At 43.3% G+C, this 72,089-nt stretch overlaps 1 protein-coding gene across 1 annotated transcript; it reads right to left on the reverse strand.

Annotated features, from left to right (window-relative positions):
* Window positions 1–4,104: 4,104 nt before the first annotated feature.
* On the reverse strand, window positions 4,105–32,421 carry LOC140917691 (G-protein coupled receptor 83). The gene is made up of 6 exons (XM_073361001.2): window positions 32,230–32,421; window positions 24,981–25,978; window positions 23,625–23,750; window positions 22,750–22,883; window positions 16,495–17,103; window positions 4,105–4,845 (listed from the first exon to the last, which is right to left on the reverse strand). The coding sequence occupies exons 2-5, from the start codon at window positions 25,404–25,406 to the stop codon at window positions 16,509–16,511; spliced, it is 1,281 nt and encodes a 426-aa protein (XP_073217102.1). The 5' UTR covers window positions 25,407–25,978; window positions 32,230–32,421; the 3' UTR covers window positions 4,105–4,845; window positions 16,495–16,508.
* Window positions 32,422–72,089: the final 39,668 nt, after the last annotated feature.

The raw sequence follows: 72,089 nt of genomic DNA on the forward strand, positions 1-72,089 counted from the left end.
TTCATCCAATTTAAAGCATACACAGCCCATCATCATGCTGCTTGTTGGCTAGCACCTTGATTTAAATTACATGGCTTGTTAGTAGAGCTATGCCTGTAGCCATATCACCTTGGGTTGAGGCCTTGTCACTTTTTGTAAAGCACTACAGCTGGCTGAAATTTTTTAAAACTTGTTTTTTGGTTGCAAACATTTTCACAAAAAAGTGTGTGTCCCCCCCTCCCCCCCTCCCCCATTTCTGATGCATTCCACTAAGCGGGGCTGGACCATGTTAGTATATGGACGAGAGACCTTCCCCCCAAAAAAGCCAAATGCAGCAGGACATGCTGTTCTTATAGGTGGCACTCTTCTCTCCAAGTCAATAGTGAAACAGTGTTCCAGCACATTATTAATGGGTGCTCTGCTGCTGCAGGTCCTGACTATACATTCATAGACGTGAAGGCCAGAAAGGACCATTAGATCATATAGAGTGACCTCCTGCATAACACAGGCCATAGAAATTCATCCATTATTGAGACCAACAACTTGAGTTTGACTGCAGCATAGCTCCCAAAAGGCATCTGGTCTTGATGTGAAGACTTCAAGAGATGGAGAATCTCCACATCCTTTGGTAGTTTGTTCCAATGATTAATCACCCTCTCTATTAAATATTTGTGCCTTATTTTTAATATGAGTAGGGCTGGCTTTAACTTCCACCCATTGGCCTTATTTTGCCTTTCTTTAGAGATCGTACACTGATCAGTTAATCTCTTCCTCTTCTTTTTGTTAAACTAAAGAGATTGAACTCCTTGAAATGCACTGAAAAGCATTTTTCCTGCCCTCAAATAATTTTTGTAGCTCTTCTCTGCACTCTTTTTCTCTAATATTTCACATCCTTTTTTAAAATGTTGACATCAGAATTGGTTCCAGTAAACTATTTGCAGTTATTAAACTATGTAAGCATTTTCCACAAGAATTGGAATAAAAATTCCAGCATGTGCCCAAATTCTCACATGGGCTATTTTATTCTGCCTCACTGGAAGGTTCCCTGCAGTTTCAATCCGATACAGTATTTTTCCTCTCTTCTAAACTTGTTGTGTGGCTGCATGCTGGCAAATTGTTGTGCTTCACCCCAGTGGTGGATGGCTACACTAAAATGGTGGGTGAAGTAATTTCCATGTGCTTATCCATGGTTGTTTTTTTTTTAAAAAAATAATATTATATATCAGTTTGATTGAGAGCTTTCTGGATAAAAGCTATTTTACAAATATAAGACCGCATTGACTCGGCAATTCACGTTGCTGCTCTGTGAGGAATCAGTATCTTTTCCCAAGCCCAGGTCTGCTGCTGTTTTGATGAAGGAAGGCCTGACCAGCTTTCTTCTCAAAGAAAGAGATAAAGATTAACTGCTACCAAGTTTAGACAAGTTCATGATAAATTTCTGGTCTAATTCTGTAGGACCCAGAGTCTAGGTCATATACAGTAAACAGCTGGCACAATTACTAGATAAACTACATATATATGTAGAGCTAGGAACAGAACAAATTGGTAGTTGATAGCAACAGAACTTTCTAAACTGTGCAATGAAGGGCCTTTAGTAGTGCAAATTTGGAAGCAAGTGTTATCTTCCAAACCTGAGACTGGGAATCCAATTTTGAGAATGTAGACATGGGGGATCCAGGGGACATAGTGTACTTAGAATTTCAGAAAGCCTTCGACAAGGTCCCTCACCAAAGGCTCTTAAGCGTAGTAAGCTGTCATGGGATAAGAGGGAAGGTCCTCTCATGGATCAGTAACTGGTTAAAAGACAGGAAACAAAGGGTAGGAATAAATGGTCAGTTCTCAGAATGGAGAGAGTGGTGTCCCCCAGGGGTCTGTACTGGGACCAGTCCTAGTCAATATATTCATAAATGATCTGGGAAAAGGGTAAACAGTGAGGTGGCAAAAATTGTAGATGATACAAAACTACTCAAGATAGTTAAGTCCAAAGCAGACTGTGAAGAGCTACAAAGGGATCTCACAAAACTGGGAGACTAGGCAACAAAATGGCAGATGAAATTCAATGCTGATAAATGCAAAGATCACAACTATATAGAAAAAGATGGGGTCTAAATTAGCTGTTACCACTCCAGAGAAAGATCTTGGCGTCACTGTGGATAATTCTCTGAAAACATCCACTCAGTGTGCAGCAGCAGTCAAAAAAGCTAACAATGTTGGGAATCATTAAGAAAGGGATAGATCATAAGACAGAAAATGTCATATTGCCTCTATGTAAATCAATGGGACACTCACATCTTGAATATTGCGTGCAGATGTGCTTGCCCCATCTCAAAAAAAAGATACATTGGAATTGGAAAAGGTTAAGAAAAGGGCAACAAAAATTATTAGGCGTATGAAACAGCTTCCATATCAGGAGAGATTAATATGATTGGGACTTTTCAACTTGGAAAATGGGGGATATGATAGAGGTCTATAAGATCATGACTGGTGTGAAGAAGGGAAATAGGAAGTGTTATTTACTCTTTCTCATAACACAAGAACTAGGGGTCACCAGATGAAATTAATAGGTAGCAGGTTTAAAACAAACAAAAGGAAGTATTTCTTCACACAACGCACCGTCAACCTGTGGAACTCTTTCCCATAGGTTGTTGTGAAGGCCAAGACTATAACAGGGTTCAGAAAAGAACTAGATAAATTCATGGAGGACAGGTCCATCAATGGCTATTAGCCAGGTTGGGCAGGGATGGTGTCCCGAGCCTCTGTTTGCCAGAAGCTGGGAATGGAAGACAGGGGATGGATCACTTGACAATTACCTGTTTTGTTTATTTCCTCTGGGGCACCTGGCATTGGCCACTGTCAGAAGACAGGCTACTGGGCTAGATTGGACCTTTGGTCTGACCCAGTATGACTGTTCTTATAAAAAGAAGTGGTAAACACCCCAAGTAACTCCCCCCCCCCCGCCCATCACATTCTCTGCACCTGAAAAGACAAAGGAAGCAGCCGCTGGACTCTGGGGGAGGGGTCCTGACTGAGTTAGGTCAGTAAGACTGCTGAAAGCATGTGATGATGAAACTTCTCTTTGAAGGCTAGGATGCTTTGAATCTAATATAATTTTTAAGTTAAGTACCAGTAAGTATTTTAATCTTGTAACCATTTCTGACTTTTATGCCTCATTACTTGTACTCACTAAAAATCTGTCTTTGTAGTTAATAAACTTGTTTCATTGTTTTAATCTAATCCAGTGTGTTTAAATTGAAGTGTCTGGATAACTATTTAAAATAATAAACTGGCATATTATTCCCTTAAAGGAATAACAGACATAGTATATTTGTACTGTTGAGGAGAGGGCTGGGCAGTACAGGACAAACATTTCTGGGGGAAGATCCAAGACTGGGTGTGTGTTGAGGTTGCCCTGCAGCATAACCAAGGCTTGTGAGAGCCAAGGTGTGGCTTGGATGACTGCAGTACACACAGACACAGCTGGGAGTGACTTACATGCTGGAGGTTGTTTGTGAGTAGTCCAGGTTGGAGGCTACAACAGCAGAGCATGATAAAGGGCACCCCAGGTTACAGAGCACAGGTGACACAATCCCCCCACTAGTCTGGATTGTGCCCCAGTATGTCACACACACACAAAAGGAGATTGTAGAGTACTTTCAATCCAACATCTCACCTATCCTCCAACTGCTATAATCAGAGAGTGTAATTTTACTTTAGATTCTAAGGCTGGGCTTTTCAAAGCAGAGAGCCACTCAACTTCCACTGAAAATCAATTAGGTATCTACTCCAATAGGCTCCTTTTAAAATTTCTCATGACAGACATCATTAAAATGTATCTGAAAATGCCAGTGAAAATACACATCCATATTAATTTCAACCCCATTTTCAGAACACAAAACTGGGGGAAATTGTGTGGCAAATGTTGAATTTTTAATGGCATATACTGGCTATAAATTTATTCATTTGAAATTACCCAGAATGAGCCATAATTTTGCTAGAAACTGTTTTGTATAGGGCCATCTAGACTTGCGCCTGGGAGCTGAACTGGATGATCCCACAGTTTTTGGGTTTTTTTCTTCCGTCTGTAACTTAACATTCATAGACAGACTTCAGGATGTGACATCTTTTTATTCATTTCACATAACACATACAAACTTTCTATTTGTTCTAAGGCCCATTTTCCTTGCACAATTTGACCAACGAGGAACACAGTTTATTATCTGTTTTTATTAACTAAAAATCCCAGACTAATGATGAGGAAACATTTCCAGGAGCTTTGAACAGCAGCTGGGTTCTTACTGTGCCAGAAACTCCATGTCATTATGCACAAGTGACCAAGAGGTAACTAGGAAACATCACACAGTCATGACAGCAGCGAGATGCAGGAAATCCATCTTCCGTGGGGGACTTACAGTCACTACAGAGCAGACAGGACCCTGATGCTTTAATCTCCAACACTGGCTTTGTTTGAAAAAATAAAAAGTTACATTTGGACAGAGCAATAACTCAGATAAGCACAAGATCCTTACTGGAAATGTGAAGGTTGAAAGTCACAATAAAAGGGAGAAACATCTGTTTCCTGCACAGCTCTTGTCAAACATTTTTATAAAGTTCTAAATAGTTTCATTGTGATTTGTGAAAAGGTCCAAAAATTCAGGGAACAAAGTGAGGAGAACTTTTGAAGGGAATCCTTTTCTCTTTTTATTCCATTTATTTCTCCTCCGAATGGGTGTATATTTTTAGATTCTCTTCCCTCCTCTCCAAACCCCATGATCAAAAATGTAATTCTGCTCTTTGATCTCTCCTGTGCTTCCTTTTGAGTGTTGCTTGACATGGCACTTCCCACAAGAGATGCAAAATTCATTCATCCTGAATGAGTAGAAAATAAAAGCTGCAATTGTTAGTGACAAATATTTGGGGTTCCCTCCCTCTTCTTCCCCCTTTTCACAACAAGAAGGCCACATACACAGATTCAAGAACAATACAGACAGGTGAGTTGACGAGTGTTTAGGCTATTGATTAGCTATTGAAATTCTCTTACAGGTGGAGGCCAAAGACCTGGAGGGTAGATATACTCTTCTGCCAGCCATCGCTTCTCAATGAAGCTGTGAGCTGTTGCTGTGAACTTGAACAGCAGTCATATTGTGCACACAGCTATTGCTGAAGCCCAGAGGTTTACAGGACTAGACATTTTATACATATAACAAAAGCCTCCAAAGATACACTAGATAGAATATAAAATTTAGAAGGGCATGTTTCAGGGCATAAACCAATCACTAACTTAGGAGACTTAAGACAAAACTTCCTTTATGGGCAGGTTTTTCCATAATTGTCACTTATAGGGTTTTATGCAACTTCCCCTGAAGCATCTCATACTGGCCACAGGAAACCACATTAGATAGACCATTGGTCCAATGTCCGGAACATAGGTATTGTCATATATCTGCTATAGACACTCAATGAAGCCTGTCCTAGAAATCAAGCAGTCTTTAAAAGAAACCAACAGTCTCTTAAATAGACAGATTTCCCTATCGCAAAGCCAGACCCACATTTCCCATAGGGCTCAACAAGAGGAACTTATTTGTGAGTACATATAATATTGGAAAGCTGCACTTGAGGGTAAGTTCTTTGTTCCACGATGACACCATGCTGTGCAAGTAGTTTGGTTCAGGTGAAATGGGAAGTAGAGGTCAGGCTTGGCTAGTAGGAGAGCAAATTGCAAATATTAAGGCCAAATATTGTTTAAATGCACTTTCTTATGTAGAAATGAAGATTCATTTAGTACAAGGGGTGGTGAAGTAGGTTTGTCTTTTTGTTTTAATTTGGGGGGGAAACTGTGGTGTCAATTTAAAAAGGGAACAATAGCAATGTCTTGATCCGGGAATAGATGCTATCCAAGCTCTTGACGACAGATGCTATGCAAATTTCCCTCAGTCATACCTCCCAGTAAGCCTCAGTTCTACTTACTCAAATTTAGTCCATGGCATTTCTATTGTGACAATCAGCATGGTTTAGATGCCAATTCTGGACCCCAGTTATTCCAGTCCTGGTCACACACCATTAGCACTGTCCATGAATCTTACTGCAGTTAAGTTCTGTTCCAATCCTCATACCCCCTACACAGCTTTACCAATGCATCTCAGTCATAACTATCTTTGAAACGACTAAGCGCAGGCTGCTAATCATGACAATCTGTGTTGGTTTTGTTATGGGGAAAGGTGTCCCCTGAGACTAGATTAATAACCAAATGCTCTGAAGTGTCCTAATGAATGTGTCCTGATGTCTGCATCAATCAAAGCTGGGGTTTGGGTAGGAGTTATTAATAAAGTGAACTAAACCATCTTACAAGTTTCATAAGAACATAAGAATGGCCATACTGGGTCAGACCAAAGGTCCATCTAGCCCAGTATCCTGTCTTATGACAGTGGCCAATGCCAGGTGCCCCAGGGGGAATGAACAGAACAGGTAATCATCATGTGATCCATCCCCTGTCACCCATTCCCAGCTTCTGGCAAACAGAGGCTAGGGACACCATCCCTGCCCATCCTGGCTAATAGCCATTGATGGACCTATCCTCCATGAACTTATCTACTTCTTTTTTTCTAACTCTGTTATAGTATTGGCCTTCACAACATCCTCTGGCAAAGAATTCCACACACTGACTGTGCATTGTATGACGAAGGAAAAAAGAAAAGCTCCATTTATTACAACTTCGACAGCTACGTGCTGAACGTGAGCACTGTAAGGTTTGAGGTAAGAACAGTGTTCTGCTACAGGGGTGGGCACTGGGGCTGTCCAGCCATCCCTCATCGAGGTGGGAGAATAGAGTCTTGAATCATGGCAGAAGGACCTCCCAGTAGCTGGTACTAGTCAGCTGAGAGTAGAGTGTTGAACTCTCTCTCTCTCTTCTTCCACAGCCTTCAATGAGACCAGGATTGGGCCCAGATACTGCAGTCAGTCCATCCATCCCTGTGTCATCAGACAGATTTTATTTTTCTCAAGGCTTTTTTAGTTTATTTTAGTATCTCAGTGAGCCTGAAGGCCATGAACCCTCTTCGGGGAATAGGTGCTAAAGAACACAAAGAAACAACGTCTACTGAGTGTGTAACAAAACACAGCTTCATAAACAACTTGAACTGAATATCCTGATCTGCAGCTGAGCAAGCTGTCAGGAATGGGTCCAAGAGAACTCCCTCCTCTCCCCCCAGCGGGTTGTATCTAAGCCCTTCACACACTAGTAGGAGGATTAGGCACTGAGGCAACAATCAAGAAGACAAGAATATGCTTTATCTTCTGTCACAGCCCTAGACCAAGTGATGAAAGGTAAAATACAGGATTAATAAGCAAACCACTGGCAAAAATATCTGCTGTCAAAAGAAAAAGGAGAATGCTAAGGCCTGGAACGATGTGCAGCAGATTCAGACAGGCAATGTGAGAGAAGAATGAAAAGGATGGAAGGATTTCAATGGGACAAATTCAGAAAGAAAATGACACTTTATTCAGAAAGCTGGAACCATATGCCACAGCAGTGAGTGACGGAATAGGCTTTGAATGGGTTCCGCTCATCTGTCTTTCTGCTATATCCGAGCCTTCAAAGCTAGAAGACCATCCCTTAGAGCTTAGCTTCTTTAAAGAGTGTCTGAAATAAATTACATTTGGTTTTATAAATCTGCCTTTGTGTCCTTCAGAGATTTCCAATTGGGGTTTCATCCAAAGTGCAGGAAGTTCAGAAATGTTGCTTACCTGCTGAAATTACGTGTGTCGTTAAATATATGATGTGAAGGAAGCAGACATGTTACCTTTCAGACAGAGAGCTGTAGAGCAAGTTGTCCTGACTTGAGAGAAAAGCTTTCACTTCACTCTCTGCTGCAAAGGGGACCTATTTATTTGTTTGCAAAGGGCCAAAATCACTGTTTCAATCTCTTTGCAGTTTGCTTCTGAGCTGCTTGTCTGTTTGCTTCCCCTCCTTTGATCTTGGTGGCAGCAACTCTAAGTACGGTTACATTTACACCTTCTTCTAGATCATTAATGAAAAATTCAGTGTGGTTTCCTATAGTGACCCCTGTGATACTTGGGACTTGAGTCAAAGCCCATTGAAATCAATGAAAATCTTTCCATTGACATCAGTGGGCTTTGAATCAGGCCTTTGGTACTGTTTCACATTTGAAGGGCTACAATTAATGACTATATTATGTCTCCTTCATCAGCTAATTTCTAATTCATGGTGAGTTCTCTTTATCTAGCTGGTGTTTTTCCTGCATCTTTGTTTGCTACGTAGTGCGACTATATAACGACTTGTTTCTGAAATTCAAATATCCTCTGTGGCACATTCCCCATTATCTACTTCATCAGTAATTATGCTGAAGGCCATTAGATTCATTTGGCTTGAGCTAGTGTTAATAAATGCACGCTGTTAATTGGTCATTAGACACATATCTCCTGAATCCTCACATATTGACTCACATCAGCCTGTGCTCCAAAATTTTCCCTGGAACAGACAGTTCACCAAACCTACAATGTGACAGGCTTGCCTTCTAGTGAAATTGGGGAATAGCAGGGGAGGTTCTGGGGTTTGCTTGCCAATGACTAATTCACCAAATTACCCATTTGCCTAGATGTTTTATCATTGAGAAGTGTCAAAGAACTCAAAACTATATCTACAGAGCATGAAAAGGTCTGGATCACACAAATTTCCTCGAATGCCTCTCCCCCCCACCCCAAAACTCCATTTGAAAAGCCTGATAGCTATGTTACAGAGCTGCCTGCTTCCCTCAACGTCTATGCCCTATTGCACTGTATCACCTAGAAAGAAGCTCTGTCCCTTGCCCAAGAAGGTCACTTGTACTTGGTCAAAACTGGGCACCCAACTCTAAGTGAATGGCAATCATGATCAGAGAAAGTCCTTGGATTTATCTCTCCATCTTTCCCACCTGAAATAACTATCCAGGACTCTATCCTGAGAAGCAGCGACTGTCAAATAAATTTGGGCATCATGGTGGATAATCAGCTGACCATGGGCTCCCAGGTCGACACTGTGGCTAAAAGGACTAATGCAATCCATGGATGCATAAACAGGGGAATCCTGTATTTGGCACTAGTGTGATGGCTGCTGGAATACAGTGTCCTGTTCTGGTGTCCATACTTAAAGAAGGATGTTGACAAATTGAAGAGAGTTCAAAGAAGAGTCACAAGAATGATTGAAGGATTAGAAAACTTGCCTTACTGCGATAGACTCAGAGAGCTCAATCTATTTAGCTTAACAAAGAGAAGGTTAATGGATGTCTTGATTAGTCTATGAGTACCTACAAGGGGAACAAATATTTAATAATGGGCTCATCAATCTAGCAAAGAGAGGTATAACATGATCCAATGGCTGGAAGTTGAAGCTAGACAAACTCAGACTTTTAACAATGAGGGTATTTAACCACTGGAACAACTTACCACGGGTCATGATGGAGTCTCCATCACTGACCATTTTAAAATCAAGCTTAAATATTTTTCTATAAGAGATGTTTTAAAATTATTTTGGGGAAATTCAATGGCCTGTGTTATACAGGAAACCAGACTAGATGATCTTAATGATGCCTTCTGGCCTTGCATCTCTGAGCCTGGTGTAATGCCACAGCACCCCCATCTCTAGTCACAGGAAGTCTGAAAGAAAATATCCAGACTGCTACCAACAGTAAAAGAAGATTATTATTGTTATTATGAAACATTTATATATAGTAATGCCTACAGCCCAGCCAGTTTGGAGCCCCATTCTGCTATGTGCCAGACAAGCACAGTAAATGACAATCCTTGCCTTAGAGATTCACTTTTGGGTCCAACAGTAGAGCATCTTGATTTTTGATACAAAGTGGCTTAAGACCCCAATTCAGTAAAGTGCTTAAGCACACGATTAGTCCCTCTGAAGTCATATGCTTAAATGTTAGGCATGTGTTTTAAGTACTTCGTTGATTCAGGCCTTAGTCTGTGTTCTAGCAAGGGCAGATTCTATGTACTTTTTAGAACTTTAGACCAATAAAAAGGACACATAAATTATTATAAGTCTAGTGCCATGCAGTTGAGTTTAGTGTAGATACAATTTCTTGCCACTCTGACTTTGCCAGTCAAACCAGCCGGCATACCCTTTTTCTGTCACACATTCTATCATTAACCTAATGTGAGAGAATTGCTGCTATCGGTATCTTCTTTCTTTGCTATATTAATGGGAACCCTTTGAGTGACACAGAAGCCTCTGGCAATGGGGAAAGCCTGTTGAGTTCCGAATCTCATCCAGGCATCAATAATTACCGTTACAGACAGCAAAGTAATTATCATGATTTACAGAGCCAGTGATTAACATATGCTCATCCAGGGAAGCAATCTCAGCAATTAAAGAAGAGCTGCTCTTGGCAACAGATCCAGGGAAGACGTGGCCAAGTGTAATGGCAGAGAGCTGGCAAACCAGAGGGAAACAAAGTAGACAACCCACTCATAGGAGGAGGGATATGTTATTCCTTCAAAAGTAAACATGAAGCAATTCAAAAAGAGTAAGGAATATCAAAAGGGGGCAAGAAAATAAATTTAGAAGAGGCATCAAATGTCTTCCATCAAATGTCTTCAGCTGACAGTGATAACAGAATAACTTGCATTCCCATAGAATCTTTTCAGCTGGAAGGATCCCAAGTCATTTTATTGACTCTGTATAAGGATTACTCACTGAAATGGAAGCTGTTTCTGGGTGGACCACAGAAGCCATTCTATGCCAGCAATATTGCCTAATAGTATTAAGCAAGAGTAGTGAAGAATAACTTCTGTAGTTTAACAACAAGAAGGACTTTTAGGGCAGGGGCAACATAAACATGGGAATTTGAATTTGATCAGAGGACTGAGGCCAACACCCCATTGCCTACAAAGAGTGCTCATATGGTGGTTCTTTTAAGAACCACAACTAGTCAGATCCCCAGTTCTATATTTCACATGAAAGATGTCAATATTAGTGTTGTTGCTATGATTATTTTATAGTACCTCAAAGCATGATAGGAACTTTTACAGAACATATAGAAAGTGATGGTCCCTGCTCCAAAGAAGTTAGATCTCATAGTAGATATAATGTGATCGGGGGGATAACAAACTGTACAGAGGGGTGGGGAAAGAAATGATAACGGTTACAACAAGGTGCTCAGATACCAAGGTTACCCACTTTAGGCGGATGCTCATCTTGGTGGGTTATTTTAAAGGGTATCTGAACAGATTTAATAGTCATATATTAATTGGCTTTGGGGAGATTTTCAAAGGCACACATGGTAGTTAAAATCTCAACTCCCATTGACTTTTGGCTGTTGTGACACTCTACACCCCAGGGGAGTGCCCTATAGCCCCCATATTCATCATTTGTATATAACTGTGATACTGCATATAAAGCATGCCATGTGAGGTATCATGGGAAAGCTTATGATCTGCTGAAACCCACTGTTCCATCTAAATATGTATATGCTGTGTCCATATCAGAAGATAAAGGAATATTTTGTGCTTTATTTGTAGGCATGGTGCACCTCAATCCCTCCTATTCTCTGTTTGTGGCACATAATGGTTTTGTCTCCTGAAGGCTTTAATACCTTGGTTTAATTTCCGTTTTGGATTTAGCATGTAGGTGCTGGGCAGTGTTGGTGGCCTGTGATAGATAGGAGATTGGACTATATGATGTGCTGGTCCCTTTTGGCCTTGAATTTTATGACTCTGTGGTGTACAAGCAATGTTGTCCACTGGGATCCAGTGCTCTTAGACCTTGCCTTCCAAGGAGTTTTTTCAGGTCACACTTGAGAGAAATTACAGGTGTTCCTTCTAATTTTACTGCTGCAGCATATGGCAAAAGCCCCTCCCTTTGCCTATTGACATGTTGAGAAAATATTCTTCCATTTTGTTTTCAGGTACGACTTTGCATTGTGATCAGTGAAGTGATCAGTTTGTGGTGTGATCGATTTTGTACACAGCTGGGCAGTTAGGCCATCCTGTGAACTTTAATTTGGGGAGGGTAAAACGAACAAAACTATCTTTGCTAATATAAAAACATTATCTGCTTCACCCTCTATCTGCCATACTCTCCTTTTTTTAATAACCCTTCCTAATGAAACTCTCATTCGGGATTTATAATTTAGCAGATTGCACTTGAAACCCGGGCACTTCACTGATACAATCTTGTAGGCTGTTTATTAAGAGTATTCAGCAGGCAGACTTACTAAGAAGAACAAAGATGAACTGCCATTTAAAGAACATTGAACAAGAGACAGATGTTGAGCCCTGTCACTATCAGCTGAATTAAACAGCCTCAAGGCCTTTGATAAAATATATTCCCAATCAGAGGATTATGATATGGATCAGCTACTGGAAAAGGATTCCCTGGACAGTAGAGGGCATTTACACAGTTTGGGGGCCTTAGAAAAGCTTTAGGTCAAATACTTAAGGGGGGGATCAGTTTTCTAGTTCTGGCTTTACTCTTCCACTCCATTACCTGAAGAATCCTCATCTACTTTCCCCATCTTTAGTTTTAAACCACCCATTACCATAGCTTATCCTTCACTAGAGCAAGTTCCTTTGCTGATTACATTGTCAAATTGGTCAAATAATATTTGACCTCTGAAGGCTCCAAGCTAGTGGATTCAAACAATAGGTTTTGCAGGGTGTGATTTCAGACTAGAAAGATAACTTTTTTGTTCTATGGTTAGAGGTTAAATAGATAAGAATCAAAAGGAGAAAAGTCCCCAGATTTGGAGAATGAACTAGTGTCAGGAAAACTGAGCCCTCTCCAGATATTCTATGTATCTGTCTTTGGTTAGCATTGTCCCTCTCTTCTAGCAGTATATTTCATTCTGTCCCATACCCTTTCCCAATCTAAAGGGGGAGACTTCTCCTTCCAAAAAGAATTGCCTTTAAAAAATATTTCTGATATCCTCACTGGGTGCATGTGACCCACCATACATTTTCAAGCCATGAGCTCAACTCTGATGCTGCTAAAAATTTAAAGCTCGTTTATTAGAGGTTGTTATTTCTCTGGTTTATTGCGGGGTTTGCTCTCTATCACATTCCAGTTCCAAAGTCAAGCAACGGGGCAATGGCAGAGCTTGAATTAAAACTCAGGTCATCTGACTTCCAGGGATGTACCCTGTCTATCCACTGGACCATACTACCTCCTCCTGTGGTTACAATACATTACTGGCTAAGGCTGTGTCCATGGAGGATGCTGTAGTTCAGACTGATTTGGACTTTTTGGCCTGGTACAATATAATTCCCCCATTATTGCCTTATTGATACTAGGTAAAATGGGATGTTTGCCAGAGAAAGTCTTCAGTTTAATGCACGCCCTCCTTGAATAAAAACTTCAAAAACCTATTCTCAGTAGTTAACAGAAGTGAATTGGTATTTGCTAACCTAAGTTTCGTGCTGTGAGACACTTAGTTTACTGCAGCCTGTCTTCCTGCTCTGTTGTCTGCTAAATGAGTCCTTAATGTAGTTTGAAATGTTTAGTATTTCTTGGAATAATTCTTATTTCACTGACGTTCACATAAGAAAAGAATATCTCTCTGAGAACAATGTATTCCTCTGAGCCAAGGGACTCGGGAACAGATCTTAATTGCCTTGGGCAGGGTTTATCTGCATTAGGCAGTAAGTATTTGTATGCAGCACCAAATAAAAAAAATTACCCTTCATCCCTACGTACACTGAGGCCTGGTCTATACTGGGGGGGATCAATCTAAGTTACGCAACTTCAGCTACATGAATGACGTACTTAGATCTACTTACTGCAGTGAAGACACTGCGGTAAGTTGACTGCTGACACTCCCCCATTGACTGCGCCTGCGCCTCTCGCTCCGATGGAGTACTGGAGTCGAAGGGAGAGCGCTCGGCAGTTGATTTATCGCGTCTTCACTAGACACGATAAATCGACCCCTGCTGGATCGATCGCTCCGGAGGTAGGTGTAGACACGCCCTGAGAAAAATGTCTGTATTTATTATTGCTACTTAGATAGACTATGGTAGTGCCTCGAGGTCCCAGTCGAGATCTGGGCCCCATTGACAAAGGCACTGTATAAATGAATAGCAAGGGACAGTCCCTGCCCAAAGAGCTTGGAGTCTAAATAGACAAGACAGACAGAGTCATAAAGAGGGGAAGTCCCTTGCCTGTCCAACGAGCGGAACTGGAAATAGAAATTAAGTCTCCTGAATCACGATGCAGTGACCTGTCTGCTGAACCATGCTGCCTCTAGGTGTCAGACAGGCAAAAAAATGTTCCTTCTTTTTGAATGCTCTTAAATCTTTGTCTTCTTTCCTGACTCTGTCACCCTGACTCTCCCTCTCCTTTCCTCCCTCTGCAGCTCCCTCTATCTAATGGTTGCTTCAGCATAGTCAGATTAATCTTTTCAAGGAAAAAATAAAATCCTTACTCTTGCTGTGCTCCTGTAAACTCGGTTGTTTAACTGAGACTATGATGTAACATTCAATAACGCTACAGAGTCCTATAACTGTTAAGTTAATAAATGCTACAGTCCTGAGAAAACATTCATGACCTCTAGCTTAAGTGCTGATGTAAATCCATTCACTCAATTTAATGTTATAAAAAATCCCAAACGATAACAAATCAGACTAGGACCTAATATTAAAGTGCAGTTCCACTCTGAAAAGTTGCTATGTAATAATGACCCACAGTCCATGGACCTGCTCACTGCTAACGTTGCTGCCAAAATCAGTTCTGTCTGCTTTTACTCTTGTTAGATATACAGAGCCAACGTTGTACTGGGAGAGTTAGCTGGATTCATAGATGTGAAGGCCAGAAAGGGCCATTAGATCATCTAGTCTGACTTCTTGCATAGGACAGGCCATAGAAATTCATCCATTATTGAGACCAATAACTTGCGTTTGACTGAAGCATAGCTCCCAAAAGGCATCCAGACATGATGTGAAGACTTCAAGAGACGGAGAATCTCCACATCCTTTGGTAGTTTGTTCCAAGAATTAATCACCCTCTCTATTAAATATTTGTGCCTTATTTTTAATTTGAGTAGAACTGGCTTTAACGTCTACCCATTGGCCTTCTCTTGCATTTCTTTAGAGAACCTTTTAATACCTAGTATGTTTCTTCCCCTGAAGGTACTCATACACTGATCAGCTCATCTCTTCTTCTTTTTGTCAAAGTAAAGAGATTGAACTCCTTGAATCACACAGAAAAGCATTTTTTCCTGCCCTCAAATTATTTTTGTGGCTCTTCTCTGCATTTTCTTCTTTCTATTATTTCAACATCTTTCTTAAAAGGTTGACACCAGAGCTTATTGCTGGATTCCGTTTAACTATTTGCAGTTATGAGACTACCTATGCACTTTCCACAAGAGTTGGGAGTGAAAATCCCATGGCAGTTGGAGGGTCTACAGCTCCCCACAGTTGCCTGCATGGCTCTTATCATGGCTCAGCTGTGGCTCATTGGCCCCCAAGTCCGCACCCCCAGGCCAGGCCGGAAACCAGAGTGGGGTAAGAGCCATGCGTGCAGCTGAGGGGAGCTGCAAACCCTCCACCTGCCCTAGGCAGGAGGCCCGGGGAATGGGAACCTGGACTGGGGGCTGCTCGTGGGCCCCCCCACTCTAGGCAGGTAGAGAGGCCCGAGCTCCCTGCCCTGGTTCTGGCCTCTGGCTTGGCCGTGGGGGCGAGACATCAGGGAAAGAGGAGGCAGGGCTTCGTGGTCCCTCCACTTTTAGGAAGAATCCGTCACCCCTGGCTTGAGGAGGCATCTGTCAGTGGCAGTGAGCTGAACACCATTCTGCTTCAAATAGGAATGGGGAGTAACTGGCTAGGAAGTGATACTGCTGCAAAGGACCTGGGGGTTATAATGGATGCAAATGGAATATGAGTCAATGCAATGTAGTTGTGAAAAAGGCTAATATTCTGGGGGGGCGTAACCAGGAGTATTGTATATAAGACACAGGAGGTAGTTATCCCACTCTACTCAGTCCTGGTGAGGGCCTCAGCTGGAGTACTGTGTCCAATTCTGGGAGCCACACTTTTAGGAAAGATGTGAACATACTGAAGAGTCCAGAGGAGAGCAATACAAATGATAAAAAAGGACAGAATGAAAAAACTGAGCAAGTTTAGTCTTGAGTCAGACTAAGGAGCTCCTCTTTTGTCCCCATTTCACTCCACACTCTCCCTTAAACAAAGCAGGAAAGCCTCCGTAACTCACCTGGTGGCTCCTGATTGGCCATTGCCTGACCCTTCAAGCCACTGGAGGATCAAGTCTTCTTAGTATCTGAGCCTGAGTGGCTTATCTAGAAAGGGGTTTGCCAGGCCAGTGATACCCACAGCAGGGGGCAGTGAAGGCCTGGCATAGCCCATCACATCTCCCTTTTCACGTTATGCCTCTGGATCAACAATATCCATGATCTCTCATTTCCTGGCATACTTCGCTCCTCTACTAAAACTCCCCTCTCAACCTATTGACATGAATGATGCATCATAAATAAAGCCCTTTGCCACCAAACCTTTTGAACTCACCTTGACTCTCCAACTCACAAATCTGTGTTGACTGTCTGCACATTTGTGGTGGAGCGAATGCTCTGTGAGGAAGGCCTCTGCTTGTACCTGGCTTGCTCGATCCATGCCTCTCGATAGGCCATGATCACAGTGGGCAACACGTTGTCCTGTGTTTGAGGCACCTTCTGGCACATGCTGAGTAAGGACTTGAGCTCTGAGCGGAAGCTCTCGTTCAGCCAGCAGTAGATGAAGGGGTTATAGCAAGTGCTGCTCATGGCAAACCAGTGCAGAGCAAAGTAGATGGAGTTTTTGGTCTTGATGCCAAGGCTGGAGATGAGCACTACATAACAGTTGAGTGGGAACCAGCAGACAGCAAAGACCACCACAACCAACACCAGCATCTTGATGCTCTTCTTCTTGTTCTTGTGGTGAATGATGTATTGCTGCTTGGTGATGTCCCCAATGGCATTGCGCAGCCACAGCTTCTTGGCCAGGCTTGTGTAGGTGATGGTGATGATCAAAAGGGGCAAGAGGTAGAGGAGGAGGAAGGTGGAAAGGTCCAAGTATTTCCACACCAGCTCTGCAGGCTCAGGAAAATCAGGAAGACACAAACTCCGGACAGTAGCTTCCCTTTCAAAACAAAAAAAAGTATTTATATAGTATGTGGCCACAAAACCCTTCATGAAAATTCCTGCATTTCCTCAAACCAGTGCGGGACTTTCAGGCCACAATATAAATCGCCTTTATGCTGCACTTGTGGACATCACAGAACTAGTATTGCCACCACGGCTTCCATAGGACCCAAATCTTCTATCCTTGTGTACACTGAACCATACCCTAATATGCAAGCAGCCCCATTACAATCAATCTGACTACTCCCATGGTAAAGTACTACCAGATGGAAGGATGGCAGTACCTGGTTCATAGGAACTAATATCCTTCAAAGGGGAAGAAGTACCTTCCCACCTCATGTCACCCCACTTCCAACACCCCTCCCCTCACTAGAAAAACAAATAAATTACAGATGTGACTACTTATAGATACTGTAACATTGTAACTGCAAGATGTTTGTATGCATTCTTGACTACCCCTAGTCTTTGTATTTGTGACACTTCTTCTCCATATCCCCCTCTGTTGTTTGTATGTATGTGCCACTTGGGACAGAAAACATGACTTGTCTGTCAAGCATCTTGCACTTACAGGTGCTGTAAGTAATAAATATTAATTGGGGAGTGGGAAAGGCTAATCATGGAGGACAGATTATGAAACTGAATATGCAGTATGCAGAAGTGTAAAAATAGTGTGTATGCATGCACACATGAAGGGGAGTGCTGTACAACTTTGATTGTGGTATGTTTGGGCAGAGCTGAAGAAAAGTAAGAAAATGCTACTTCTCTAAGGCTTTCCAACCAATGATCTCCAAGCACTTTGCAGATATTAATCAAACCCTCATCACCCCTCTGTGTTAAATGAATATAACTATCCCTGTATTGTAATTCTGTTTATGAATATGTTGCACTTCTATAGGCCTCTTTCCCCATCACTTTCAAAGTGTTTGGCAAAGCTGGATAAACACGATTATCACCATTTTACAGAAGAAGTAAATGATGCAGAGCGGCTAATGGGGCTACGCCAAGAATTAATATGGCCCATGGGCCATATTAATTAAAATACAGGTTTGTATATGTATCATACATGTGTAAATTAGTATTATGCACAATAATAATATTCATACTATCTACTTTTACACTAAGATAAAAGTGATCATGGTGATCTATGGTGTAAACTGATTACTAGCTGGTATCACAGCACAGTACTGGCACAGTAGGACATTTATACTTTCCTCTGAAGCATCCAGCATTGGCCACTGTTGGATGGGCCATTAGTCTGTTGAATTATGATACAAAGGGAGGGCAGTTCCAGTACAATCATTCCAGTGTTCGCACAAAGTGGCAGATATTGGGTATCTGATTCTGTTAGGTTCTTATCCTGGCCAAGGAGAGCAGCATTTCAGAAAAGTGTTAGACTAAATCAGGTCCTTGCATCCTAATGGGCTTTTTTGTCACCATGATGCACTCTCCCTTGTATTGAGGTCCACATTCCCATTGTCAAGAGTGAATGACATGGTTTTTTTTTTTTGGGTCGGGGGGCGTGGTCCTGAAGTGTTGCATTATTCTAAACAAGAAAGGCCTATTAACGAAAACTGAAATCTTCTCTTGGAAGCCGTTGCTAAGAAATGGGCAGTTTTGTTTGTCATGGCATGAGATGGGTCCTCACATCCCCTCAATAAGGCAAAGAGAAACTCTTATGACCCATTTTTTATAAACAAGATAACAAAGGCTAGCATAAAGCAAGTAACTGCAAAGAAAAGAGAGTTCCCTGCAGGATGTCGACAAGAGAAGCAAGGACAAAGCCCCATCAGACAATTCTCAGGAATGCTACACAAGCCTCCTACTCATCTTCCCCACACAAACCCCAAAGGGACAAACAGAAGGTAGGAGTGTGTCTCTGTAATATCCCAAGCTGTGGGCTCCACCTAATGACTCCCCATGCTTCCCCAAACTCACAGGTGTTGCCTGTTAACCTAACCCTGTATGATAGGCAACTATCTATTCATATAAGTTAAACAATTTCTCAGTGCCCCCCACCAGAAGGGACTGAACGTTCCATAGACCAAAAATAAGTATGTGTAGCTGGAATTGATGAACTATTAAGGGAGGTGGTGATCCACTCATTTATTTCCTGGGGGTGTTTTAAACCCATCTTTTTCTGTCTCTCCCCCCTTCTGCTTTGTCTCTCTCTGCCCATCTTCTTTCTACCGCTGTCTGTACTCAGCTGCAGTCACTGAAGACTTCTTAATCCCTGTCAGACAACTTTATTCTCCACAGTTTGATTAATATCTTTAATATCCTGTTGTCAACCTCCTGCACTGACTATTATGCCATTAATAGAAGACCTTCCAGAACTGACTGCTGTGAATGTGGGATGACTACAAGCCTAGGGGGAGCTGACAAATGTCAGGTGTGTAGCTAGAAGGATTTTGAATTTTTAGGACTTGGAAACTTTTGATAATAAGGAAGTAGATGTAAATGGAGAAAGCAGACTTTGAGACAGAGAATTTAAGGCCACAAAGGACTGTCACAGTTTAGGGCAATTGCACTCACAGGCACCGACTTTCCAATGTGCGGGGGGTACTCAACAGCCGGCTCTGCCCCAGGCCCTGTCCCCCACTCCATCCTTCCCCCCAAGGCCCCACCCCTGCCTAGCCCTGCCCCTCCCTCCCCCGAGCATGTCACGTTCTCACTCCTCTCCCCGCCCCGAGCCTCCTGCATGCTGTGAAACCGCTGATTGTGGTAGGTGGGAGGCACTGGGAGGGAGCAGGAGGCGCTGATTGGCAGGGCCCGCCAGTGGGCAGAAGGTGCTGGGGGGAGGGGGAGGTGCTGATGGGGGGCTGCCAGTGGGTGCTCAGCACCCACCATTTTTCCCCATGGGTGCTCCAGCCCCGGAGCACCCACAGAGTCAGTGCCTATGACTGCACTTGGATTCCCCCTCAGTGGTCCTGCCAGGGCATCCACTCTCTGCTTCCAGCTCCCCAGGTGTTGTCTCTCTTCAGTGGAAACAAGTGTCTCTCTCCCTTCTGACTGGTGTTTTCACAGGCTGGACAGTTCCATTGCCTTCACTCTGTCATTCCCAGCATGGACAGGTTGCCTTAGGACACCTGCTTGCTTTCTCTTCAGAAATGGATAACACTGTAATTGCTACAGACATAAGTTACCACACAGTTCTTTCTAAGCAAGCCTACTTTATTCTTACAGTACAAAGCATTACAGAGAAAACATTTTAAAACCAATAAAAGGACCTAATAAGCTTACTAGAGTTTGTCCTAACTTTCTCTTGGGCTCTGGAAAGTGCATCTTTTAATACCCCACCCTAGGGGCATCCTTGTTGTTACAAGTTCATCAGAGCTTCAGCACACAACGTGTCCACTCATAACACATTCAGTTCCCTTTTTATACAGTTCAGAAGTCTTAGAACTGGAGTTTCCGGAGGCAGGTAGTAAGTATACAAAGGATCTCTCCCTCCCCAGGGCATATTTTCAAAAGGTTGGCTTCAGAGGGGAAGAATTTGCATTCCTCTTACCTCAACGTATTTCCTAAGGCAGGGATCGGCAACCTTTGGCCCGTGGTCCACCAGGAAAAGCCGCTGGCGGGCCGAGACAATTTGTTTACGTGTTAATTCTACATATCATCTTGAATATGAATTCCTCCCTCCCCAAAAGGGAGTGAGAAATTAGGAGGCAAGGCAAGGGAAAACAAATGGGCTCTTGTATTAAAGGTTTTCTAGACAACATTCTTAATGCAATAATTTTGATGTAACAGCATTGTGTCCTCTCTCTCTTGCTGTCCATTCATAGGAGGGAAGTAGCTGTGAGCCAAGGAAGAACGCCAAGGCTATCTTGTGTGGTTTTTGCACAGATAAGTCGGAGGGCTCTGTAAGCAAGATGAAAATCTTTCAAATGTTGATTATTTTAGCCTCCACATTCTTCTCCTTGGGACTGAAATCTCAAGCAGACAATACTGCTCGCTGTGATACTATCTATCCTGTCTTGCTCCAGTGGGGTTCTCCTGGATATTTACTGACCAGCAGTATTGAATGAGAACATGGGGAAAAAATAAACCCGGTTTGTTTTGATGCATCATACATGGCTGCATCCATCCCGAAGAAACCTTTCTTTACTGGTTAAGAAAAGAGAGTCTCATTAGCTGGCACCACAAACTTGCTGTCAATAGTGGACTAAGGTAGTACCTAAGATCTTGGCCCTGCCCCAGAGCACAATGATCCCTGGATCCATCACCCCATCCTGCCCCCATGATACAATGTTTTGTGGCTTTAGGATCCCAACATCAAGTCCTCAAAAGCTTCTGCCCATGTGTGTTGGCTCAGTTGCAGGTAACACCCTGAGTTTGATTTACATGCCTTTTCCTGGTACTGATCCATGCTACTTTGTGGGCACTGGGGTCGGAAGAAATCTCATATAAAGGGAGAAGAAGTAGTTTAAGGCTTATCTAAGAAGAGACAACTGCTGGGTCTGAGCTTCCGCATGGCAGACTAGATAACTAGCTATCTTGCATCCAATTTCAAGATATCTTTGGACTCTCCCTCCCCTCCCCCCATGGAGCAAGAAGGGAAACATTTATGGATTTTGCTATGCCAAACTCCACCTCAGAATCTTCACCTTCTTGTGGAACTTTGTGAATCTTCCTCTGAATGGGAAGTTTCACTTGATCCCCTTCACATTTGCCAAGCAAACCGCACTCTTCACCTCCGCTTTACAGCAAAATAACCAAAGCAAAGGGGCATTAACAAGAAAGGTTTTATTGTCCTGCAGAATCACCAGACTGCCTTAAAAAGCACCGCCATGTGTTATGAGGCTGCTGCTTCTATTTTGATGTATTGTGTTTAAGTGTTTGTCAGAGGTGCCTAACGTGTTCAGTGAGGCTCCTCTTGTTTAGATTTATCAAACAAATAAAACCAAAGATGCTGAAGGGAGATGATCTCGCTCACTGAGTAAAGGAGTGGCTCAGTTTGCTGAGGTTCGCTCTCCTGTTGATCAAAGAGGGAAGTCTTTATTGTGTAACGCAGTGACACTAGATAGCTCCATGCATGGCTTAGACATATAAAACCTTGCCTATATAAGTACCAGACATGTGTGCTGTGTTTTTGATAGTTTGATTCCTGCCTCCTTCACCTTCCCTCACAAAAATATAGGTTTGTTGGATGGCAGGGGTGTCCTGTTTATGAACAAAAAAGCGAATGGGGAAAACAGTTGCCGTCTAGCTAAAACAGCCCTCCAGCAGTGAATCTAGTGCTGAGAGAAACCACACAGTAGCTCTAAGTCTTTTAGAGATGATAGAAAACCAAGGCCCTGAGCACTTGTGCTCACTAAAGTTCCAAAGGCCCCAAGTTTCACAGTGGACCAGCTGTGTTGACCAAACTCCATTTTGGGTAATCACAAAGATATTTAGGTACCTAACAACCATTAAAATCCATGATAGTTAGGTGCCTAAATGCCTTTGAGAATCTGGGCCATTCTGTCTATATAAAACTCCCCGTGCATTGTCAGCTGGATGCAGTGATTGTCACTTCTTGGGCTAAACTGTCCTGCTTAATGTCAGCCCAGCTTCCCACCTGAAGTAGAACTACATTTCAGTAGTGCGGGAAACGATTCTTGTAAATGACTGTGTAAAGTGCCATGGGGGCAAAGGAGCAACTTACCGGTAGTTGTATTGGAAAAGCTTCTGATAGATTGCATGGGGCAGGGAGAAGCAGGTTGCCATCAGCCAGATAACAGAAATGCTCAGCATTCCTCTTGTGAGCGACATCCTTTGCTTTAGAGGGTTCAGAATAACCTGCAATGGAGACTTCACAATGACTGTCATCTCACTGGGAAAGAAAAGTCCCTTCAGTGACTGACACTTCTCTTCACATGTTCCAATGCTTTTAAGAAAAATAACTGAATACTTAGAGAACTGCCTAACAAATTAGAGTGATCTAGAGAAAATTGAAACGTAGAACTCTACAGCTGGTACCAACGAGTACCTTCAAGTCAATTTTCTCTGGTTTGTCTTGAAATTACGTCATACCTTAAACCATGATTGAGCGTGACAATTGTGTAAGATTATCTCCACTTGAAAGGATGTTTATTCTAAATAAATCAAATTAAGAAATGCCTCACACGGTAACTGGGCCAACAGAGCACACCCAGCTTGGGTAATTTGCATTTTCACACAAGGTGAACTGAGCTCTTTATTTTTTGACATTATTTGTGCAGAATTTCAGGGTCTGAAGATCAAGTTCTCTACAGGGAAGGGACATTGTTTGCACGTTTCTAGTTTTTCTCTCTACATTTTGTAATGACGGTAGTGCTCACAAAAGTGACAGGCTGACACCAATGGCTGTAGGCCAGAGTAACATAGGCAGATGCTATGTAAACTCCCCTCTCAGCTCTGACTATGTAACACCCCCTCTTGTGACACCCCATTTTATTTCAGTTCTGGACTCCCCTTTGCTTACCCATGGTTAGATAGGGGACACTGTGGTTTGGAGCACCTGTGCCAAAGGAATCTTACACCAGTCTGGGGATTCTGTACCTGATGTCTGTCCAGAGCTATGGCTGTCAGGGTGAGTGTGGAGACATGAAGAGAGCAGTATTGCACGAAGCGGCTGATATGACACATGGCCTTTCCAAAGGCCCACGTGCTGTTCACAAACCGAACCTGCAGGGAATGTAACAAACCAGCAAAACCATCAGCAGGGCACGGTGGTTAATGTACCTGAGCCAAAACAAACAGAGGCGCTCTTGAGACTGCATCTGGAGAGCTCAAGAATATACATAGCCTTATGGTGCCCTCTGTCACTTGGGGCAGGTTTCCTTTGAAGCCCAAGAAAACTATGTCAACTTTAGACATTGAAACTCCTTGGTAATTGTTTATAAATAAGGCTACGACTTAGACACGGAGGTCATGGAAGTCATGGAATCCATGACTTCCAGCGACCTCTGTAACTTCAGCCTGCGGTGGTCGGGAGCTGCAGGGGCCGGGAGCCGAAGGGGTACCCCCACTGACTCTGGTGGCCCCTGGAGCTCCAAGCCACCACAAGTGGTAGGGGTACCCCACTGTTCCCGGCCACAGAGTGGGAACCTCCCAGCTTCCAGCTGCGGCAGGGGAACCCCTGAGCTCCTGGCTGCATCAGGCAGTGGGAGCCCCCAAGCTCGGAGGTGAGGGGGGAACCCCTGGGCTCCCGCGTGCCACGGGCCCCAAGAGCAGCGCCCAGCTGCTGCAGTCTGTGGGGGCCCCTGCATGTTTCAGCGATTGGTGGTGGGGGACCCTGGATCTCCAAAACCCAACCCGTGGGAGCTCCTAGCCGCCCCGCAGAACCACATTTTGACACCGATATTTTTAGTAAAAGTCACAGACAGGCCACGGCTTCCGTGAATTTTTCTTTATTGCTTGTGAGCTGTCAATGACTTTTACTAAAAATATCCCTGACAAAATCTTAGCCTTTTTGTAAAGGTTAAGACTGAAATTCCAGACATTTTGCTAAACAGTAACTTCTAGGAGCTTCACAACTAGTTTAGAGCCTTCTAAAGGGTTGAGCCTGTAAATCACACCCCCACTTGTGAATACATAGAAAATAATTCCCATGGAGGAGTCTATACAAGCCCTGTTGCACTCTAGTGGTTCAATGGCAGGGACTAGGAGGTGATGTTGTTGGAACTAATTTTGGATTTGGAAAGACTAAGTTGGAGTGAGGGGGGGGAAAGACCCCTCTTTTACTTCCCTGGAAGAGCTGCTGTCTATGGGCCACGAATGTGCCCAGCTCAATTCTTAGCCCCAGAAGCATGCACCGAGTGAGTGCAGCCACCAGATGAAGCACGGTGCTGGATGGCCAAGCCCATGTCTGGCTCCGTTTTTGGCAGGCATAGTAGCACGGCTTGTGGCACTTACCAGAGTGAAAGGAGTGTTGAGCAGAGTGATCATAATATCGGACACTGCCAGGTTGACAATGAAGAGACTGGTGGCTGAGTGCGTCCTCTTGTTCTTGATCACCACGTGGCAGACCAGCATGTTGCCAAACAGGGATATGATGATGATAACTGAGTATGCCACGATTAGAAGAGCTTTCACTGTGGGCTTCTGGGACTCTGGTTCATACTTGGCCAGCTCAGCAAACTTCTCCCACTCAACAATCCTGCTGTCTGTCCAGTTGAAGGCTGTCCTGTTGGCTGCCTGGTAGATTGACATGCGGTTGGCCAAGGAAGAGCTATGGTCAAACTCCTCCAGAACTCCTGTGACCTGGGGAAAGTAGGGAAGCGACTGATGTAGGGGGCGAGTCATTGTGGTTTCCAACGGGGTTAAGCTAAGGGCAGACATAGTTTAAGTTGCAGCTCCAGGAAGTGTGGTTAGTGATTGTTTGCTTGACTTTGACAACACTGCTTTTCTATGAGACTAGCATGAGTAAAGCCGGCCTTTAAAATGTAAAATTAGAGAGCGGCTAAAAGTCACAATAAATTGTCCTGTGCAATCAGAAAGGCAGTAGGGTCTTGTTTAACTCTGATGTGCAGTGTGGAAAGGAATTGTGAGGAACTGCAGGCTCTCATAACTCTTTCGTGTGGTAAAAATTGCATTAGCCACTAAGACAGGGTGGAAAAAAATCCCTGATTCCATGAAACAAACCTGTAACAAACTCTCGGCTCAACGCTAATCTTGGACAGCATTTGGCACTGTCCTACTCCCACTTCAGCTTCTCTTCTTGTTCTCAGCTGTACTTATGGTTCTTTCGCCCTTCTGAGATACTGTTGTGTTCATCCTCATTCTTTATTTCTGACCACCTTACTCTTTTCTGTTGAAATGAAATGCACAGCTATTTCCAAGACTGTCCTTAAGTGCACAAATAGCTGTTATCTTCATCTAACCATGATAATTGTCCGGAGGGTATTCAGAACCTGTGAATTATATCAGAAGAACATTATAGGCTATTTTCTCTTCCACACAATTGCTGTGAATTCTGCTTCCTCTCTTTCATTTTTGATGGTAAATGATCTTTTCAGCTAGAGGCCTGGACACAAAATCGTAACTCCTAATACCTTCTGAGCCCCCCTCTCAGCGTACATCCAGATATTTCTGGCAACTGACCTGCAATTAGCAGAAAGCAATACAGATTTTTGGATGCTACTGACTAACAGGGGAGGTATGGCATAAAGATGTTGTTAGCAGGAATTACTTAACTATATCACACCATCATGTATTATGTATATGCTATATGTACACATTAGAGAGCAACAAGTGTTACATGCTGTGACGGGTTGGACCCCTTGGGAAGTCACCTGATGCACTGAGATATCACTGAGTCTACCTGTTCTGCCAGCATGGGTCCCTTTTACCTGTCTAGCTGAGCCAGGCTCTTCAAACCTCCTCTAACACACCCACAGGCAGGGCCACACCCAGCTGCAGATCTGCTCTGGGAAGACTCAGCTTAAGGGACTTGCTCCAGCACTCAGACGTCCACTTCCCTTGGAGTACAAACCCCAAATTATATGAAATGAAATTATATGAAATTCCCCTCTCCCCTCAATGTGGAGGAGGGTGTACACAACTTCTCTCTCCCCTCACCCCATTTGAAATTACATAAACTGGGTTATATTATAAACCAGAAATAATTTTTTTAAATATAACAGGTGTATTTTAAGTAGTTAAGGAGGTAGCAGACAGAACAAGGCAGATTACTAAGAAAATGAAACAGAGCATGCAAACTAAGCTTAATACACTAAAGAAATTAGTTACATGTACGTTCTCACCCTAAATGTGGTTCTAATAATCTTCTTCACAGGCCAGACACTCTTCCAGCCTGGGCCCAATTCTATTCCCCTGTTCAGTCTTAGTTGTTTCCAGCAGTCATCTTGGGTGGTGTAGCAAGGGAGAACTAACAACCTTGGATTACCTCACTCCCCCCACTTAAATAGGATTTGCATAAGGCAGGAGTGCTTTCTTTCCTAGTTTGACCTCACTTCCCTTACAGTGGAAAGTTACAAGAAGTCCCAGGTAATTTTTTAGTATCAGGTGACAAGACCACCTGACTCTGTAGGGCCCCTGTAGCCATTCTTCACAGGCTGACCCACAGGTTCACAGGAAGACTAAGTGTCCTTGTTGATGGGCCATCAGCACTGTTTGGCTTTTCCATTGTTGTACCTGAAGCGTTGGCAGTGGGTGTCACCCACAGTAGCATAGTTGAAATACAGATACATCGTCAATATTCCTAATTTCAGATACAGAAATGGCACATGCATACAAATAGGATAATTGTATTCAGTAAACCATAACCTTTCCAATGATAGGACCCATGTTGCATAAAGTACATCTCACATGACCCATCTTCACATGACCCATCTTCATGTGACCCAAGATCACATGACCCATCTTGCATAAAGTACATCTCAGTTATGTCATTCATATCATAAACATATTTTCATAAAGAATATGGAATGACACATCACACATGCTACTTAAAAGTTGCACCAATGTTATTTTGCATATCCCTCTGCCTGTGAAACCAGATGCCTTCACTATTGTAAGTGCAACTCAACAGGCCTCAGAGGGAAAGGAAACCTTTGAAAAATTCCTAAAATAGCTTTGAATCACACACTTTTAAGGATTGTATACCTCACAAGCTTCTGGGGCTTAGCCTTAAACTGTTGGACAAGAGAGATTTCTGGCTTTCTACTGGGACAAAGACCAAGGCCGCATACTTTAAACATGTCACCTAACTATTGTCACTGTTGTGCCAGGGTAACCTGCAAAGAAGGAAACACTTTGGCAGGTTGATTTTTCTTTTTTAAAACATAGTAGCTGTTTGAAGCTGCTCAAAGGTTTGTAAGTGGGGAAACATTCTCTCTCTCTCTCTCTCTCACACACACACACTCACTATAGCCCTCTATTTTTTTCAGGTGGTCTAGTAAGAGGCAGTAGAGTGAGCAATTTGTACACTCACTGAATGATCCAGTGCCCCAGCCACAATATACCAAGTTAGACATGCAGGTATAATGGGTGGTGAGTTTAGTGAATTCAAAGGGCCAGTCTCTATAGATAATTCTCCCTTCCAGGAGGTCCTTCTATTTCAACCATGAAGCACCATGTGAGAGCAGTTTGTGGGGGAAGTTTACATTGTGCTATCTCTGCTAAGAGGATAAGCAGGTGACTGGGTCAGGCCTGCCAATTTGGCATCTTTCACCACCCACTAAACTCAGTAAAAAATGTTAAGGAGAAATGTGATCCCACACAGAGGCTGTAAATCTCAAATACAATCAATAAACGCCTGTGGAAAGCAAGAATTCTAAAGCTTTGCCTCCCTTTTGTTTCCAATAAATGTTGCCCCTAGCTGGGTCGAGGGAGGGGAATTTATTGGCTGGTGTTTCTGACCCTTTCACCAAACTGACCAAACCCACAGTCTTGTATTTCTACTGCTGTCTGCCAGTGCTGGGGGATACCCCAATACCCAAGTTCTGTGTTGTTCCCAGAGGATGATATTTCTTGCCCATTGTATACACTATCCTTTCAATGCAGCATAAGCACAGGGCACTGACTTACCCTCCTCCCCACCTCCCAGAACTGTTTATCAGTAATAAAAATCTCTGTGATAGCACCTTATATTTGCTTGCTGCTCTACGACTATGCACCCAAATGCTGCAAGGAGCTCTGCCCCATGCCTACTGTGATGTAGTATACACCCCACGCAGGACTGGAAGGGGTTAAGGTGGCCAGGGAGGCCAATTAACTCCACAGGTGGGGCCTATATAAAGCCAGTTAGCTAGCAACAGAAGGAGGCTACTGGGAAGTAGGATGCAGTCACTCGCTGAGTGGAGGGAGTTGGGAGGCTGGCAAACTCAGAGAGAGGGGAAGCCAAGAAGGTAGGTGAAGGCTCTGGGGAATAGCAGCAAGGAATAGGAATGCAGACCTTGGCTGCTGACCAGAAGGCCCCTGAGCTGGAACCTGGAGTAGAGAACAGGCCTGGGTTTCCCTACCAGACACTGGGAATGTGGCACCAACCAGGCAGGGGACAGCAAATTGCCTGGGACAGTTTGTTCCCCTTCAGCTGGGTCACCATACACTATCCCCGGGAATCATGAAGAGGAGGTTGCGGTTCCTAGAGTGAGGATATGCCAGGAGAGACACCACCAGAGAAGGGCTCAATACCTGGCCAGAGCTCATCCCCAGGATAGCCAGGAGGAGGCACCACTAATGGTGAGTTCCCTTATGGTACCTACACAGAACTCCATGCAGCATTGGGGCCATAACAGGAGATGTTCCCTGCCTTGAAAAACACATGCTTTAAGCTAGATAAGACACAGGATAACAGCAGAGGGAAGGTGGGTTGTGAGAATTACTGATGAATTAAAGGACTGCTGGAAGAAGTGCATTCGATATGAAAGAAGAATATGAGGGTGCAAGGCAGATGAGAAGAGGAAGACCCTCTAGCATGTGAGGGAACATGATGGAAGAAAGGAAGCCAAGACTGGCTGGAGAGAAAGGATACAACAAGGCAATACATGTGTATAATATGTAGTGTAGGGGCTCTGTAAGGATACAGAACAGTGACCAAAGTGGGCAATGCTGGCTGGAAAGGGGGCATGGCTTTCCCTGCATGTCTGAATATCTTTTTCCTTCGTGTCTGCCTGAGTTTCTGGAAAGTCTTTTGGGACAGTGTTAAGGGTGATCTATAAAAACAAGTGGATAAAAATACAGGTCTTGGAAGAAAGTATCCAAGAGACTGAAGGAAGCATGAATCCTGAAAACAGCTCATTGAATGCACTCTTCTACCCATTAAATTGTTCACAAGAGAGAAAGATGGACTATAGGGGAAATCCAAGAGCTTTTAGCTGCTAAAGTACAGCAGGAGTAATAAAACAGGGGGAAAAAATTCTGATTTTCTGAACACCGAAATAATACTGGGGGGGTGGTTAGCCTTTGACTGTGATGGTGTTTTGCTTTTGCATGACACGAGAGCCAGGGCACATTCAATGAAACTGAAAGGCAGCAGAAGTCAAACAAAAAAGGAGTGTGGTTTTTTTTGTTTGTTTGTTTTTTTAAAAAGGCACAATTAGCCCATGAAACTCGTGTTACAAGATATCTTTGAAGCCAAGAGCTTAGCAGGATTCTAAAAGGACTGGGTGTCCATATCGATAATGAGAATACCCAGATTTACATTAAGTAAGGATTTTACAAAGAGTGTGGAAAGGATATGAACCCTGTAGTAACTTTAATTTAATCAATTCCTTGTTGTCCTATTCAGCATCATTCTGCTCCCCTTTAGGCCACCACTAGGTCTGACCTTTCCATCCTCCTTTCTTTCTCTTTCTTCCCCTCTTCCCATCTTTGAGAGTCTCCGTGACTCCTTCCTTTCCATTTCCGTTCCTGCAGCAATTCCCAGCTCTTCTAGTGCTTTAGTCCCCCCCCCGCCCCACCCTCTTTTTCTGTTCTGTCTGCTAGAATGATCTGCCATGGAATGGTTAATGCTGATGTTGAAGCACCATGAATGGGCTTTGTAGCTGATGTGTCAACTTAGATGAATGGGGAGTGGGTTGGTTCACACCCCTCAGAGCTATCTTATCAGGCTCTCTGCAGACTCAAGCAGACACTGTCAGTTTACACTGGTTTAACATTTGGAAGGTATTCTTTGCAACCATAAAAGATAATTACTTTTTTTTTAAACATGAAAGCTGAGTTTCTGGAGAATGTGGCTAGGTCATGTGGGCCGCATACATACACTATGGGGCCAGATCTGGTCTGCCAGTCATACGTCTGACAGACCTCCTGAAAGTGGTGGAGGTTAGGAGGAAACTTCCCCTGAGGACAGGTTATTCTATAAAAGTGGAATTTTTAAAAGTGTCCAAGGCACATGAGCCCCACTGAGCCAGTAGCACTTGGGTGTCTAAGTCATTTAGGTAGGGTGGGATTTTCCAACCTACCTAAACGGGCCATTACAGAGTTTCTTCCAGTGTCATTTGAAGTAACCAGTACTGGCCACTGTTGGAGACAGGATATTGGATCAGATGGTCTACAGGTCTGATCTGGGATGGAAATTCCTATTTGTGTGTGTTTAAGCTAAATCTAGATTGTGCTCTTGTCATAACTGAAACATTCTGTTTTTGTGTGTGAACAGAGCTTGCTTAGCAAGCAGATTTTTGTACATTCGATAGATTTATATATTATCTGGAGGAAAACTGAAGTAGACAGCTTCAGATACATTTTACATGTTTCTTTTATGAGGCATCACCATCTCTTTTGAACATATGTCTAACTGTTTAAAAACATCTTTTCTGTTTAACAAGCATCTTCACAGTCACAACCTGACAGTTAAATCCCATTCTGAATATATAAGTATTACTGAAACTGTTCCTCCATTGCTTTGTCAACCCAGGGTAAAAGCAAATAAACTATTTAATAAAATCAGATATTAAAAGTACCAATTATGCACAGATTACAGGCAAAATCTAATGGAGAACAAATTACCTTGTCTTTAATTTATTTCTCATTCTGCCCTCCACTCACATTTGCTTGATTTTGTACAGAAATCCCCAAGAATTATTACGTCAGCTTTAAAAGGCAATTTCTTTAAGTACTGTCACAAAAGTGTCTCCAATTAAAAAAATAAGGGCAGCAACAGAGATTCTCCAACAATTGCAGCAGTGTCTGTGGGATTTCTCTCTGTTTCCAGTTAGGAATTTATTTAGGGATCTGCAAAGAAGTACATTCCAGCTTCACACCCTGATCTGAGCGATCAGTGATGTGTTGTATAAAACGCTTTCTATTCAACGGGTCTCTTCAGAGAGCATAGAAAAGTCACACCCAGGGAAGTATTGCAATCTAGTGTCTCTCTCTCTCTCACACACACACACACACAAAACCCTGGATATTTTTTGCAGTCTAGTCTCTCTCTCTCATGCACACACACAGTTACAATAGAGTGAAATGCATGCCAACACCCCCAGGTAACTAGTGCAGTCGAGCCACACACAAACCCCTCAGAGATTGCAAGCTACTGGCGCACACAAACTCTGTCCATTTTTTTTAAAGTGTGTGATAACCATGCCGCTTGCCTCCACAAGAAGCTAAATTCACAGAGCTGCTACACTGAGCCAAGCGCAGCAGAACAGCGTTCGTTCTCCCTTTGCTACCTATTTAACTTCGCTTCTTTACCCACCTGCTGCAGCGAGCGGTCTCGCAGCCACCACAGCAGCTCCTGGCCCGGAGGAGCGGCTCTCCGCTGGCCCCGCTACTTTGCGAGAGGCTGGTTGCATCCCAGGGATCCCCCCTCCGAGCCCTGTTGGCCCGCAGCAGCAGGCTGGAGGGGTAGGGGACCAGCCTGTTGCACTCTCACATGGTGCCTACCGCCCGCTGCCCCTCAGCTGGCCACACGTGCGGCGCTGCCCGGCCAATCAGAGGCAGCAGCAGGCAATGGGGGGAGGTGCCTGCTCTCGTTCACAAAACAATGGGCTCCCCGCCCTGGGTGGGCCCTGGCGATCTGCAGCGCGCGGCTGAGCAGCCGGTGTGGATACAGCACCAGCAAACCCAGCCGAGCAGGTTGCAGCCCTAAGGGCACGGTGAGTGCCTTGAGCAAGGACTGAGGGAGGCTATGCTTTGAGCAGGGGGGTGGACTAGATGATCTCCGGAGGTCCCTTCCAACCCTGATATTCTATATACTGATTGCCAGGCTGCCTGCCTGTCTCGCTTTCTGGCTACCTTCTCCTATAGAGCCCATCAATATGGCATCTCGCTGCTTAAATTACATTGACTTTTTTTGAATGGGTTATTTAGGCAAGTCGCTTTGCTGCGTCATGCCTCAGTTTCCCCACCTGTGCTAAACATACTCCCCTTCCTTGGTAAAGTGCTTTGAGATCTGTGGATTGCATGCTCTGCATAACAGCTAGGTATCATTAGTTTGCAAAATCAATCCTACAGTCAACCCAGGAGAAATCAGACAGTAACCAGGTCCTGCCTCCCCCCCTAAAGTGAATAGCTCAATTCCAGGTTGCCGGGAGATGGGTATGCAGAAGTAACCTTCTCAGGCAGGTAAAGAAGAGAAGACAGGGAGGCATCCGAATCACATCATTCTGAAGGAGGTGCTGGAATCAAGGCAGGAGGAAGAGACCTGCCAGTTGGACTGTCTGATACATACTCTCTCCAACCAAAAGGAATTGGGTTGAAATGCAAGCCACCATGAGATGTTCTTTTGTTTTTGTTTTTTTAAATAGAGACAAGAAAATCCAAAATGGAGCTCACTGTATGTGCAATATACACAGGCTGGAGGTGATTTTAACACTGGTTGTATTAGAGTTCTTGCTTCTAATATAACATTATGTATGCACTTAGAGTCGACCCAGCCTAGGCGCTCACACCCTCATGTGGCTGTATTATTCAGCTAAACACCAAAGGAACCGATCTATGTATTTAACTAAAAACACCCACCATCGTTTAGTGATTCTTTTGTTTCTTTGCTTCAGCACCAGATGTCTGCATAGTGCTTTATAGACAGAGAAAGGCACAGCCATGTACCAAGGAATTTACAGTAGGGACTTGTCTTCCCTAGCAGTTTCGCAAGAGTTATGGCCCAAGTGTTCCTGTTAACGTTTGCACAGCAATTTGCCAATGCAAGGTGCTATCTAAATGTTGTTGTTGTTATGTCATAATAAAATGTAGGGATTAGAAAATGAGAGATTAGATACACCTGCAAACAAACAAACAAACCTGTAGTTCCTTTAGAATTTGAATTTTATTGGTGGTGGGGGATGCTAAGCAGAAGAACGAGAATTGAGTGCTGATTTCAAACAAGAGATTTGATTTCTACCAAAATCAGTGAAGCCCCATGAAACAAGAAATACCTTGTGTCCTTCTGCCAAGAGGTGCCAAATCAGATATCCCCTGATGCTGATGACAAAGGGTTCATCTGTCCCACCAATCAACTTAAAAGCCACAGTTCTCCAAGCCCAGCTAGTATGAAATGTAAGCAGCTGTGCTGCTTATTAGAAAGGAAATTCTCTAAAAGCCTGATTCAAAGCCCAGAGAACTCTATGGGAATCTTTCCATTGACTTTGCTAGGCTTTGGATTGAGTCCTAAAACAGGAAAGTTCAGAGTGATGTGAAAAATGTAGTTACCCTGCTAGGAGTCTGGGTTATAATCATTGTTTTGAAAATTGCCAGCAGCAAAGATTTAAGCAACCTACTTTCAGGTCAGATTGAGTGGGCTGTTAGCCTAGAATGTTTTGTGATGGTGTGAAGCACTTGTGTTATACAGAAAACTTGGAAACACAATGTGCGGGGGGGGGGGGAACCCCTTCAAACCTGGCCTAAACATTTTGGTTTAAGATATTTTTTATTTTTAGTTGCTGATTGTTCCTACTCCTAGGAACTTGTTTTCCTGTTTCTGAGGCTCCTGTTAACTGATTCTGGTATCTGAATAAAATATAGTCTAGAGAAGGATTTCAAGAGGCAGCTGGAAAGTGGTATTGCTCTTCACATTTTCCTTCCCACCATGTGCATTTTTCTTACCTTGATGTTTTGTTAAGTTTCAGTGTTCTAGATGATATCCCAGTTCATTATTCTTTACAAGGCTACTACGACGGTATACATTTATGGCTGGCATTAGTATTGCCTTTCCTTTCTTATTTAGTACCATATGATACTCCTGATTTCACTACAAACCTGATCCCCAAAGCTGTTCAGTGTCAAAAAGGGAACTGAAAGATGACAATCCCTTTCCCTCTACAGCACAAATAGCCAAAATATGGGAAGGTGCCATTAAAGTGTTGACAAGCTACAAACATGGATTTGACTCCTGGCAGGATGGATAAGATGAGCTGTAGTGCCTTGGCGAGTGATCTTCTGGGGAACACCAAGTGAAAATGGTGAGATTCTTTCATAAGACTCTCAGATAATATAGATGGCTATAAATCCTGCGACCAGTCCATGCTTGACATTGTTGGAAATGGATTTTTCATTGTACCTACAGTCTCATTTAGAAAATACACAGTCCAGAGAGAGGATAAAAAATGAGTGTGTGTGTGTATTCCAAAGTGTCCTAAGACTTCATTTTCCTTTGACAAATTCTGCACCATTCCCAGCCAGCCAGCTGGATTCCTTAGGGTAACTGTGCCAGCTAAACAGATGTAATTCCAAGGTAGAAATTGGTCAATTGTCTTTATGGTTAACAGCAGATAATAAACACTCCCACATGGAGAAGTGTTAATATAACACATTGAAGAATGGGGCTGTGAGCCCCTGAAGGGCTGCTAGACCTCTCTGTGGAGAATCAGGGCTACTGAGCTCAGATCAGAGCTAGAGTGCAGGTCAAGCAGAGTGTTTTCCTTTAAAATTTGTAAAAAGAAAAGGAGGACTTGTGGCACCTTAGAGACTAACCAATTTATTAGAGCATAAGCTTTCGTGAGCTACAGCTCACTTCTTCAGATGCATATCGTGGCATTTCCACGATATGCATCTGAAGAAGTGAGCTGTAGCTCACGAAAGCTTATGCTCTAATAAATTGGTTAGTCTCTAAGGTGCCACAAGTCCTCCTTTTCTTTTTGCGAATACAGACTAACACGGCTGTTACTCTGAAACCTTTAAAATTTGTGTTCCTTTCGTGCCTTTGGTGTTGGTGAAATGTGCTGGTCTGATGTCCCTATAGATCAAAGTCCTTTGTAAATCTTTAGTGGAACATTATTAGTTTAAGCTTCTCTTGCACTGTTCCCAGCCAATATTCTTCATCTTGACTCTGGAGAGTACCTCAGTGAGTAGGCAGGTCTCCAGCAAGATCGTGTTTTTATATAGGAATTGAATTAATTACATATCTGACTCTGACAGGTATAAAGAGGGCAATTTGTGGGTTTATCATCTCAATGATTTTTTTGCATCTGTTCTCTGATTATGAATGGAGTATTCAGATGCTGTTGAATATCACAATGATCCATTCGTATTTTTCCTGCCTACTACATTTCACTCTTAACATTCTAGTGGTTTATAACCATGTGTAAATTCAGGGATGAAATCTGAAGAGTTCATAGTAGCCAAATTCCAATATCTCTGGGAGTAATTATTTAATTACATATGTGCTCTAGCATCTTCTGAAGCGCACACATCACTAACTGTTTATAAATTAAAATCCGATCTATTAAAATCAGTGCATCTTGCATTTCTTGGTACCTTGTTTATGAAATTCATTTTTCCTCCAAACTGCATACTCTTTGAAATATCATCTTGCCCTGATTTGCAGTTTGCGAAGGTACTTACTTTCTAGGTACCAAGGCCCCAATTCAGCAAAGCAATTACGCCTAGTCTACACTACGGGGTTAGGTCAAATTTAGCCGCCTTAGATCGATTTAAAAATGACTGCGTCCACACAACCAACCCCGTTCTGTCGACCTAAAAGGCTCTTAAAATCAACTTCTGAACTCCTCCCCAACGAGGGGAGTAGCGCTAAAATCGACCTTGCTGTGTCGAATTTGGGGTAGTGTGGACACAAATCAATGGTATTGGCCTCCGGGAGCTATCCCAGAGTGCTCCATTGTGACCGCTCTGGACAGCACTTTGAACTCCGATGCACTAGCCAGGTACACAGGAAAAGCCCTGGGAACTTTTGAATTTCATTTCCTGTTTGGTCAGCGTGGCGAACTCAGCAGCACAGGCAGCAGAGACCCCAGAATCATAGAGCGTAGAATGTTTCTACGCTCCCCTTATCACCATCCCTGAGGTTATCACAGATAAGAAGGTGAAAAAATGCACTCACAATGACGTGTTTTCCAAGCTCATGCAGTCCTCCCGCATTAATAGGGCACAGCTTAATGTGTGGAGGCATTCACTGGCAGAGGTCCGGAAACAATTAAGTGTGTGCAAAGAGCGGAGGCAGGACGCGATGCTGAGGCTAATGGGGGAGCAAACGGACATGATGAAGTGTCTATTGGAGCTGCAGGAAAGCCAACAAGAGCACAGACCCCCCCGCTGCATCCACTGTATAACCGCCTACCCTCCTCCCCATGTTCCATAGCCTCCTCACCCAGACACTCAAGAATGGGGGGTGGGGGGAGAAAGAGGCTCTGGGCACCCAGCCACTCCACTCCAGAGGATGGCCCAAGCAACAGAAGGCTTTAATTCAAACAGTTTGATTTTTAGTGTGGCTACAATAAGCAATGTGGTCTTGTCCTTTCCCCCTGCCGCATCCCACCCGGCCTTGTCCGTTATCTCATTTTTTAAAAAATTAATAAAGAAAGAATGCATGGTTTCAAAACAATAGTTATTTTATTTTGAAGTGGGGAGGGTGGTTAGCTTATAGGGAATTAAAATCAACAAAGGAGGCGGGGTTGCATCAAGGAGAAACACACACAACTGTCACACCGAAGCCTGGCCAGTCATGAAACTGGTTTTCAAAGCCTCTCTGATACGCAGCATGCCTTGCTGTGCTCTTCTTATCACCCCGGTGTCTGGCTGCTCAAAATTGGATGCCAGGCGATTTGCCTCAACCTTCCACCCTGCCATAAACATCTCCCCCTTACACTCACAGATATTATGGAGCACACAGCAAGCAGCAATAACAATGGGAATGTTGGCTGTGCTGAGGTCTGACCAGCAGCGCCAGCGAGCTTTTAAACATCCAGAGGCTTTTAAACATCCAAAGGCACATTCTACTCCCATTCTGCACTTGCTCAGTCTATAGTTGAACTGCTCCTTACTACTGTCCAGGCTTCGTGAGCCATGGGAGCAAGGGGTAGGCTGGGGTAGGTGTGACCATGCAGTGCTGCCAGCTGGGAGAGCAGCCTGAGGCAGAAACCTCCAGGCTCGCAGAAGAGCAGAATTGCAGCGGAAGTGGTGGAGCTGTACACCCTGGACAAGGATGGCTAGCAGTCCTACTGCACCATCTGCTGCGAAGGCACTCAGGAGCTGCTGCTGTGTAGCAATGCCAGCTGCTGCAGGTGCTTCTGTGTCGAATGCTTGGAGGTCCTGGTAGGGCAAGGTACCTCAGCCCAGGCAAAAGAGCAAGAGCCCTGGCGCTGTTACATGTGTCAACCACAGAAGTGCTATGGGGTGTTACAGCGCCGACTGGACTGGAATGTACAGCTGCAAGACTTCTTCATCAGTGACAAAGGACAGAAATATGATGCACCTAAAAAGAGTCACTACCCTTGATAACGGAACATGAGTGATTGCATTGGCTACTTGGATCACAGCAGCCCCCACACTAGATTTGTTATACCAATAAAATAAAAACGAGCAGGATCTTATTAGAGGGGATAAGACAAAATGTCACATTTATTGTGAATACAAAAAGAATCATAGTAGGCAGTCAGTTATAGCTATAACATTTCATTCAGTTTCACATTCATTCACATGTTCGTTCATACACACACACAGGTTCTGCAGCTGCTGTATAGTTACCAGTCCTGAATGTAGCTTGAGTTCGTGGCTTGGGTTCGTAGCTTGTGGAGGCTAACAGGCCAGGAAAGCCAGGCACAAGGAAGGGCTGGGGTCTCTGTTGGGCATGCACTGATGCCCTTCCATGTTGGCAGCAGAATGTTACCCTTCAAAGTCTGCCATCTCACCCATCCTTTTTGTAGGCTTTAGTTTGAATCCAGAGTCTATAGGTCTTGCTGTGTCACGCTGCGTCTGGGTTGGTGTGATTGATCACCCGTCAATTGCAGACATGACTGTCAGCCTAGGAAAGTTTTGATGTTTCTTCAATTGTACTTTTGCTCTTTTCTTTTGAGGGTGGACTCCTCTTACTTTGTCAGGGCTGTTGTCTGCATCTTCAGCCTTGGGTGTTTACACTTTATTTCATCAGGACAGGCTGGGGCTGGAAGTTGATTCCATCATCCATCCATACCTCATTCACACATCTAAACTAATAAGATTACAGCAGGATTTTGCAAAAATGAAGGTTGCAGCAAGCTTTTACAAACGGAGTGAGCATTTTAAAATGGAGTTTGGGACAAGTTAAAATGGAGTTTGTTACAATATAGACAAGTATAATGAATGACAAACAGTGAGCAGAAGTTACAATGTTGAAACAATGTAAGTTTCAGTGATTTAAGCAGCAGTTTGATTGAAAGTGAAACTCAATTAGCCAGTTATCGGGGTAACTGGTTTAATGAATGAATGTTGTTTCATTCATAAAACTTTGCTTGTGAAGTTATATTAATACAGTGAACAATTAAAAACAATTCCATTGATCAGTTCTACAGACTTGCCCACAACAGCAGCGGTGACGGTGAGCTGAGCAGGCTCTATGCTCGCCGTGGTATGGCGTCTGCAAGGGTAACCCAGGAAAAAAGGCGCAAAACGATTGTCTGACGTTGCTTTCATGGAGGGAGGGGTGACTGACGACATGTACCCAAAACCACCCGCGACAATGATTTTGCCCCATCAGGCACTGGAATCTCAACCCAGAATTCCAGTGGGCAGCGGAGACTGCGGGAACTGTGGGATAGCTACCCACAGTGCACTGCTCTGTAAGTCGATGCTAGCCACAGTAGTGAGGACACACTCCGCTGACTTAATGTGCTTAGTGTGGACATACGCAATTGACTGTATAAAATCAAATTCTAAAAATTGACTTCTATAAAATCGACCTAATTTCATAGTGTAAACATACCCTTAGTCATGCTCTTAACTTTAGAGCACTTGTTTATGTTCCATTCAAGTTAATGCTTAAGCACGTGCTTAAGTGTTTTCCTGAATTGAGGGTCTACAACTGTTTACAATCTCAAATAAGGGAATAAAATTCATTTCAATCAAGGTAATAGTCAAAGAATGACCAGTTTGAGTTGTCATGTATCCTTTGAAATTATCTGAGCTTAAATGAAAACACTTTAAATTGAATTTATGCAGTGTTGTTGTAGCCACATTGGTCCCAGGATATAGCTTGTCTCTCTAACCAACAGAAGTTGGTCCAATAAAAGACATTACCTCAGCCATCTTGTCTCTCTTAAATTGTATTTGGCTTTTAAAGTTCTGTTGAAATTAAAGAGTGTAATGCTGTATGATTGAAATATGACCATTTATATCATTAAGATTGCCACTGTTAGACAATTGCAACAAATCTTGGACAAAGCACATCATGTAAGTTGTCAATGGAAAAGTTAGGATTTGCTAAGTATGATTATCCTGTTTATATGCATGTATCATTTTTGCAGCTGAAGTAATAAATATTGACTATGTACTGGCATCCTTCATATGTGCTGTATTCCTTGGATAACAACCATCAGGCAAGATCTACATTGAAGCCAGACGGCTATGTATTTGATGGCCCATTAAAGACAGTTAACTCTCCCAATGGGCCATAGAAAAAACTCATCCTTCCCAGTACTACTTCCCGTGGATGTCTTTCCATGGATATGGGCAATGGCTGCTCCTGTGAGTCAGCAAGCCATGTAAGGACATGTGATATGTTCATGGACTCCATCTTGTTCAAGTAATTTTTCACAAACTGGGCTGTGAGTTTGTTTGAAACATAAAATTTCCAGATACATGGCCAAGGGTATAAAAGACTCCTGACATGACTCCTTTTTGCCTCTTTCCTGCTCTGATTCTCTGGACTCTGGATTTACAACTAAAAGGAGCATATATGGACGGAGGACCTTCCAATCTTTAGGAAGTTACCAGAGACTTTACAAGACAGCAATCTATAACATTATTTCTACAAACTGGATATAAGCTCATGCTCTAATAAATTGGTTAGTCTCTAAGGTGCCACAAGTCCTCCTTTTCTTTTTAAGAATATTGCAGTTATTGTATGTATATGATCCATTAACCATTTAACTCTCTCCTTCTTTTCTTTAGACCTTTAGATTTTAGTTACTGAAGGATTGGAAGCAGCGTGGGTAGGATCTGAGTTGACCTGGCTGTGTGGCTGATCTCTTGAGATCAGAAGAACCCTTTCTTTGATGAAATGGGCTTTCAGTAACCACTCATCATAGAGTCCAGTGTCTGTGTGGTGAAACTAGCCTAAGGAGACTGTATTTTTGACTTCTTGTTAACTAGTGTGGTGACACAGAAGTTGTTACTGGCTTGGTGTAATCTTATGATAGAATAACCTTCAGTTTGGGGTGAATCTACCCTATTTCTCAGCAGTTTGTCCTGAATCTGGCATCCTCAGCTGTGACCCACCAAGGTGCACTGACAATAGGGAACTATCCCTCTTTTAAATGGTAGCTGAATTTAATTTGCAAATTTAAACTGAATAATTTCTGCCTGGATGGATGCAAAATACCTCCCTCCTCTTTTCTTTATACACTCTATGGAATATTCTATTCATCAGTCTACTTCTATCTTTGCTTTCATTTTGACTGCCATTTGCCTATTTTATTACCTCTTATTTGAATTAAATACTCATTTCTGGGGCTTCCAATGTATCTTGTTACTGAACACGCTGGTTGTTTTTTCTCCCCCCCCCCCCCCAGTAAAAAGATTGCTTGGTTGTCTTTTGTGCATATTTCGTGGGTGATGCTCACAGTATCCACCTGCTTCTGTGGAGCTTTTGCAAACCATAGATATCAAAGGCATCCAGTAGTTACCTTCATTTGTTGTTTTTAAATTGTTGTGCTTATGGGTGATTAGATACTACAGAGGTGGGTGCATTAGAAATACAGCGGATACATAGATGTTAGAGAAGTTACACTTTGGCATTTCAAGAAGTCTTTCTCTTGCACCATAACTTTAAATATCAATATCATCATCATCATCATCAAACAATTCAAAGTGTGTAGCTAGCAAACTAAAATGTGTCTAAATGTACACCTACACACTCTGACTGCATACAAGGGACAAGTGATCTACCAGGGGATCATTTATAATCCCCTCTGAGGAGCCCCAAGTTGGGCACCCAAAGACTGTGGCACTGAAAATCACTAGTGAAAATCGGATGAGTCCGAGTTCACGCAGGAAGTCAGTGGCAGAGCCAGAACCTCGAGTCAGTGCCTTCTCCACACGACTATTTTCCTTTTGGATCTTATTTCACCTGAATTGAGAACACTGAGTTTAGACTAAAAGTACGTGTTACTCACTGAAAACTGATCTGTGCAATCCAGTTGTAGCCATGTATTTGAATGGGAACAGTGCCTTTCAACTCGCTATTTCAGACTGACGTCTGCCATTAGCATATATTTTTAACAGCTTTTATATTGCTCACTAGGGAGTAGGAGAAGAGGTCAATTTCAATAGCCTTCAAACAAGAAAAGGCAAACAATAAAATAGCAATTATGCTTGATTTTCTTCAGATAGTTTCAAAATGTGATTAGTATTCAGAACACAAGTGACAAATGTGATTGCTGCCAGTAATGGAACATCAGAGAGGATAGAAAAGAATTTGTTTGCAAATGGGCTAGCAGTCAGAGAACTGGTGTACTTTCAGATAGATCAGTTGTAGATCTGCTCTTCATTCTTCCATTGAATGCCTGATCCTGAAGACACTTGTGCATCGGCTTAACATGATGCACCTGAGCAGCTGTATTGAATCATATGGGATGACTCACATGTGTAGGTATTTGCAGAACTGGAGTCCTAATTTTCTTTCCCCTATTGTTTACATTCCTGGGGTGAAATCTTGAGAGTTTTGCAATGACTTCAGTTAGGATTTCACCACTGAAACTGAACCTCAGATCCAGAACTCAGTGCTTGGTCTGCATGGCTGGTCTGGGCAGATGCAGAGAGGAGTAGAAGTTCTCCTTTCCTTCCTAGTCTACTTTGTGATAGGTACTTCAGTCTAATGGTTATTAATACATGATTGTTATCGATTAAAAATGTTGGTAAATGTACACACAAACCCAAATATGATACCAGTGTGAAGAAAAGGACAAAAACAAGAAAAAATTGCAATGCCTTTTTTTTTAAATCAAACCACTAAATAAATAGATTCTCTCCTCAATTCAGATTTTACATTTACTGTTCATTCAAGCCCTACTGAACACTGTCTTTCATTTGTAGAAGTAGCTGATGAACTCTTTTCAGAGTAGCAGCCGTGTTCGTCTGTATTCGCAAAAAGAAAAGGAGTACTTGTGGCACCTTAGAGACTAACCAATTTATTTGAGCATAAGCTTTCGTGAGCTACAGCTCACTTCATCGGATGCATAAAAGTGGAAAATGCAGTGAGGATATTTTTATACACACAGACCATGAAAAAATGGGTGTTTATCACTACAAAAGGTTTTCTCTCCCCCCACCCCACTCTCCTGCTGGTAATAGCTTATCTAAAGTGACCACTCTCCTTACAATGTGTATGATAATCAAGGTGGGCCATTTCCAGCACAAATCCAGGGTTTAACAAGAACGCCTGAGGAACGGGGGAAGGAGGGGGGGGGGGTTTGTAGGAAAAAACAAGGGGAAATAGGTTACCTTGCATAATGACTTAGCCACTCCCAGTCTCTATTCAAGCCTAAGTTAATTGTATCCGATTTGCAAATGAATTCCAATTCAGCAGTTTCTCGCTGGAGTCTGGATTTGAAGTTTTTCTGTTGTAATATCACAACTTTCATGTCTGTAATCGCGTGACCAGAGAGATTGAAGTGTTCTCCAACTGGTTTATGAATGTTATAATTCTTGAATCTGATTTGTTTCCATTTATTCTTTTACGTAGAGACTGTCCAGTTTGACCAATGTACATGGCAGAGGGGTATTGCTTGCACATGATGGCATATGTCACACTGGTAGATGTGCAGGTGAACGAGCCTCTGATAGTGTGGCTGATGTTATTAGGCCCTGTGATGGTGTCCCCTGAATAGATATGTGGGCACAGTTGGCAATGGGCTTTGTTGCAAGGATAGGTTCCTGGGTTAGTGGTTCTGTTGTGTGGTATGTAGTTGCTGGTGAGTATTTGCTTCAGGTTGGGGGGCTGTCTCCCAAGATTTGTGAGAGTGATGGGTTGTCCTTCAGGATAGGTTATAGATCCTTGATAATGCTTTGGAGGGGTTTTAGTTGGGGGCTGAAGGTGACAGCTAGTGGCGTTCTATTATTTTCTTTGTTAGGCCTGTCCTGTAGTAGGTGACTTCTGGGTACTCTTCTGGCTCTGTCAATCTGTTTCTTCACTTCAGCAGGTGGGTATTGTAGTTGTGAGATCACTTTAGTTAAGCTATTACCAGCAGGAGAGTGGGGTGGGGGGAGAGAAAACCTTTTGAAGTGATAAACACCCATTTTTTCATGGTCTGTGTGTATAAAAATATCGTCACTGCATTTTCCACTTTTATGCATCCGATGAAGTGAGCTGTAGCTCATGAAAGCTTATGCTCAAATAAATTGGTTAGTCTCTAAGGTGCCACAAGTACTCCTTTTCTTTCTGATGAACTCTGAGCACCATGAAGGAAATCATCATTTTGTCATTTATTTGATATGGGATAGATTCTCAGAAGAAGCTTCTCCTATGAGGCTTTAATAATAAGGATGTTGACTGTTTCCATCATATCCAAATGAATTGCTTTGCATGTGAAAGAGCAGTTGCAATCCCAGTTGTGGATTCAGCACCAGCCTTAGGGAAAATGGTACCCTGACCTGTGTGAACTTTTGGCGCCCTTCCTTTGAGTCCGGATGCACGGGGGTTGGGTGAACAGGGGGACAGCTCCTCATATAGTGACCCCGCTCCCCCTGCAGCTGTGGAATGATGGGGTAGGAAACTGCGTGTGTGTGTGTGTGTGGCTTCCTGAAGCTGAAGGAGGTTCCCAGAGGTGGGTCTGACCTAGCCTTGGGAGTATCCCACCCAGGGTAAGAAGTCGTCCCATCCCTCCTCAGCACAGCCGGGATTAGCAGCTGGAGCCTGACGCAAGGTAGAAGCCCCAACCTGGGGCACCCCCAACCCTGCCCCTTTCTGGCTCTGGGCCTAGTGCTCCTTTTAGGGGCCGTGGGCTGGCTGGGGGGAGGAGGGGTTGATCACAGTGTCCCCCTGACCACAGCACCCTGGGCAATCACTCATGTCACTCACCTGTAAGGCAGCCCTGTGTGGATTTCTGTCTTTGTACCTTGCAGTGCTGTAGGATGCCATTATAAGTGCAGTAGAGGTCAGAGTGGAGATTTATTTCCCCATCTGTTATCTAAGATGCAACCTGTTGCTGGCCAGAATCTGAGGGGTTTTTTGGTCATGAGTAAATAATTGCCCAAACATTCAGCCAGGCACATCTACAATTGTCCATGTAAATATGAGTGGACCTTGGCCCTGATCCTGATCCTGCAAGTGCTTACCTTTACACCTGTGGGTTATCCCATTGAAATCAGTGGGTCTAGGTATATGTGAAATACCAGCCAAACCTCTTCTCAGAGGGGTGAAAATCAGTAGTTCCATTGAAATTAATGGAGTTACACTGGGATAAAACTGAGAGAGGAGAATCAGGCCCATTGACTTTAATGGGAGTCAGACAGATTGCCCTTTAGTGTTACGTGTTGCTTCCTAATCTTAGAGAGACAAGGCTGGGGAGGCAATATTTGTATTGGGCCAACTCCTGTTGGTGAGAGAGACAAGCTTTTGAGCTACACAGAACTCTTCTAAATCAAAGATATTATCTTGTCCACTTCGTCTCTCTAGTATGCGGGGACCCATGCAGCTACAATAAAACTGCTTCCCAATCTTGTCTTGTCTTGTCTTGATATTTTGTCTGCACAGGTAGCTGCTCTGCCTAGGCTCTACCTGCCTTCTCCAGTTACGTACATATCCCCTATTTCTGGGACAGCTCAGAAAGGCGTGAATGAAGGAAGAGCCAGACTTATCAATGGCTGGGTTCAGCTCTCCTGGGTGGAAGAGAAGAGAGAGTTTAGGCCAACAGAAAATGTCAGGAGAGCATCACTAATTGCCCATTCAGATTCAATAACTCCTCAGCCATTCCTTGCTTCCTGTCTCTTAAAGGGCATAAGGAAAATGATAGGTGAGATCGCGGCACTCTGGAGCTGAAGGGCTCCTGTCCTCCGGACTGCGTTTTTAATTCCTCTGGTGAACAGCAGGAAATAGCTTACTCATCAGAAACTCAAGCAAATAGCTTCAACTTGCTGCATCATGAGCATGAGAACCAGTGGTGTCCGGAAAGCGGCTTTCATCTACCTCTCGTCATTAAGACGTGGTGAGGGGAAGAAGGTGTGTGGTTACGTAGCACATGGTATAGCGTGTTGGAAACACCTAGTGAGGAGGCCTAACATAATACAGTAAATATGTCTTGTTTCACAATGTTGTTTAGTGGTCACAGCAGGGGACTAGGATACTTGTTTTCCGCTTCTGACTCTGCCCCTAATTCTCCATGTAACCTTAGGAAATTCACATGGCTCAGGCGGAGGTAGAGAATACGTGTAATTTCCACAAATTGCCAACCCATTTTAATCCCTTTTATTCTCCCATTCCTAGCATGCATGGGTCCCATCAATCAGCTCCCCAGACTATTTCTATCTTAGTGAGAACTAAGTAGGATACAAATGACAGAACAAAATCATGTTAATATCCCTTTGTTCTTGGCATGTCAATACACGCTGAATCCTTGCACATAGAAAAGTTGCTGTTTATGAGAAGAATGGGGTGAACCCCCCACACCTTTCTTAAACAGTATAACGTCCTCTGTTCATGATTGTGTTTCTCAGACATGGGTCATACAGAAGCCACCATGGTTTTGTTGCTTATTAGCACGTATGATTCTTTTCCTGGGAGGTTGCTGCGGAGTTTGATTGCTTTTAATTTCCATTTTGTAGCTAACAGCACATAATGACAGAAGGGGGCATGCTTCTTTCAGTAGTGTATATTTGGCTGCAGAAGCTGTGTAACTGTACTGATTGCCAATAACAAGCAAAATAGTCAAATGAGTACATGATGTGCAGAAAGGGTGATGCTGAGTCATCTATATACATCAGGACACCTTTCTGTTGCTGTGTGTGTTTCCTGACCCCAGAAAGAACAGATCTGCCTCCCCCAAACTGTGTACGGCTTTCAGCCTTCCTGTGGCTGTGAAACCACAGAAACAACAGAGAACAAAAACTCACAAGTTGAACTGTAATCCAGTACCAGGGCTCAGTCCTCCAAGGTGCTGAGTACTATGGTCCCGAACCAGCAAAGTATTTATAAGTTCATCCTCAACTTTGTGTGCACAAGTAATCCCAGTGATTTACGGGATTTCAACTGATTTCATGGAGATATTCACATGGTTAAAGACAAGCATATCCTTCAATGCTTTGCTGGATTCCTCTGCAGTGAAGACCAATACAAAGAATTCATTTAGTTTCTTCACAATGGATTTGTCTTTCTTGAGTACTCCTTTAGCATCTCAATTGTCTATTGGCACCACTGACTGGCAGGCTTCCTGCTTCTGAGAGACTTAAAAAAACCTTTGATGTTAATTTTTGTGTCTTCTGCTAGTTGCTTTTCAAATTCTTTTTAGGCCTGCCTTATTATATTTGACTTGCCAGAGTTTATGTTCCTTTCTATTTTCCTTACCAGGATTTGCCTTCCAATTTTTGAAGCATCTCTTTGTCTCTAACTGCCTCTTTTATTCTCTTGTTCAACCATGGTGCCCTTCTTTTGGTCCTCTTACAGGTTATTTATTTATTTGTTTAAATATGGAGTATACAGTTAACTTGGCTGCTATTATGGAGTTTTTTAAAAGTTGCCATGAAGTTTGCAGGTATTTCACTTTTGCGGCTGTTCCTTTTAATTTCTGTTTTTGTTGCCTCTCTAGTCTCCCTGCATATGTCATAATCACTATCACCATCCGATCCTGGTCAGGTGCTTGGTAGTATATTTCTACTCCTATACTCGTATTATCATGCTAATAGGTTTTACAGTAAATGTTCAGCTCCAAATGAAATAAGCTGTTACCAGAACGGTTCAAGGACATACAACAGCTATGAAAAAGAGGGGGGGGGGAGAATATGTACAAAAAAAATACTTTGAGTAATTTCTAAAACATAAATTCACTCCATTTTATATTCTTTGGTTGCTCTGGAAATGGGATCCGAAGCAGAGACCTCTTTCCAGTAGGACTGTGAAAAGGAATAGCGCTAAGGATACAAATTACAGAAGTAATGCCTAGCCTTCCTGTTGGGCCGTTTTGTTTTTAATAGAGATCTCTGAGACAGGAGAGGTATTATATCGAGATCCTTGTTCTACTGGAGTCCTCACATTCCCATACTGGTGGTCGTGTACTGCCTTAGACAGGTGTTTTCTCTAGAAGGCTCTTTCTTGCCTGATAGACTTGTTGACGTAGGACTGGCCCTGTAGCTATTGAAAGCGCTTTCTTTGTTTGTACAGAAGAAGGCTTGGCTTGTGGCTAAAGCTCAAGATTGGGTGTAAAATCAGGATTCTGTTGCCCACTTGGTCTCTGACTCATGATGGGGCTGATCCAAATCCCCTTGAAACCAACAGAGTGGGCTTTAAATCAACTCCTCTGTGACCTTGGGGAAGGTTACTTTGCCTCTCTGTGCTGCCTCAAATTCCTCATCTGCAAAACAGGAATTTAAATACTTCCCTACCTCTAAAAGGATTAGTGTGTGGAAGGCCATGAGCTCCTTAGAGGGAAGACCATATATGTGGGTGAAGAATTACTGCTTTGTATTATTTTCATCTCTTTATGCTCACCTGGCTTAATCTTTTATTTCAGCTGCCCTCTTCTTTTTACTTTCTCCCTGCCTTTCTCATGTGAACTTCACTGAATAGGTCAGAGAATGAAGTGGATTTGCTTGCATGTAAAAAGCAAAACAAACCATCACCTCAGTTCTGTGTAGAAAGGTTAATCTGCTGAGCTTTGGGAACTGTTGTCATTTATACACCTAATAGCCTAAAAAAGGCTCTGTTCCTCTTGGACCATCTCCACACTATCAACCCCACGCATATCTGGGTTTATGACTTTCCTTTCTTTTTTTTTTTTTTTTAAAATACAAATCAAATCTTGAGCCCTGAAGGAGGTGACATTGATTTGGTGATAGAGAGTAATGATGATCATTTTACACGTAGATAGCACCTGTCTTCCCAGCAGACTCTACAGTGCTTTTCAGGCTGTAATAAAAGGTTTATACACCTGCCATGTGTGGCCACTCAGTTTTCATTTAGCATCCTAACCTTATTGTATAGAGCATCAGGATCTAAGGGCTACAGTCTAAACCCCCTCCAGCCCAAACAGGACATGGTTCTGCCCTAATAGGGAAGCAGAGGATTCTCCTTGCACAAGAGAATCCCAGGGTGGTGGAAAGCCAGCATTGCCAGCTCTGTGCCACCCATGAAAGGCCACCCCCTACCCTCTTGCAACTCTCCAACACCATCTACTATGAAGAATTCAAAGAAGACCCCATACTACAATTTACCCAGGAATTTAAGGATATCATCAAATCCTTCCCCAAATGCCAAGAGAAACTTTACAACCTCATCCCCCATGAACCCACCTGAGGGGCCTTCTACATGGTTTGCAAGATACACAAAGAAGGGAACCCAGGCACACTCATGTCTGGCCACAGCACTCTTACCAAAGGAATTTTGGGACTCATAGGAAACTATTCTAAGCCAGTCACCACACAAAGGCCCAGTTTCCTCCAGAACACAAAATACTTCCTCCACAAACTCTGCAACATTAACAACCTCCCTCAGAACACCAACCTTGCTACCATGGATATCAATTCCCTATACATCTTTCACAGTGATGGCATAGATGCCCGCCTCAAACATTTACAAGACAATGGACAACCTGCAGGTATCCACCCTAAGCACACTGCCAAACTCATCCATTTCATTCTTACCGATGATAATTTTACATTCAACAATAAACATTTTGCCCAAAGCATGGGAACAACCATGGGTACTAGGATGGCTCCCCAATATCCCAACCTCTTCATGGGTCACCTTGAAGAAGAATTTCAAATGTACCACAAAACCAATGATCTACCTGAGATACATGGATGATATTTTCATCCTTTGGAGAGCCAATATAAAGTTCCTCAGATTTCCACCACAACTTCAACAACCACCACACACCCAATAAACTCTCTCTCTGGAACACTGCCACACTGGCATTGACTTCCTGGACACTACGATCAGCTTCAACAAAGGAAGCCCACAGACAACTATATACAAGAAAACCACAGAGCACCACACCTATCTTCATAGATCCAGTAACTACCCCAAACACACCAAAAAATCGGTTATCTACAGCCAGGCATTCGGATACCACAGAATATGCTCTGAGGAGAAAGTCTGGGATATACACCTTAACATGCTTAAAATGGCCTTCACCAAACAAGGACACTCCCCCAGAGAAGTAGATCACATCAAGGAATGGGTCACTCACATACCCCGAGATAACCTGCTTCAATATAGAAATAAAACTCCCCTTGTTGTCACCTACCACCCCACACTGGAACCCATACAGTATATCACCAAACTACTATATGGGGACCCCATCCTGAAAGAAATCTTTTCTGAACCCCCATTCTGGCCTTCAAACAACCCCCAACCTCACCAAGCTCATCAGAAGCAAGCTCCCCACAGACCAGGACACACCAGCTCAAAGCAGCACCACACCCTGCCAGAACAATAGATGCAAAACCTGCAGACATATCTCCGCTGCTACAATGATCAACGCTCCCCACCACGCATCTTTCAAGATCCATGGATCCCACAAATGCCTATCACAACACGTGGTGTACCTCATCCAGTGCACTAAAAGCTCCACTAACAACTAGGTGGGTGAAACCAGACAACCATTATGCTCTCGAGTGAACTCACAGAAAAATGCTAAAACACCAAAACCACCATATCACCTGTAGGTGAACACGTCACAAAGCAATCACTCTGTATCTGACCTCTCAGCCTTCCATTCTCAAAGGAATCCTGCACAACGCTCTCAGAAGATGAGCCTGGGATCTTAAATTCATAGCTTTGGTAGATACTAAAAATAATGGTGTTAATAAAGACACTGGATTTGTGGCTTATTACAATAATCTGTAACCCACTATAACCTCCCTTTTTTTGTTCTACAACCACAGGGGTATTAATGGGCTACTTCACCTTGAATGGTCCCTCAGAATATGTGCTATTTATGCTAAACTATTTGAACTTGTATTTAGTTGTAACTCTCCTAGGACCTTTCCCAGATGGAAGAAGAGCTCTGCATGGCTCAAAAGCTTCTCTCTCACCAACAGAAGTCCGTCCAATAAAAGATATTCCATTAGGCTGTCTACACTACCACTTAGGTGTCAGTATAACTTATGTCGCTCAGGGTTGGACTAAGCCACCCCCTTAATGACATAAATTACACCAATCTAAACGTCGGTGTGCACAGCTCTATGTCGGCCACTGGTCATTGGGGGTGGATTAATTATGTCGAAGGGAGAGCTCACTAATGTGGCCATAGCCTCCCCACCCTATCTCTCTGATACCCTGGGACCAGCATGGCTACAACATTGTATACACGGGGGATATACTAGGGGGCATAAGTTGTAGCCATCTCAGCACTGAGAGGACAAAAAGGTGGTAGAAAGCCAAACTTCCTATACTTCCTCCTCCAGAGCACTGACCGCTGCTCAGCCTCACCTAAGGATCTGGCCCTAAATCTCAAATAAAATAAATCAAAGAGCCCGGTTTTCAGCTATAGGCACAGAAGTTAGGGTACACAGATCTGCATTTGGGTCCCTCGAGCAATAATTAGGAGACTAGAGCTGGGATTTGAATGTACAATTCATCCTCTCAAAATGCCAAATTTGAAAATTAGATCAACAAAAAACTTAGAGGCTACATTTAATGAGCCAGGCTGAAATTTTGTTAGGAAGTCAGAGCTAACATGCACACCCAGTGTAAAGGTTATCTTCATTAACCTCTGGTGGTCAAGACCTTGATTTTATGACTCGTCCAAGAGCTGACAAAATTCAACAGTGATTCCAGTAGTGTTCATCTGCCTGTTAAAATGGCAATGCTCCAAGAGATTTTTCACAATTTTGAAAAATGTTTCTTCAGTTGCTATAATAATAATAACCCATTATAAACCTGAGTGAATTATTTGTTGCCTTGGTTACCCGCTACTTTCTCCCCTCCATCATATGTGAATATATATTTGTTATTGACAGGTTTCAGAGTAGCAGCCGTGTTAGTCTGTATTTGCAAAAAGAAAAGTACTCCTTTTCTTTTTGCGAATATTTGTTGTTGTAGCTTTATTCATGAATGTAGTCTCTTTCCTCCACCTACCCCTCACATCAAGACTTGAGACAAAGTTGAATATCTTCACTTCAGAAAGTGAGATCACTGAGCTGCTTAATGACTGGATCTGTCCCAAGCCATTTTGAGATCACAATAATAAGCTCCAATTTTCATGGCCAGCTTGATCTTTAGACTTTCCCCCCATAGAGCAGAGAAATGTTCTAAATTCGACTCAGAAAAGTTTGCTTTGGGCTTTATTTCACAGCTCACAGGTCTGTCTGGGCCCCATTAGGGAAATGGAAGTTGAACAATTCATGTTAAAAACCTATAATAATAAAGTAAGGGTTTGTAGGAAGTTTACATGGGTACATTTCTCTAATAAGTTTGGGGTGGTGGAGTCATTTTAGTTTTATTTACTTATTGTACTTTTGATTTATACACTCAATTAAAAATGTGCCAATACTCTAAGTATGTCTGACAGCAAATAAAAATAAACCATATAACTAGGCTATAAACTATATGCTATCTTTATAATCAGAAAATGATAAAGTGTAATGCTGGACAGGACCTCGAGAGGTCTTCTAATGCGGTGTCCTGCTCTCATAGCAGGACTAAGTATAATCTAGACCATCCCTGACAGGTATTTGTCTAATCTGTTCCTAAAAACCTCCAATGACAGAGGTTCCACAATCTCCCTAGGCAATTTATTCCAATGCTTAACCACCCTGACAGTTAGGAAGTTTTTCCCAATGTCCAAAATAACGGTTGTAGGTGCAAGACTTGGGGCAAATTTGAAATCACACACAACACATCTATTTTTGGGTAAAGTATTCCTTATCCAGACTACTGTGTACATACTACAACTGTAATAAAAACTAACAAACATTCTAGGTAGTGTAGCATTATCTTTACAGGCAAAAATGCTTTTTGACCGGGAGAGGGAAAATAAAACCCCTACTCAGTTCAGCATTTTGCTGTAGATTCCTTGACTGTAGTACAAACTATCAGATGAGTGCAAACAAATTCCTGTTGTGTGCACCAGAGCGGTCATGTTTGATTCAAAGCTGAGGTGCTCTCAGAGACCTGTTGGTGACAGGTTTAATTGCAGCCGTTAAAGGCGTGAGTGGAGAGCAAATTGAAAATCATCAGGGGAGATCAAACATCTTTCAAAGAAATGAATAATGTCAAGATAACCACAAGTAAGGTACAAAATAGAATGGGCCAAATCCATTCCAGGTGTCATGCCATTTTTGTGTGTGTGTGGAGTCACTTACCAGGAATCTGTCCTCCAGGTTGTTCCTTCTGGTTTCTGGATGAATTGTATATGCATCTTTATTTTATCATGAATACTTTTCATGGGCTGGTAGTATGTAAGGCTTCAGTCTGATGTTACACCAAGATACTTCAGGGTGGGATTGTCTTGCAGTCTGGAGTGGCTCACGACTGTGAGTGCCTACATCAGGGCAGACAGTCAAAAACAGGGCAGACACTCCAAACTAGTGGTATGTTCCATAATTTGATGTCACCAACCCAGTAACAAATGTGAACACCTGGCTCATTATAGTAACAGTCTTACCACAGAGTCAGAGACAGTTCCCTTAGGCTCTCCAATCTATCTTGCCACCCAGGCAAGCTGGACTTAGTGATAAATGGTCACTTACACCAAAAAAAATCACATCATATTCAGGTTGCTTCCAGTCCTAAGAGACCGGTGATATCCCAGTTCAGTTGGTACCCTAGTTCTTACACCAAAGACAAAGCCTGTAGCAAATCCTGTAATAAACTATCTACAGGTTTTTTAACTAGGAAAAAGAAATGAGTTATTTACAGATTAAAGTGAGTAAACGTATGCCCACAAATGAGTTACTATCTAAATCTTCAGAATGACAGAGTGGTAGTGATCTGCCAATTCAAAGTGTTTATCACAGCAAACCGAGGCTGACTCTGGGGATCTCTGCTTTAGTTTAGTGTGTCTGGCCCTATGAGAGTTCAAACAGCAAAGAGAGGGAAAATTCTCTTTTTTTTAATCTGTTACATTTAATCTTCCAGTCTATGCAACCAGCTCCCTTGTACGTAGCATTTCCAGTGTGCAATAGGGCCATTCACTGATTCTTTGTGTTGCAGTGTTCCTTAATGGCCTGTTTAATCTTGATCGGCTTCCTGAATGGGGGGGCAGGGGAGATGATTCATATGCCCGAGTTCATAAGTTCAGAGCAAACATTTTCAAAGTTATAAAGCAAAACTTACACATTTCTGTATAGCGTGGAATACAGACATTACAAGTGAGGTTAATTCATACAGCAACTTACTGGCATTTTATAGAGTCCAAAAACTAAATACATTCTTATAAGACTAATACCTACTTTGAACAAAACTAACATACAGGTGAGCTGGTTTGGTTTCCAGCTATGAGTTTGTCAGTTCTTAGCTAATGCCTATGGTCTTGGCCAGAGCTGGCACTTGGTTTATCAGCATCACAGGGATCAAGTCTTGTCTGATGGCCACAGAGCTCATATGCAATTCCACCTTAACCTTTCTATTATAACGGTGGAATGCTAACACAAAACACTTGGTGTTGCATGTTCCAAATATTCTTCCAGGGTTTTAAGGTTCTTGGCTAGGATTTATTCTATGATAGGTAAAATCTGAGCCTGTGTACTCAGAGCAACGTCATCAGCATAGACAAGTTTCCATAATCATAGAATCATAGAATATCAGGATTGGAAGGGACCTCAGGAGGTCATCTAGTCCAACCCCCTGCTCAAAGCAGGACCAATCCCCAATTTATGCCACAAATCCCTAAATGGCCCCCTTAATGATGTTCAGGGAAAACTCTATGGACACACAGCTCCCCTGCATGACTTGTCAACTCTCACCTTAACACTGCCATGCAGACCATTACATACACAGTCAAACAATGCTATTACTGTGGCTTCCCATACTGGTGCATGTCCACCCACCCCAAATTTGCTGTGATTGTGAGACTCCTTCAGGAAACCATCGTATTTGAGGGAACAAACATGCAAAGACCTAAATAACATACTGAGATTATTGCTCAAATGCAGAAAACCTTGTTGGCTTGCAGTGTAAGAGCATGGAGACTTGGGGTATTCCCCTGAAGATCAATGGTGAGCAAGGTGGAAGGATACCAGTGTGATGAACAAACACCTCATCAAGGACCCAAATTGAAAACCCAGTGGCTTTTCTCTCCAGCAGAAACAATGGTCCACCTTGAATTGCATCTGCACATCACATGGCAGGTGTGCCTATGTGGCCAGTAAAAGGGGACTGAGACACAATCCTATTTGTGACAGCAGAAACAAACTTCGAACTGTGGAATACCTCATCGGCCAATGTCCCAAATGATCATATCCTGGTGGTGTTTCTGCCATCCATGCCGTGTCACCTGAAGCAGTTAATTGGATGGTCAGCCTAGACTAGGACATCTAACATTGCTGCTTTTAAGCCATACACACTAAGAAGGAGCCCCAGTGTCAGGTGTAAGGCCCTGCAGCTGTGTCTGCTCAGTCTCTTAAGCGCCTAACAAGTCAGGTAGACTGCCTGATGGACTGCTCTGCCTGATTGGCTGAGGAAGCTAGCAGGCTCGTTCTTAAGTCGAGCAGTAGCTCACTGACTAGCACAATGCATGTTCACGGATTCTCTGCCTCTCTGTGCTCACCTCACTCCAAGCCCTGCTCCTGCCTTGCTGCTCAGTGCTCCAGCCTAGACCCCGCCCTGCACCCAGCTTTGTTCCAGTCCTGTGCCAGCCTTGCTCCTGCCTTGGAACTAGCTCCGTTCCTTTCTTCCGAGACTTCCAGTAATCCAGTTCTGTCCCTTGGTTCTGATTCCCGGCTCCGACTCTGTCTCGACCCTTGGCTCTGGCATTCAAGCTCAGATTATGGTTCTGATCTTCAGTTCTGATCCCTGGCTCTGACTCTGTTTGACATTTGGATTCTGACCACTAGGCCTGACTGCCTATGACCACCAGGAATTGAGTTTGGCTTCTTGACTTTATGAAGGGCTCAGATTATAAATTGGAGGGAGCATTCTTCTAATGGAGTTCAAGTAAATTCTACCTACCATATCATCACTCAAAGCTTATATAAGGCTCAGTGGCATAAGTAGGCTAGGCCCCTTGTTAAAATCCAGTCACAGAACTCAAGGGGGTCTGGAATGATTTCCCTGGCTCTCTTGGAGTCATTCCCTCTTTCAACAGATTTAATAATTTTATTAAGATAATGTTGAAGTAAAAAGAAAACTGTACAGAGTTCAAGCATAGAAGTTTCTGGTTATCAGGGAATAAGGTACAGATTACCAAGGGGTGTGAAGTTCAGTTTAGGATCGGGTGGCGTAAGGAATACATAATCTGCAATCTCCCCGATTGGAGGTAAAAGTTTAACCGGTCAAAGTACAGACATTGAGATATGGGGGTATGTTGTCCATATAATGGCTATGTTCAGGTGTGGAGTGTAATGAGTGGATATGATGATGGGGTTGAATCTACCCTCATTTGGTGGGATTTAATGTTCAGTGAGTTTATGGTTCCAGTTCATATGGTCCAATGGAAAAAGTCTCTCAGTCCCTTTCCCATAGTTGATGCATGATGTCATATCGGCTTACACCGCCTGGTCGGTGGCCGGTGATGTGTTCGATGTAGATGTCCCTGGACCATCGGATGGTGTCCGAGACCATGAGGCGCCGCATGAGCCGTGCGTAGCGTCGACTGATCCCACAGGTCCGCAGCACACGCTCGTTGCAGGGGTCCCAAGCACCCAGGGCTCCGACTATCAGGGCATCCATCTGCACCTCGTAGCCCTTTGCTCTCAGGGTGTCGGCCAGGGGGGCGTATTTTTCCAGCTTACGAGCTCGGGCTTTGCAGAAGGCTGGGGTCCTGTTCTCAAAGGAGACGGTGATGTCGACAAGGATGATCTTTTTCTGGGCCTCGTCGGCGACTACCACGTCAGGTCGCAACTGGCTGTCGGTACCAGGGATGGTGCAGTTCACGGTGACCTTCCCCAGGCGCGGTGCAATGGCTTTCACCAGGCGGTTCTGGGTGGCATTGTGGCGCAGCTGCCAGGCTCTGGAGTGGGGCTTGCAGCTGCACAGGATGTGGGGCAGGGTCTCATTGGAGTAGTCGCACTTCCTGCAACGCTGGTCTCGGTTCCCGTGGCGGACGGCTCCGTTGAGCGGGACGCAGTTGAGCCGGGCGCGGTGGATGAACTGCCAGTCGGCGAAACAAGTGAAGCCGCCCCCAGCGAGGAAGTGGTTGCTGGCGTCCCACGTGCTGGTCAATTTGAAGGCTTTACTCTGGTCCGGTTTACACTTCAGGGCTTCCGTGTACAGCGAGTGGATGGCTGCCTTCAGGGTCCTCTCCAGCATGCCCCTTGCACTCGGGGTGACGATGGTGTTGTCATTAGACCTGATCTGAGGCACCAGGACTCCCAGCTCCTGGCGCTCCTTGCACTACTCCCAGCGGCAGCCGATGTGCTTCCCCAGGTGACGCATGGCATTGCGAGCGCGGGACCACAGTGAAGCGATGTCGTACTGCACAGATGACTTACCCCTTGAGCTTATCAACACACTTCTGAAGAGCAAATGTTTGGCTTTGGAATGGACCAAATTGCACTAAGTAGCAGGTAAACATTTTCCTGGGGCAGGAGACACCTGGTCTCTAACAGAAAGTCTTAAATAGCCTAAACTATCAACAGATAAAAATTGTCCCGTGCAGAGGGCTGGTACAAAGTCTAAGCACCAGGTAAGTCCCACTTACCCTGCACCGGGTTGCATTTCACCCTTTGCATAGAGCCGGCTAGACTTTTGAACCCTGTACTATGCTATCAGTGTACTGTTTGTCAGGAAGAAAGGATGAACATTCAGACAAAGTGCACCTTCATCTTTGGTAGGTTATTTTTTCCAAAGGTGCTGCTACCTTTCTTTTTTCCTTCCTGGTGTGGTAATAAGACATTTAAATTAAATTGGAAAGGATTCCACTGTCCCTTTTCTCTCTTTTTGTGTGAGCTCACAGTCAATGTTTAATGCAGTGATCATACCTAACTAAGGAAACTTTTGCATATCCCATGCAGGATACACTTACCCTTGCATAGTATTTTGCACTGCTGCTGCTATAAGCTTCCAATTTAACATGTGTGGAAGTAGGACTGAGCAGTAAGCCAGGGGATCAGCACTTTCCCATCACTTTGGCTTTGTGTGACATTTACACCTCAGTTTCAATTTAAGTTTTCCTCTGAGGAAAGTTGGTAGGTCTTGTTTTGTTGTTTTTTTTAAACTGAAACCAAACAACACAAAACAAAACAAAAAAACCCACTCAGTTTCTCCTGATTTGGAGTGCAACCATATATCCATCTGATGTTAGAAATCCTGACTCACGTAACTTGAGGTCCCGGAGAGCTTTATGTCAAAGAACATAAAGCCAACATCATTTGTGCTTGACTAATAAATATTCAGCTGATACGTGAACCCTAAAGTGGGACCCCCATGGGCACATATAGGATAGGATTTCTAAAGCTTTTGGGGAAGGCAGGTGACCATTGAGCTCAATGGAAGCAGCTGCATATGTTTGAAAATCCCACCTATAATGTCTCTCCATCCAGCTTTAATGCATCCAAATGGGTTTCCAGGATGATTCACTACCCCCCATAGCAGTAGCACAATTGATGCACAAAGAATAGTTATCAATGGTTTGCTGTCAGACTGGGGGGTGTATCCAGTAGGATTCTGCTGTGGCCTGTCCTGGCTCTGGTACTAATCAATATTTTCATTATTGACTTGGATAATGGAGTGGAGAGTGTGCTTATAAAATTTGCACATGACACCAAGCTGGAAAGGGTTGGCGGACAGGATTAGAATTCAAAATGACCTTGACAAACAGGAGAATTGGTCTGAAATCAACAAGATAAAATTCAGTAAAGACAAGTGCAAAGTACTACAGCAAGGAAGAAAAAAATTAAATGCACAACTACAAAATGGGGAATAACTGGGTAGGTGGTGGTACTGCTGAAAAAGAGCTAGGGGTTCTTGTGGATCACAAATTGAATATGAGTCAACAACGGGATGCAGCTGTGAAAAAGGCTAATAACATTCTGAGGTGTATTAGCAGAAGTGTTGTATCTAAGATGTGGGAGGCAGTTGTCCCACTCTACTTAGTATTGGTGAGGCCTCAGCTGGAGCACTGTGTCCAATCCTGGGCACCATACTTTAGAAAGGTTTCAGAGTAACAGCCGTGTTAGTCTGTATTCGCAAAAAGAAAAGGAATCTCTAAGGTGCCACAAGTACTCCTTTTCTTTTTGCATACTTTAGAAAAGATGAGGACGAATTGGAGAGCGTCCAGGGGAGAGCAACAAAAATGATTAAAGGTTTAGAAAACTTGGCTTTTGAGGAAAGGTTAAAAAACAAAACAAACAAACAAACCAAAAAAAACAACCCTGGTCATATTTAGTCTTGAGAAAAGAAGACTGAGGGGAAGACCTGATAACCGTCTTCAAATATGTTAAGGGCTGTTATAAAAGGGACTGTGATCAATTGTTCTCCACATCACCTGAAGCTAGAACAAGAAGCAATGGACTTAATCTGCAGCAGGGGAGATATAAATTAGATATTAGGGAAAACTTTCTAATTTCCAGTGGAGGTTGTAGACTCTCCATCATTGGAAGTTTTTAATAACAGGTCAGACAAACACCTATCAGGGGCCGTCTAGGTCCTGGCTCAGAGCAGAGGGCTGCACTAGATGACCTCTCAGGGTCCCTTCAAACCATACATTTCTCTGATTCTAGGGGAGTGCTGCAAACATTTGCTTTTCATAATCTCTTTATTAGTTAGATAAATAACACAAGTAATAACACACAGAAAAGATGGATATTTCCTTTTCCTATATAAAAACCATTGCCACATGCTGGGCTTAGAGAGCAGTTTCTCTCTTTCCAAGAACTCTAGTGATTTAGTTTTAATGAGAGTGCAGTTAAAGTGGACAGGTACAGACTAGGTCACTTACTCTGAGAATTGGTAAGGAAGGTTTTATTCAGACTACAGCATGAGAGGTCATTTCCACTTTAACTGAATTCTGATTGAAACTAGTCTTGTTTTTAAAAATGCTGAACTGAAATTAATTGAAAACAATTAACCATTGGGCTGAAATCCCGCCCCGGCAAAAAAAGTGGCAGATATCCAGCATGTAAAATTTCAGCCCAAATGGTTAATGTCTGGCAAACTGAAGTTATTAGCAACTGAGAACAGGGTCATATAATGGGAATTGTCAAGCAAACTTAATAATAGGTGGAACTATAATAATGTACTTCCTGTCAAGAACGGAATGCTGGGAAACCTTTTCCTACCTCTGAGATCTTGTACTGGAGAATCCATAGAGACCAAGGCCCACATTCAGCAAAATACTTACGCCCATGCTTAATTTTAAGCACTCTTTAATCCCATTGAAGTCAGTGGGATTTAAGTGTGTTTTTGGTGGAGGCCTAAAGGATTGATCCAGTGCCCACTGACTTCAGTGAGCATTGGATTGGCCTCTGATTTCCAGCCAATGTGCTTGTTAACACACACAAGAAAATATTCTAACCAGAAAATGCCCAGGGAACCTCTTCAGCTTTTAGAATCATGGATATGTACTGAAGGAGTTTGAACAATCACGGTTGCTTTAAAAATGGAGCTGACTGAATAACCCATGGCAGGTAATTGCTTTGGTAGATTTTGCCCTCTTTCTGTTTGTGAATTATTCAGCAATTTACAATTATCTCAGATGTGTTCAAAATTAATTGCTGAATAATTTCTTGAATCCTTCTCAATCAGCTTTCTGGTGTGAATACTCATGAACAAGGGATCCAGTATCTGCTTTCTGTGAATATTCTCTTAAAGTGGCTTAAAATTGTTTCTGTGAACTTTCCTGTCAATAAACTCAGTTCTTTGAAAAGTCAGATTTACAAAGTCTGTTTGTAAACCCCAAGACCTATATGTGATGGGTTCGGTCACAGAGACCCCCTTGGGACTGTCACCTGTTGTGCTGAAATTACCTCTGAGCCTGTGTCAAGGTTCCTTCCCCACTCTGAACTCTAGGGTACAGATGTGGGGACCTGCATGAAAACCCCCTAAGCTTATTCTTACCAGCCTAGGTTAAAACTTCCCCAAGGTACAAACTATTTTACCTTTTGTCCCTGGACCTTATTGCTGCCACCACCAAGCATCTAACAAAAATAACAGGGAAAGAGCCCACTGAGAAACATCTTTCCCCCCAATATACCCCCCAAGACCTACACCCCCTTTCCTGGGGAAGGCTTGATAAAAATCCTCACCAAGTTGCATAGGTGAACACAGACCCAAACCCTTGCATCTTAAGAACAATGAAAAAGCAATCAGGTTCTTAAAAGAAGAATTTTAATTAAAGAAAAAGTAAAAGAATCACCTCTGTAAAATCAGGATGGTAAATACCTTACAGGGTAATCAGATTCAAAACATAGAGAATCCCTCTAGGCAAAACCTTAAGTTACAAAAAGACACAAAAACAGGAATATACATTCCATTCAGCACAACTTATTTTATCAGCCATTTAAACAAAACAGAATCTAAAGCATATTGAACTAGATTGTTTATTAACTCTTTACAGGAATTCTGACCTGCATTCCTGCTCTGGTCCCGGCAAAAGCAACACACAGACAGAGAGAACCCTTTGTTTCCCCCCCACCCTCCAGCTTTGAAAGTATCTTGTCTCCTCATTGGTCATTTTGGTCAGGTGCCAGCGAGGTTGTCTTAGCTTCTTAACCCTTTACAGGTGAAAGGGTTTTTCCTGGGGCCAGGAGGGATTTAAAGATGTTTACCCTTCCCTTTATATTTATGACAGCCTGTTTTCCCTACCAGCTTGGGACTCCAGAACCCTGCCTTGTTGAGCCAGACATGCTAGCCTGCTGCAACACAGACCCAGGGTCTGGTCCACACCCCCAAAGCTGCAGACTTAACTGAAAACTGCTCAGTAGGTTACCTGTCTCCAGCAGCCAGACACCCAGCTCCCAATGGGATCCAAACCCCAAATTGTTGTGTATTTGGTTGTTGTGGTAATAGAATCTTTTGTTGCTATGGCAACTGAGTTAGATTATTAGGGGATAGCCCAGCCAGTTTTGGTTGGTTATTAGTTAGTTCAGTGTGTGGCAATAAATGGCTGCTTTCAAGGTTTACAGCTCTCTGTATCTCCAGTGATTTCTTCCTAAAACTGTTGCCCCCACGAATATAACAATGTGGTGACGAGGATGGGATGTCTGTGCTGCCCCAGCAACAGAAGGAAGTAGAAGTTAAGGTACAAAAAACCCCACTTTTTGCTGCTGGAAGGGGGTGAGAACTGGCTTGTTTGCACTGGCTGTGCAAACTGAAATTAAAATCATGGCTACACTTACAAGGTCACTGGAACCTTTTGAGGAGACTATAGTGCAATGGCATGTATATACTGAGTGTTTTGAGCTTTTTGTTATTGCAAATGACATTACGGAAGAGAAGAAAGTGCCAATATTCTTAAGTGTTGTAGGGGATAAGACCTACTCCCTGCTACGCAGCTTACTACACCCTGTTAAGCCAGAGACTAAATCTTACAGTGACATTGTGGAAATCCTGGGGTCCCATTTTTCTCCAAAACCATTGGTAATTGGTGAAAGATATAGGTTCCACAAAAGAGACCAGAAAGAAGACGAAACAGTTGTACAATCTGTAGCAACTTTGAGAAAGCTTGCAGAACACTGTGAATTTAAGGAGATGCTAAATGATGCCGTATGTGACAGGTTAGTGTGTGGCCTGCACAGTGAAGCTATACAGAATTGCCTATTGACAGAGGCTCAGCTTACCTTACCGAGGGCTGCTGACATTGCGGTCTCCATGGAACTGGCTACAAAGGAGGCGCAATACGTCTGTGCATCCCCTAGGGTGCATAAAGTGTCACAAGAACCTACCCATAAAACTGCGTGGAGTCAGGAATGTTGCCACTGTGGTAAGCCGGGTCACCAGGTATCAGAATGCTGGTGTAAGGAGCTGGTGTGTCGACACTGTGGCAAAAAGGGACACATTGAGTGGGCCTATAAACAAAAGAAAAAGAGGCCTGTGGTCTGGCCAACCAAAAAGGGAAATCTGCACACTCTAGAGCAGACTCAGGATGACCAAGGAAACACCTCATCACAAGAAGAAGTGCCACTCCACGTTTTGTCTTTGGCAGTAGGCTCATATGAATACTGGGTAACCCCGTTGTTGGACGGCAAACCTATACGCATGGAACTGGACACCGGTGCAGCCGTCTCACTGGGCTCTGAGACTGTGTATAAAGAAAAGCTACAGCATCTTCAGTTTAAAGCAACAAAAACAGTTCTGAAGACGTATATGAGAGAAGCTGTGCACATATTGGGCACTACTGAAGTTAAGGTGGAGCTCAATGGACAGACTGCTAAATTGCTACTGTTTGTGGTGAGAGGTAATTATCCAGCCTTAATGGATAGGTCTTGGCTTAGGAAGATCCAGCTGAACTGGGCAGAAGTGCACCGAATGATTAAAGAAGAAACCAGTCTGCCCGCTATAGTATGGAAACATGCTGCTGTTTTTGGAGAGGACCTGGGAGGTATGAAGGGAATCACTGTAACATTGAACATTAAACCTGACAGTCAACCAAAATATCTGAAAGCCAGAACTGTGCCATATGCCATCAGGCCGAAGTGGACCTGGAGCGCCTGGTCACAAATGGAGTCCTAATACCAGTTACCCATAGCCCATGGGCAACTCCTATTGTTCCAAAAGTGAAGAAAGATGGCTCTCTCCGGATTTGCGGTGATTTTAAAGTCACTGTCAACCCGGTGTTGTCCACATCGATGACCTCTTTGTAGACCTGGCTGCGGGATAAAAGTTCAGTAAGATTGATCTGAGTCAAGCGTATTTACAGATGCACGTCAATGAAAAGTCCCAAGAGCTGTTGACTATTGTGAAGCATAAGGGGCTTTATGGATACTGTCACCTACCCTTCGGAATAACGTCTGCTCCCGCCCTGTTCCAGAGGGCTATAGACCAGATCTTGTGTGGCTTGCCAGGAGTCCAGTGCTATCTGGGCAACATCCTGGTCACTGGAAGGAATGAGGAGGGTCACCTAAAGAATTTAGAGGCTACCCTACAAATCCTGGAAGAGTATGGTCTACGAGTCTGCAAGGACAAGTGTGAATTCTTCCAGCCCTCTTCTGAATATTTGGGACACATCACTGATGCTACAGGTCTTCGTAAGGCCCCTGCAAAAGTTAAGGCTATTGTGGAGGCTCCCTCTCCTTGAAATGTTAGCCAGCTTCGCTCGTTTCTAGGACTATTGAACTATTATGGATAGTTCATCTCACACTTGGCCACACTGCTAAAACCACTTCACGAACTCCTTGGGCAGAACAAGGTCTGGAAGTGGACTGAAGCCTGTGATATTGCATTTAACAAAGCTAAGGATGCACTGCTAAATTCTGAAGTTCTGACGCACTTTGATCCATCCTTACCCCTGCAGTTGGCCTGCGATGCATTCCCTTATGGAATGGGAGCAGTCATGTCATTCACTATGCCTTTGAGAGAAGAGAGACCTATTGCTTTTGCTTCATGCACTCTAAGCAAAGCGGAAACTAACTATGCCCAAATCAAATGTGAGGCATTGGGAATTGTTTTTGGAATTCAGAAGTTTCATCAGTTCCTGTTCAGATGGAAGTTTACTCTTCTCACAGACCATCGACCCCTGACTTCAATTTTTGGACCCCACACAGGCATTGCCCGATTAGCTGCTAGTTGTATGCAATGTTGGGCATTGTTGCTTTCCACGCACACATATGAAATGAAATATCGGAAATCCACTCTGCACGGCAATGCGGATGGTCTCTCAAGGCTGTCTTTGCCAGTCAAACATCAAGATATTGCCCAGAAGGAATTTTTTTACTTTGAACAGGTAGAGAATACACCCATCACCACTACTCAGGTAAAGAAGAGAACTCGAGTTGACCCAGTATTGTCCCAAGTTATGCACTTGATGATGCATGGAACATCTCGACGAACCTCTCCAGCCTCACCCAACCTTGTTACCTACATGTCCAGGAGGACCAGAGTTATCGATCCAATCTGGTTGTTTGTTGTGGGGGAGACGTGTCATTATCCCACCACCACTGAGATCACAGATGTTAGAACAGCTACATTCCGGTCACTGTGGAATAGTGTGCATGAAAGAAATTGCATGGAGCTATTTTTGATGGCCTGGATTGGACAGTGCTATTGAAGAGAAGGCAAGAGCTTGTGTGTCATGTCAGGGTGTGAGGAATGCACCCCAGTGGGCACCCCTACACCCATGGGACTGGCCTGAAAACCCACGGCAATATATTCACGTTTCACTGGCCCCGTTGAAGGAAGCATCTTCTTGCTGGTGGTAGATGCTCAGTCTAAATGGCCAGAAGTCTCTCTAATGCAGTCCACTACTGCAGAGAGTACTATCCAGAAACTACAGGGACTCCTTAGTTGTTTGTCTGCCAGAATAACTTGTGAGCGACAACGGACTGCTGTTCATCTCTCAGGAGTTTCAAACTTTTATGACGGCAAATGGGATACACCACATCACTTCAGCACCATATCATCCATCCACCAGTGGATTGCCCCGTTGAAGGAAGCATCTTCTTGCTGGTGGTAGATGCTCAGTCTAAATGGCCAGAAGTCTCTCTAATGCAGTCCACTACTGCAGAGAGTACTATCCAGAAATTACGGGGACTCCTTAGTTGTTTGTCTGCCAGAATAACTTGTGAGTGACAATGGACTGCTGTTCATCTCTCAGGAGTTTCAAACTTTTATGATGGCAAATGGGATACACCACATCACTTCAGCACCATATCATCCATCCACCAGTGGATTAGCTGAAAGATTTGTGCAGACAATGAAACAAGCTTTGAAATCGGCAAGGGAACAATTATTCATTCAAAAGCATCTGGACACCTTTTTACTATCCTACAGAAACACACCTCATGCTACAACCAAGGCATCTCCGGCTTTTCCAATGATGGGACGACAGCTGCGCACTTGCTTTGATCTGCTGAAACCTTCTGAACCCCGACAAATTGTGCAATGTCAGCAGCAAGATCAAGTCATTAGGCGTGCACCCAGAGCAAAAGACCGAACCCTTAGCCCGCGGTGGCAGGTTTTGGCTCGGAATTATACTTCTGGAGCTAAATGGGTCCCTGCCACTGTCATTGCTCAAACAGGGCCTGTTTCCTATACAGTCCGGACTGCAGAGGATCTCACCTGTCGGCAACATGTAGATCAGCTGCTGCCAGGTCATACCAGTCCTTGGGACACATCTTCAGTTGAGTTACCTGACTTCACCACTTCCAGCGAGACACTGAATCAGGAGTCACCTGTTCCTGACTTTTCCCCTCCATTACTGCCAACGGCAGAGACACCCCTCTGCCTGTCACAAGCTGATACCACATCCTTACCCATTCACCCTACAAACCCTGAGCCCATTGTCAGGCCCACGCCCAAGACGCTTTTGGGTGTAACAACACCAGAAGTCTGCCATAATCCACCTAGAGACAGAAGGCCTCCTCAATGGCTGGATCTTTAGCTAGGGCGAACCCATGGTTACGGGGCAAAATAATCCCCGGGGTTTAGCCGGGAACGGAGGCAGTCTACCCTCCTTCTCTAATTTAGTGTTTGTTTTATTTAGGGGACGTTCTTAGTAAGGGGGGAGGAATATGTAGTGTATTTGGTTGTCATGGTAATAGAATCTTGTGTTGCTATGGCAACTGAGTTAGATTATTAGGGGATAGCCCAGCCAATTTTGGCTGGTTGTTCAATAGTTCAGTGTGTGGCAATAAATGGCTGCTTTCAAGGTTTACAGCTCTCTGTGTCTCCAAGAATTTCTTCCTAAAGAACATATAGGAAGGATATAACACAAATAAATCCATTTTACTCTGTATAAAGCTTATACAGGGAAAATTCATAAACTGTCCACCCTCTATAACACTGATAGATATGCACAGCTATCTCCCCCAGGTATTAATCACTTACTCTAAATTTATTAATAAACAAAAATGATTTTATTAAGTATAAAAAGTAGGATTTAAGTGGTTTCAAGTAATAACAGACAGAACAAAGTAAATCACCAAGCAAAATAAACCAAAAACACGCAAGTCTAAGCCTAATACGTTAAGAAACTGATTACAGGTAATATCTCACCCTCAAGGATGTTCCAATAATCTTACTTCATGGACTAGACTCCTTCCTAGTCTGGACCCAGTCTTTTTCCCAGTACAGTCCTTGTAAGTTCCAGCAGACATCTCAGGTGGTAAGCAGTGGTTTTCTCATGACTGGCAGCCCCTTTTGTCCTGCTCCACCCCCTTTTATAGCTTTGGCACAAGACGGAAATCTTTTGTTTGTGCTTGTCCCCACCCCCACCTCACCAATGGAAAAGTACAAGGATTAAGATGATTCCAGTATCGTGTGACGTGGTCACATGTCACTGTAAGACTCCTAGTCTCCATTCTTCATGGATTGGTCCACATGTACACAGGAAGGTTTGCAGGTAAATAAACCATTTACAACCAATTGTCCTAATCAATGAGAGCCATCAAGATTCTAAACCACCATTAATGACCCACACTTTTCATAATTACAATAGGGCCTCAGAGTTATACTTCATATTTCTAGCTTCAGATACAAGAATGATACATGTATACAAATAGGAGGAATATATTCAATAGGTTATAACCTTTGTTATGATACCTTACAAGAGACCTTTTGCATAAAGCATATTCCAGTTACATAATATTCACACTCATAAGCATATTTCCATAAAACGTATGGTGTGCAGTGTCACACTATATAAAGAGGAGGTTACCATTATTCACTGAGCTTTGCCTCAGAACATAGGTATATCACAGTCATGTGGTGCTATTTTTGATGCCATCTCTCATGAAAGTGATATCCTAGTGTATGGCATTTTGCCATATTGGATGCACTTGTAGTCTGATATGGCAGCTCCTGGCAGTTACAGTTTTTAGGCTAGCAATATCATGCTGTTGGGAATATTGCAGTCAAGGGCATAGGCTCCTGAGCTGGGAGTGGGGGACACCCAGGCCATGGCCCAACCACTTTTAAGAAGGTATAAAATAGGCTTGCTACCTGGCCAGTTTTTTACTGGCCTGGCTGGTTTTTCTACTCCCTTACCAGTTGCCGGTCAAGAGATGTAGTTTGACATATTTTTGCTGTGAGCATATGTGGCCCTGCATGTAGCAATCTTGCAAGAAGCAGCTGCACACATCACAGCTGGACGCATACCCAGTATTCTATTATTAACAGTACGATTAATCCCGATTATTTTTTTTAATTGTGTGATTAATCACGATTAATTTTTTTAATCGCTTGACAGTCCTAATTTTTATTTTAGCAGCTGCTGCTTATAGCTGTCAGCACTGACCACATTCTGACTGGGGTGATTATGAGAACAAAGCTCTGGAACATATGAAACTTTTTTCCCATGAGTGATAGTTCCAAGTGATGTGTGAAGGAGGACTGAATTGCCATGTTGTCTGAAGCAGCAGTTTCATGCCTCACTGAATAGCAGTTTTAAAGCATTGCAAAACATTCAACAAAATCATCCAACAGGTTCAGGGGAGGCTGGCAGGAGCCGAAAGGCTAGTTTAGGCTGCTACCAGGCAGTCTAATACAGTTTCATTCTTACAGCATGTTCTTCAAGCACAAAATATGTCACTGAGAGAGAGAAAGGCAAATAAAAGGGACTTTAAGGAAAGATTCAAGGGGAGGGAATTACTATGTGGCTCAGAAAAAGGAGAATGGATACAAGACTGTATTTATTTTTTGGTAAAGATTAGTTCTAGTTGCAACATTGAGATCCAGATTGGGATTTTGAGCACCCCAAAATTCCAGGAAGCTTAGATTTGAGTTTTGCTTTGGATCATCATGAAGAAAGGGGCCATTTGCAAAACTTGGATATTAAAGTAATGCAAAACCATACAGTAATATCAAACAAACAGATCCATCTCCCAAAGTATGTTCTTGCTTACAATCACCCTTGACTCCAACTCTGTCTGTATAATGGGGGAAACAGAGAATCAACTTTATAGACTTTTCAGTGATGGGAACTCTATAAACTCCTAAAACAGAACAGAGGATTTGCATGCCAAGGACGGTCTGTAAACCATCTGTAAATAACTCTGTAAACTATGGAATCTTGACTCAGGACCTCAGAGGTATATCTCCCCAGAAAGATCGGTCTACTTCAGAAGTGGTTATCATCATAGAATCATACAGACTTTATGGATGGAGGGACTTGAGGGAGGACATCTGGCCTGATCACTCGGTGAGGCATTATGAATTCAGCCTACTGGAGTATGCTAACAGCACAAGTACTGGATCTGAGGCATTGGTATCTATGGCACTATGTTTTCTTCTGAGTCAGCAAAACCTGTATCCTCTGCTTGGTTTGTTTGTTGATTGATCTAGTCCGCTCTGAAATGACACTAGATCACAATGTATTAATGAATTGTTAATGCACATCAGCAGGGTGCACCCAGTGTGCACACATGCTACATACATTAACAGGCCTCGGCAAGGACCATGTAGCTAGAGGGAGGGGGTATAGCGGGAGCATCCCATAGTGATCCCACAGCCTGGCCCAGCCCCTGGCAGCTTCTCCTTGGATAAGCCCAAGGATGGGTGGCAACCAGGTAAATGGCATCATCTGCCCTATGTCTTATCCACCCTCTGCTTACTCAGCTGTCCCAGAGCCCCATTGAGAGGCTGTGATTGTTCAAATCTCAGCATTCAATTTCATTTTTAATTGAGCCCCACACTTTTCTATCTTGCCATGACACTCAATTGTGCAACTTGCATGGAAGCACATGTATCAAAAAGGGTCCGATTATTCCCCCTCTTTGTGTTCTTGCTGGGACAGCATCTGTGTGCTAGTTAAAACGAGTATTTTCTGTGCACCTTACCTTTACAGTCCTTCTGCGCTTGCATGTTGCCAATGGGGACACTGGAGGGCAGCAAAGAATTATAAATGACACTCGTAAGACTCAGGAATGAAGCAGACTAAGCACTCTCTCACCAACAGAAGTTGGTCCAATAAAAGATATTACCTCACCCACCTTAACTTTCTAATATCCTGGCATTGACAGCTACAATAATCCTGCACGCTGCAAGGAAAGCACTTTTGAATACACAGAAAAAGCTGTCATTAGCTGTCATGCATCTGAGAAAGTGGGGTTTTTACCCACGAAAGTTTATGCCCAAATAAATCTGTCAGTCTTTAAGGTGCCACCGGACTCCTCATTGTTTTTGTGGATACAGACTAGCACGGCTACCCCTCTGATACTTGTCATTACTTTGTCACTTGTGGCCGTTTGAACCTGTTAAATTTGGAATTTCAATACCTGAAGGAAAACACTAACTCCCCCCCCCCCACACACACACACTCTGCCCCAGGGCAAGAGGAACTCAGTGTGTACTGCCACCTCTCAGAGTAGCAAACTCTGGTAATTTAATTGCGAGTCTTGCAATACTGGTGTTTTCCTTAAAGCTCCAGCTCATGGCAACATGTTTTCTTCTTTCTTTTTTAAAAGTACATTTCTAGCCCTCAGGGTTACAGAGAAAATATGAGCTGAGAGTAGCCTAAAGGTTAACAAAACAGAAAATAAATACATTCTGGGTTCTTTTTATTTGGTTTGTAATTGCATGATTTTGGGAGGTTGGGGAGATCAGGGGGCTGACTCATGATCTTTGAGTGTTTGGGGTTGGCAATGCTGTCTTGTGTATATTTAAGTTCCACTGTTTGAGGTAGACTTTTCATTCTATGCAAACCCACTCCGAATACAAATACATCCAAATATACCCAAAGCATAGTAGCACTCCCCTCAGCTGGGCAGGGGAGTTTACTGTTCATAAACATTGGAGGTGACAGCACTACCTTGAGCCAGGCCAAGTGCAGGTAGGGACCCTGTAGCTCTGCCTGTGCATTTCATTAGATTAAGTGACTTGCCCAAGGCAGAAAGAGAGAATGAGAGAGAGCGAGTCAGCGTCAAGACAGGGATCAGACCGCTGGACTTTCTGATTTCCTGTCCTGTGCTAAACCCTCTAGCATCCCAAGCTATTGCCTTCATTCTTTGGCCAACATTTTTCTTTGAAGGAAGGAAATAATGTGTCTGACTTTTACTTGTTTTTGAACATTGAAAGGAAGCTGACGATAAATAAGAGTGATGAGCAGTAATGAATCCATGGATTTCCCATTACAGTGATGGATTACAGAGGCCTCCAAACTGTCCAGTTGAGTAAACAGTACAAAACAGACATGGACACGTGTTGAAAAATAGCATAAACTCCCTCCACTTTACGTAGCTCTGTTAGCTCTTATGTCTTTTTTAATTACACAATATTAACACTGTGGCTGTCCAGGCACTACAACAGATTCAATCTGTTAGCAGAGTTCCCCCAGCAGGCAGCCTCGCTGTGTAGGTGTGTCCTGCAAGCTACTCCATCCACCACCTGCTCCTTATGCCTGAACAGATGGGACCCAACCCCCCTGTATTCCACAGGCAGATCTACTGGGTGACAAAAAGAACCTTTCCCTGGCTGAGCCAGTAGCAATTCTACAATGCTTCATCCAGAAGCCTCCTTGCTTTTGTGAAATTGTGTGTGTGTGTAAGGATGGCGAAGAGTATGTGTGTGTGGGAGGGAGAGGGGAGGTTAAAGAGGAAGCCCAAAATGATGGGCACCTGATAAATAGACTGATGAGTAAAACTAAACCTGGAAGCACTTTTTAGAAAAATACACCCAGCAGCTAAATGTGTAGATCCAACTATCAGCCTTTGCATCTAATCTATCCCAGCAAAGATAGTTTGGCAGGGAGCCTGTGACCCTCTAGGGCAGTGGTACGTAACCTTATTACA

Source organism: Lepidochelys kempii, chromosome 9 (genome assembly GCF_965140285.1).
Source record: "Lepidochelys kempii isolate rLepKem1 chromosome 9, rLepKem1.hap1, whole genome shotgun sequence".
Classification (NCBI taxonomy): Eukaryota; Metazoa; Chordata; order Testudines; family Cheloniidae; genus Lepidochelys; species Lepidochelys kempii.

Coding starts and splice junctions, on each gene's coding strand:
- LOC140917691 (XM_073361001.2), bottom strand. CDS start 25,406: ATGTCTGCCCTTAGCTTAACCCCGTTGGAAACCACAATGACTCGCCCC. Junction 23,751..24,980: donor TCAACACTCCTTTCACTCTG/GTAAGTGCCACA, acceptor CATTCCCTGCAG/GTTCGGTTTGTGAACAGCAC. Junction 17,104..22,749: donor CTTTTCCAATACAACTACCG/GTAAGTTGCTCC, acceptor TTGTTTTGAAAG/GGAAGCTACTGTCCGGAGTT.